The sequence below is a fragment of the Alosa pseudoharengus genome, unplaced genomic scaffold (genome assembly GCF_046254945.1).
Source record: "Alosa pseudoharengus isolate Yale_2024_CS ecotype anadromous, Long Island Sound unplaced genomic scaffold, YU_APseudo_1.1 YU_APseudo_1.1_scf_1, whole genome shotgun sequence".
NCBI lineage: Eukaryota > Metazoa > Chordata > Actinopteri > Clupeiformes > Clupeidae > Alosa > Alosa pseudoharengus.
This window is the reverse complement of record NW_027468564.1, coordinates 22280340-22352428: the sequence shown is the minus strand read 5'-3', so window position 1 is coordinate 22352428 and position 72089 is coordinate 22280340. Positions and strand designations below refer to the sequence as shown.

The following is a 72089-nucleotide window of genomic DNA, read 5'->3' as shown; positions in this document are numbered from 1 at the left end:
TCGTCACCTGACCCACCAAACAACAACTCTCTGGGATGTGGCAAATATCGCGTAAAAACCTTGTTGCCGGAACAACAGGGAAAAGGCAACAGGATAGCAGCATGAAAGATACACAGGATACACACGGAATTTTGATGGACGTCCTTATCAGTCTATGGTCTAACTTATAAACGTGTCGGGTCAACGTCAACGATAAGTAAGTTAGGCTAACGTAAACGTTAGCTATTTGCTGTTGTCATATGCTAGTGCTATATGCTTTAGGCTACGTGATGGCCATTTATCACACTGATTTTAGGTACTACTTTTACGAGGTCTGTAGTTCTGTCAAAATGTATCTTATCGTTGAACAGACTACAGTTTTATCTTCCTTAGACTTCGTAGATGTAGTTACTACAATTTGGAAGCGAATTTCGAAGTGTAAATATGGTTTTAGTGTGTAAACAGACCAACCGCGATTTTGCAATGAAGTTAATGGAGCCTTTTATGTAGGGCTACTAGGCTACTTTCACGAAGTCTGTAGTTCTGTCAAAATGTATCTTATCTATGAACAGACTACATGATTATCTTCCTTAGACTTCGTAGATGTAGTTACTACAATTTGGAAGCGAATTTCGAAGTGTAAATATGGTTTTAGTGTGTAAACAGACCAACCGCGATTTTGCAATGAAGTTAATTGAGCCTTTTATGTAGGGCTACTAGGCTACTTTCACGAAGTCTGTAGTTCTGTCAAAATGTATCTTAACCATGTAGTATGTTCATAGATATCTTCCTTAGACTTCGTAGATGTAGTTACTACAATTTGGAAGCGAATTTCGAAGTGCAAATATGGTTTAAATGTGTAAACAAGACGCCTGATGTTTAATGTTAATGAATGGGCACAGTATTATTGTGTACAGTAATGGGCTATCAGTAGTATGTAAACAGTTCATGTGTTATGTGATTTACATAAACTAACAACAGAAATGTTAAAAGCTGGTATTGTGTTTCCTGAATTCTTACATTCAGGCATTCAAATGAAATGTAATTAAATAGCATATCAATCATGCAACAATGCAAAAACAATGAAACTAGTGTAGGCCTAATTATATTTTACATTAGTAAAGCAGTACTCTGATGTGCATGCTTTCACAAACTTTTGTAAACAATCTTAGCACTTTAAACATTGACTGTTTTGAAGTGCATGTAGGCAATATAGTATAAAAATAATAATTGTGATGTCATTACAATTTGATAGGGGTTGGGAGGAGGGGGTGGGTTCATGTAGGTGGGCCCTATGACCCCAAAGTATGCCTTGACTGGGCCTCAGGTCAAAGAAGTTTGAGAAATGCTGATGTAGACAACAAAGCAGCAAGGAGGCGTCGTGTGATCATTTAAACAAGTTTTATGAAGAGGTCGATGAGGGTGGGAAAAATCGTACATTTCTGTGCAAACTTTGCCCGCACTTCAGTCACATTGTCTTTTAAGAAAATGCAGTCCTTTTTTCGGTTCCAGCAGCCAACAACCTCAGAACTGACCCTTCAGGCCTCTCAGGAGGCGCTGGCCTTTAACCGGCAGCCAGAAGAGAGTCAGCAGAAATTTGATTGCCTTTAAAAAATCTGACTTCTTAAAAAATCTTAAACTGGCTGCATTACGTGATTATTTCTGAGATTCTGATACGTTTTTAACCATGACCTATACACAGTTCTGGTTTGAAAATGTATCTCTTAAAATAATCACTTTATGCAGTCAGCTTAAGATGGCTTACTAGCAACTAACTAATTACCCTAGCATCAACCTAGAAACCACCCCTGTAATGTCAACCTAGCGACAACCATAGCAACCAGCATAGCAACCATGTTATTTATGCGTTTTAGCTTATTGGATGTTGCGTTAATGCAGACAACTTTTGATCCGTGTGCCCGATTTTCATAAATGAGGTACCGTTGGAATCCTTGGATGAGGCCGAGTTCCGTGCCACTGATCAAACCCACTCTTGCAGTTCCTCGGAACCGCAATTCTAGTTATTTATTATTCCTGTTCACCCACTTTTTGGCCGAACTACTGCTCCTAGACCGTTTGAGCTATCAACGCGGTTCGAACTCCAAAAATTCAGGCCCGAACCGGTGTAACTTGCTTGTTAATTTCGTGTCGCTGGCCCTTGTCGTTTTCGCGGTATTCCCGTTTTTCTGCGTTTTTTGGGCCCATTAAAATGAATGGCGGAATGTTCAGAATTCAAATTTCGATTGTGACATCACAGCTCTAATTGCTTAAGCTTGCACCTGGAAGAGTTCTAAGCCACCTGGCAGAGCTCTAATGGGCTGGGCTGGGCTGTCTGTGTATATGAAGGTGTGTTCATGTAACTTTTGACCCGTATGTCCGATTTTCATAAATGAGGTACCGTTGGAATCCTTGGATGAGGCCGAGTTCCATGCTCCTGATCAAACCCACTCTTGCAGTTCCTCGGAACCGCAATTCTAGTTTATTTATTATTCCTTTTCACCCACTTTTTGGCCGAACTACTGCTCCTAGACCGTTTGAGCTATCGACGCGGTTCGAACTCCAAAAATTCAGGCCCGAACCGGTGTAACTTGCTTGTTAATTTCGTGTCGCTGGCCCTTGTCGTTTTCGCGGTATTCCCGTTTTTCGGCGTTTTTGGGCCCCATTGAAATGAATGACGGAATGCTGGGGCTTTATGACATCACAGCACCTCATTACTTGCACCTGGTAGAGCTCTGCTGCTAGAGTTGATTACTTGCACCTGGCAGAGTTCTAAGCCATCTGGCAATGTCTAATGGGCTGGGCTGGGCTGTCTGTGTATATGAAGGTGTGTGCATGTAACTTTTGACCAGTATGTCCGATTTTCATGAATGAGGTACCGTTGGAATCCTTGAATGAAGCCCAGTTCAATGCCTTGCCAGCACTAAGTGTAAAGGTAATGTAAAAAAAGATGAGACAGCGCGAAGCGCTGTCTCATCTTTTTTTTAAAGCCAAACCATGTTGATACAGGTCATTAAAAAAAAAAAATATTTTTTTTTTCCAAATCCATTCAGCCCAGTTCAATGCCTTGCCAGCACTAAGTGTAAAGGTCATGTAAAAAAAGAGGAGACAGCGCGAAGCGCTGTCTCCTCTTTTTTTTAAAGCCAAACCATGTTCATATAGGTCATTAAAAAAAAAAAAATAATAAAGTATTTCACCAATCCATTCAGCCCAGTCCTATACCCAGCTAGCTCCATTTGAACTTAGTCATGTGTACAGTTGTATAGATTATTACATTGAGAAACACACTTTCATACAGATATCATGCATATCCACGCAGCATTACGAATCAAGTTACTCATCGTTGCCCAGCAAGAAGTCCACAATCAATTCAATTGTCTTGCCACGATCTGTGGAGCTTACAGACAACGTTATGTTACTATAGGTTCTGTATGCTATTTAAAGCCGACCTAACGCTGAGTCCCTTCTAGACGGTGTGTTGCAATGCATTCTGGGTGCTGTGCTGTGATTCGACGGCTCGTCACCTGACCCACCAAACAACAACTCTCTGGGATGTGGCAAATATCGCGTAAAAACCTTGTTGCCGGAACAACAGGGAAAAGGCAACAGGATAGCAGCACGAAAGATACACAGGATACACACGGAATTTTGATGGACGTCCTTATCAGTCTAAGGTCTAACTTATAAACGTGTCGGGTCAACGTCAACGATAAGTAAGTTAGGCTAACGTAAACGTTAGCTATTTGCTGTTGTCATATGCTAGTGCTATATGCTTTAGGCTACGTGATGGCCATTTATCACACTAATTTTAGGTACTACTTTTACGAGGTCTGTAGTTCTGTCAAAATGTATCTTACCGTTGAACATACTACAAGGTTATCTTCCTTAGACTTCGTAGATGTAGTTACTACAATTTGGAAGCGAATTTCGAAGTGTAAATATGGTTTTAGTGTGTAAACAGACCAACCGCGATTTTGCAATGAAGTTAATGGAGCCTTTTATGTAGGGCTTCTAGGCTACTTTCACGAAGTCTGTAGTTCTGTCAAAATGTATCTTATCTATGAACAGACTACATGATTATCTTCCTTAGACTTCGTAGATGTAGTTACTACAATTTGGAAGCGAATTTCGAAGTGTAAATATGGTTTTAGTGTGTAAACAGACCAACCGCGATTTTGCAATGAAGTTAATGGAGCCTTTTATGTAGGGCTACTAGGCTACTTTCACGAAGTCTGTAGTTCTGTCAAAATGTATCTTAACCATGTAGTATGTTTATAGATATCTTCCTTAGACTTCGTAGATGTAGTTACTACAATTTGGAAGCGAATTTCGAAGTGTAAATATGGTTTTAGTGTGTAAACAGACCAACCGCGATTTTGCAATGAAGTTAATGGAGCCTTGTATGTAGGGCTACTAGGCTACTTTCACGAAGTCTGTAGTTCTGTCAAAATGTATCTTAACCATGTAGTATGTTTATAGATATCTTCCTTAGACTTCGTAGATGTAGTTACTACAATTTGGAAGCGAATTTCGAAGTGCAAATATGGTTTAAATGTGTAAACAAGACGCCTGATGTTTAATGTTAATGAATGGGCACAGTATTATTGTGTACAGTAATGGGCTATCAGTAGTATGTAAACAGTTCATGTGTTATGTGATTTACATAAACTAGTAAACAACATAAATGTTAAAAGCTGGTATTGTGTTTCCTGAATTCTTACATTCAGGCATTCAAATGAAATGTAATTAAATAGCATATCAATCATGCAACAATGCAAAAACAATGAAACTAGTGTAGGCCTAATTATATTTTACATTAGTAAAGCAGTACTCTGATGTGCATGCTTTCACAAACTTTTGTGAACAATCTTAGCACTTTAAACATTGACTGTTTTGAAGTGCATGTATAGCAATATAGTATAAAAAAAATAATAATTGTGATGATATTACAATTTGATGGGGGGTGGGAGGAGGGGGTGGGTTCATGTAGGTGGGCCCTATGACCCCAAAGTATGCCTTGACTGGGCCTCAGGTCAAAGAAGTTTGAGAAAGGCTGATGTAGACGACAAAGCAGCAAGGAGGCGTCGTGTGATCATTTAAACAAGTTTTATGACAAGGTCGATGAGGGTGGGAAAAATCGTACATTTCTGTGCAAAGTTTGCCCGCACTTCAGTCACATTGTCTTTTAAGAAAATGCAGTCCATTTTTCGGTTTCAGCAGTCAACAACCTCAGAACTGACCCTTCAGGCCTCTCAGGAGGCACTGGCCTTCTAACCTAGCGACCACCTGAGCAACCAGCATGATTGCCCTAGCAACCAGCATAGCAACCACGTTATTTATGCGTTTTAGCTTATTGGATGTTGCGTTGATGCAGATAACTTTTGATCCGTGTGCCCGATTTTCATAAATGAGGTACCGTTGGAATCCTTGGATGAGGCCGAGTTCCGTGCCCCAGATCAAACCCACTCTTGCAGTTCCTCGGAACCGCAATTCTAGTTTATTTATTATTCCTTTTCACCCACTTTTTGGCCGAACTACTGCTCCTAGACCGTTTGAGCTATCGACGCGGTTCGAACTCCAAAAATTCAGGCCCGAACCGGTGTAACTTGCTTGTTGCTTTCGTGTCGCTGGCCCTTGTCGTTTTCGCGGTATTCCCGTTTTTCGGCGTTTTTGGGCCCCATTGAAATCAATGGCGGAATGCTGGGGCTTTATGACATCACAGCACCTCATTACTTGCACCTGGTAGAGCTCTGCTGCTAGAGTTGATTACTTGCACCTGGCAGAGTTCTAAGCCATCTGGCAATGTCTAATGGGCTGGGCTGGGCTGTCTGTGTATATGAAGGTGTGTGCATGTAACTTTTGACCAGTATGTCCGATTTACATGAATGAGGTACCGTTGGAATCCTTGAATGAAGCCCAGTTCAATGCCTTGCCAGCACTAAGTGTAAAGGTAATGTAAAAAAAGATGAGACAGCGCGAAGCGCTGTCTCATCTTTTTTTTAAAGCCAAACCATGTTGATACAGGTCATTAAAAAAAAAAAATATATATATTTTCCAAATCCATTCAGCCCAGTTCAATGCCTTGCCAGCACTAAGTGTAAAGGTCATGTAAAAAAAGAGGAGACAGCGCAAAGCGCTGTCTCCTCTTTTTTTTAAAGCCAAACCATGTTCATATAGGTCATTAAAAAAATAAATAAATAAAGTATTTCACCAATCCATTCAGCCCAGTCCTATACCCAGCTAGCTCCATTTGAACTTAGTCATGTGTACAGTTGTATAGATTATTACATTGAGAAACACACTTTCATACAGATATCATGCATATCTACGCAGCATTACGAATCAAGTTACTCATCGTTGCCCAGCAAGAAGTCCACAATCAATTCAATTGTCTTGCCACGATCTGTGGAGCTTACAGACAACGTTATGTTACTATAGGTTCTGTATGCTATTTAAAGCCGACCTAACGCTGAGTCCCTTCTAGACGGTGTGTTGCAATGCATTCTGGGTGCTGTGCTGTGATTCGACGGCTCGTCACCTGACCCACCAAACAACAACTCTCTGGGATGTGGCAAATATCGCGTAAAAACCTTGTTGCCGGAACAACAGGGAAAAGGCAACAGGATAGCAGCACGAAAGATACACAGGATACACACGGAATTTTGATGGACGTCCTTATCAGTCTATGGTCTAACTTATAAACGTGTCGGGTCAACGTCAACGATAAGTAAGTTAGGCTAACGTAAACGTTAGCTATTTGCTGTTGTCATATGCTAGTGCTATATGCTTTAGGCTACGTGATGGCCATTTATCACACTAATTTTAGGTACTACTTTTATGAGGTCTGTAGTTCTGTCAAAATGTATCTTATCGTTGAACAGACTACAAGGTTATCTTCCTTAGACTTCGTAGATGTAGTTACTACAATTTGGAAGCGAATTTCGAAGTGTAAATATGGTTTTAGTGTGTAAACAGACCAACCGCGATTTTGCAATGAAGTTAATGGAGCCTTTTATGTAGGGCTTCTAGGCTACTTTCACGAAGTCTGTAGTTCTGTCAAAATGTATCTTATCTATGAACAGACTACAAGATTATCTTCCTTATACTTCGTAGATGTAGTTACTACAATTTGGAAGCGAATTTCGAAGTGTAAATATGGTTTTAGTGTGTAAACAGACCAACCGCGATTTTGCAATGAAGTGAATATGGAGCCTTTTATGTAGGACTACTAGGCTACTTTCACGAAGTCTGTAGTTCTGTCAAAATTGATCTTATCTATGAACAGACTACATGGTTATCTTCTTTAGACTTTGTAGATGTAGTTACTACAATTTGGAAGCGAATTTCGAAGTGCAAATATGGTTTAAATGTGTAAACAAGACGCCTGATGTTTAATGTTAATGAATGGGCACAGTATTATTGTGTACAGTAATGGGCTATCAGTAGTATGTAAACAGTTCATGTGTTATGTGATTTACATAAACTAACAACAGAAATGTTAAAAGCTGGTATTGTGTTTCCTGAATTCTTACATTCAGGCATTCAAATGAAATGTAATTAAATAGCATATCAATCATGCAACAATGCAAAAACAATGAAACTAGTGTAGGCCTAATTATATTTTACATTAGTAAAGCAGTACTCTGATGTGCATGCTTTCACAAACTTTTGTAAACAATCTTAGCACTTTAAACATTGACTGTTTTGAAGTGCATGTAGGCAATATAGTATAAAAATAATAATTGTGATATCATTACAATTTGATAGGGGTTGGGAGGAGGGGGTGGGTTCATGTAGGTGGGCCCTATGACCCCAAAGTATGCCTTGACTGGGCCTCAGGTCAAAGAAGTTTGAGAAATGCTGATGTAGACAACAAAGCAGCAAGGAGGCGTCGTGTGATCATTTAAACAAGTTTTATGACGAGGTCGATGAGGGTGGGAAAAATCGTACATTTCTGTGCAAACTTTGCCCGCACTTCAGTCACATTGTCTTTTAAGAAAATGCAGTCCTTTTTTCGGTTCCAGCAGCCAACAACCTCAGAACTGACCCTTCAGGCCTCTCAGGAGGCGCTGGCCTTTAACCGCAGCCAGAAGAGAGTCAGCAGAAATTTGATTGCCTTTAAAAAATCTGACTTCTTAAAAAATCTTAAACTGGCTGCATTACGTGATTATTTCTGAGATTCTGATACGTTTTTAACCATCACCTATACACAGTTCTGGTTTGAAAATGTATCTCTTAAAATAATCACTTTATGCAGTCAGCTTAAGATGGCTTACTAGCAACTAACTAATTACCCTAGCAACAACCTAGAAACCACCCCTGTAATGTCAACCTAGCGACCACCATAGCAACCAGCATAGCAACCATGTTATTTATGCGTTTTAGCTTATTGGATGTTGCGTTAATGCAGACAACTTTTGATCCGTGTGCCCGATTTTCATAAATGAGGTACCGTTGGAATCCTTGGATGAGGCCGAGTTCCGTGCCACTGATCAAACCCACTCTTGCAGTTCCTCGGAACCGCAATTCTAGTTGTTACTAACATATCTATTTGGCACAAGTTAATAGTTTTTTAATTAAATATTAGTTGTTTGCATAAAATCTGTATGTTAATGTTTTAGCAAATCTATTAACTAATATTGTATTAATATGTGTTAATAGTTAACTAAATGTCTTTTTGGCACTAATTAACAGTTATTTCTTGCATCATTTAAATGTTAAATGTTTATTTGCAAACTATATGTTCATAGAAAAGTTAATGACTTATTATTTAACTAATTGTTATTAAACTGTGCTTCTGCCTATCCCAATATGAACCGCTCTCCATAGGACCCTTACAATAGATAGATAGATTGATCCCCAACACTGTAAACCCCAACAGATTCAATGAACTCAAAATATTTAATGAAACTGATTACCTCAAAATATTTAGCTGTTAATAAACATTTGAAGTAATTTCTACTTAAAATTAGACTTTTTTAAATGCTCAAAATCTTTAAGGACAAGGATACAATTAAAAAGAATAATGTGAGAAATACGTAGATGTTTTAAGTTATTGTTACATTAGTCAGACAAGTTCTTAAGACTCCAAATATTTTAGAAAATGAACAAATAATTTCAACAAACAAACATTTTAAGTAATTACTACTCTAAACTAGAAGTTATTCACACTAATTTCTTTAGGAAGTTGATGAACTGAAACATAATAATTTGACAAACAAACATTTTAAGTAGGGCTGTCAAAATAACTGATTAATTTCAATTAATTAATTTGAGAAAAAATAACGCAGAGCCATTGTAGTCAGTAACCATTAGACTGTAAAATGAAGGAGAGAGAAGAAAATGTGCTGCCTAGATCATTGATTGGAACATTTACTTTTAAAAAACGGCCTGATGGTGTTGATAAAAATAAAGTGTTGATTAAAAAGTCCTCTGCAATGTATGTGATAAAAAAAAAAACTTCTTCCCGAAGCACTTTTGAATTTATTTCCTCAGCATATTAGGTCATATCATAGATTATTATGGCCATTATTAAAATAATAATAAAAGAGTTTTTGAACTTTAATGTCACTAATGCTGATTATTCAATGATTCATTTGAATTTAAATATTGAAAATACTTTCACAGCAAAAATCATATATGCGATTAATTTAGATTAATTAATCACAGAGTATGTCATTAATTAGATTTTTTTTTTTAATTGATTGACAGCCCTAATTTTAAGTAATCACTACTTAATTTGTTGATAAGTTCAATGAACCTGATAATTTTGAAACCATTGTTAAAACCAATAAAATTAGCACTGGAAATGGAGTTGATGTTTTTAAGTTATCACTCCTAATAATATATTATAATAATATATTCATGTTATCACCATGACTCATTCAGTTTCTCAGACCTAAACATTGTCACTTCAGTCTCTTATATTTTTAAGTTGACTTCACTCTATTGAAACACATTTTTTTCTGTTTAGGTTTACTATTTACCTCAAAATCAAAAATATTTTATTTGTATGATTCAAATAAAAAACTACTCAAAAGACAATTTCAATGCAGATTCCATTTATTTAACAATTCCATTAGAATTCTAACAGAACAACATCCCCAGCAATGCGGTTAATACAGAAAATCAAAGAAATAACAACATTTTACCACTTCAACAAAGGTAATAATACTCAAATAACAAAATAATAGGCCAACATAAATAAAAGCGAAAAGCTCCATTGCTTGCTTGAGTATTAACATGCTGGCAGTACCAACCATGAGATTTGGAGAACAGACTGCTTACTCATCCATCATCAGCAATTTATTTTTAAGGCTAAGCAGCAGTCTAGGAGGTAACCGCTTCAGGTCTTCCAAACCCATTATAATTTTTTTAATGAAATTAAATGTGTAGGACAATTGCTTTGGATAATCGAGATGAAGTGCATAAATTAAACCAAATAGCAAAATTAAAGTCTCTGTCAACTCTGCTATATCACACACAACATCTCCGTCAAGAACTATAGAATGGATAGCAGGACCAAACTTCACAAGGGAGTCTGTATCACCCGAGACAGTGGGAATAGCTACAGCTGCATCCGAGAAGTCTGGCAGGTCAATTTCTTCTGCCTGAAGAACATGACAGTAATTAGTTAATAAGTAGAGTAGTCAATGAAAAACACTACATGTGTATTTAATATAATATGAAATACCAGTGAATGTTCAGGTAAAATTCCCAAATATGACTTTCTTGGTGAATTACTCCAGTATGATTTAATTGCTATTCTGGTGGCTAGGAAGATGGTTGTGGTTGTTGTCTTTTGGCTGCAAGGTAGTATCAGAGAGGGCTGAATAGAAATGGAAGCTTTAGCGTTAAATTCTGTCAGGAAGACTCAATGCATGCGTCACTCATTCATTCATTACTTACACCAGTCTGCATCAGCCTTTATAATCACTTTACTTTGCACCTGACTGTTGCTTTCAGGTGCCGATTTTCGATGTTCCGTATCCATGCACGGGTAGCTAGTCATTCACTTCGCCACAACTTTAACATGTGATGCAGTCACAGACCAGTAGCTTAGCCTACCTTACGTTCGCTTCAACTGAGTTGGACGCATCGCACCAAAGTCTCGGGGGTTTCCATTAATGTAGCATAGTAGCTTGTAAACGTCGGAGAGTAAGGTAGGCCAAATTGTTGCCACTGTTCGGGTTGTCCGCCCGGTCTTATCAACGGAAAGAGACAAGTTCCGCGGCTTGAAGGTTCTCTTTCACCCTAGTCTCGTGTTAGATCCTAGTTGCTTAATGAGGTTAACGTCGTATCGCTAACAACGCAAATATGGTTGCTAACCGTCAGTCTTATCAGGCTACGCTGTTAACATACATGTATACTGAACTTTTAAAAAACTCAGTTAGGCTACTCCAGTTATCGACACTCGCGATGGTTTCCCTGCCAAAGTTGCCATGATGCAGCTTTGCTAGGTCCACATTCTAGGCAAATTGTCTTGCTGGTCAGGCTGTTGTGTATGGAAGGCCAAACGGGACAAAAGTACTCTTCTTTCTTGGCTGCAGTGTTAGTCGCAGAGATGCTGTTGGTATTGTCTGCAGGGCGGTAGGCTACTAATGTCATTAACCCATAATATTTCCGATGCACCTGAAGGCCATATTAATCTTATTTTCATTATCTCATGTCTGGCTGATCATTATTGTCTGTCATTGTCTGTTACTGTCATTGGTTATGTGTCTACATAATATGTAGGCCCATACATTGTGTTCGTTGATTTAACTAATGGCAATGTAAATGTATCATGGCTGTTTATTTGCCTGCGTGCTAGGTCCTTTTGAAAATGCTGTCTCCTCTCTAACCACTCCATTCCTCCTTGCAGGTCTTCAGGCTGTAGGGACTAGAACAAGACCTTTCCTCAAACTCTTCTCTGCCAAAAGAGCAACACCTCTAGCAGGCACAAACTCTCCTTCAGGCCAATACTGCACTCACTCATATACTTTTCCAAGCACAATGCACTTTGCTCGTCGTCATTCGTAATCTCCCATTACGTCACGGCAGCCGCAAGCACAGGGATGGCATTCCTTCCCATTTCTTCATTACTTAACATCTTAATAATCTTTCCATTTCAGGAGCAGCTCCTCTTCGTTTAATGTAAATGCCTCTCTCTCTTTAATTTAAGGGTATGCATCTGTCGGCAGTGGAGTACTGACCCTCACCGTAACTATCTACTTCATGCAGGGATGCGGGGCTGGTTCACGTAGGCCTATAGCCAAAACGTTCATCGAGGGACAGTGCTTTGGTTCATATTTAATCTTACTTCATCCAGGTCATGTGATGTCAACTTATTTACCTCCTCATCTAAGCTATACGCTAACCCTTCATGTCTTTATCCCACCACAGTAGGAGCAGCAGAATAGTGAACTCATTAGATTTCGCAATTCTCTATCGAATATCCATATGTCCTCGGATCTCAATCACATAATTCTCAATCGTCATATAATCAAATCAATCAGCTATTACTAGGCTACATCACCAATTCACTCTAACTATTTACTTGACAAGGTCTGTGATGCTGGTCCACATATTCTAAACACCCACTTACTCTTGGCTCTGGAGCAGTGCTTTGTTCACATTTAATCTTATTTCACCCAGTCAGCATGATGAGGATTACTCTTCCATCTCTTGTCTTTATTTTAGTTATATGCTAAACCATCCTCAGCGACCATCCATAAGTGCTAGTGTACTCCAGCTATGTATCTGTTGATTGTATTTTGTCTTGTCCTGTTGTGTCCTTAGGTCTGCTGCTGGTTAGTTAACCCTGGCTCTCTTTTCACTCCCTATCAATTCACTCCTTGAAGCCGTGTTCCTCATGGCTTTCTATGGGTTCATGCGCTCTGGGGAATTTTGTTCTGACAGCCAGGTTTTTAACCCTTCTCAGGATCTGGCTTGCTCAGCCATCCTCTTCTCCTCCCACTTCTATAGTGTAATTCTGAAACATTCTAAAATGGACACCTCAGGTCTTTGTCATTATCAGAGATATCAGAGAAGTAAATAACTCTTCTGTCCCTATACTTCTATGATCAACTATCTTAAACTTTGCCCACACACTTCTCCTAATGCACCTCTTTCTTCTACCCACTGGGTTATCTATGTCTAAACAATGGTTCAGAATCCACTTGTCGACAGCGGTTGGTAGCTGCGGGCTCTCAACCTCCCAATATACTGGCCATTCCTTTCGCATCGGCGCTGCAACGTCAGCAGCCGCTCTAGGATTACCTGCATCCTCAATCAAGTTGCTCGGAAGATGGTCTTCGTCGGCTTACGAGTCCTATATAAGACCTCAGGATCAAGCCCTTCTAGATGCGCAAATAGCTCTCGCAAGCATCAAATAAGGTAAGCTACCTTTCAAGGGTCTGGTGGTGGTTATTCGGCTCAGCTAAAGCATTATATTAATTAAGATGGACCCGAGCCACTCTTCTCCAGTCACTACGCACAGCCGGCACTTTAGGCACAAAATACATTCTAGTCACTACGCACCGCCGCCCTTGGTCTAGCTTCTGCAAGCAAAACCTCGGGTAATCTCACGTCACAACAGTTAATTTCTTTTATCCTACCATCACCCTAACCTGGCCCTAGCCAGATGAATTTCGCTCCGCCTAGCTCCACTCATCCATCTGGAACCGATCCATTGAAGTGTTGCTTCAGAAGGCTGGACCTAATCAAAAAATGCTTGCATATGATTGAATAAGCCACTTGTCCGTCATCTATTGACGTGCTACTTCAACCACTCACATCGAAGCCAACCCGTGACGCTGATAACAGTCTCACAGTCGCTTCTACGCTATGTCACATCTATGAAACTATGCGTCCTGATTGGCTAAACCATAAAGTTGGTTGGAGAAATCACTCTCAATGGAAGAGGTTCCAGATGGATGTGAGTGAAGCTAGGCGGAGCTAAGCGGAACAAAATTCATCTGGCTAGGGCCAGGTTACCATCACCCCACTTCACTCATCATATACATACGCAACTCGACTCGGCAGTCGACTCGAATCGCAATCATCAAATCGCAATCAATCGTTATCGAACCGAACGATCATTAAGCACGTTCCACGGGGATTTGCACCACATTGCATTACATTCTTGCCGTGCAAGAACCGAGCTTACGAAAGCTCTGAGCTTGTGCAAGCTCCTCGACTCCGCTGCAATCGCTGCAGACCATGCTGGTCATTTTCTTCTTTTCACCAGAGAGTGCTCAAGCTTTCTATCTGTTTCTCTATACCTTTCTCTCTGAACTTATTACCCATGGACAATGTCTATTTCATGTTTTCCTGTCTTGTTTAGCTAACGTTACCTATGCTGCTCATCTTATTTTGGGGGGCCTTTCCAAGAGCAAGGTGCAAAAGCATGGCTCACTCTTTTCATCTTGCCCTTGGATCTGCTTTAGCTCCATTCCGTTGCAGGATGCGGCTTGCTCACGGAAACAGTCATCACATTTAGGGGTCGTACTTAAATCGGATATAATCTGTCATGGACACTACACCGTGCTGTTATTTTGGGTAAGTCAACATAATTAATTCATTAATCTAAACCTTGCTTTGTCTACATTTCTATCCTAATAGTAGGCCTATACGTCGTGCTATTTAGCTTCTTTAACATGGCTTTACCTCTGCCGGATGGACAGTAGTCTGTTAATTTCATCTGCTGTACATCTTGTCTTTGCAGCTTCTGCTCACCATTGAACCGTAACAAATGGAGTTCACAAACTGTAATATTTTACATCAACTTGCTTATCAATTAAGAGCTAGCTACTCTATTTGCTAGTCACAAGGCTCACAAGAATCTATTGAGTGTACGGTTACTGAGTTCTTAATTACTAAAGACTCACTCGGCAGTAATGAGCATTTTGTAATCAATGTACTTCCTCTTGCAAATGTCTGGTGGTGGTTATCTAAATTTAATCATATTACTCATCTCTTCGTTTCTGGTGCCCGTCCTGGCTTGGTTGCATTTGTGCAGGTCATAATCTTCTTTAACTGCAAGCGCTATTTCTTCTGCACTAACCTGAGCTTCTGCAACTGCAAGCTCATTGTCCCCCGAGCATTTGCAACTGCAAGCTCTATCCCGCTGCACTAACCCTGAGCATCTGCAACTGCAGGCTCTATCCCCTGCACTGACCCTGAGCATCTGCAACTGCAGGCTCTATCCCCTGCACTGACCCTGAGCATCTGCAACTGCAGGCTCTATCCTCTGCACTGACCCTGAGCTTTTGTAATTGCAAGCTCATCGCCCTGCACGTTGTTAGTCAACCCTTAAGCTAAGCTTCTGCAAGCACTAGTCACTCAAGCAGTCTTGTTCAATGGGTTGATCATCTGCAAGCTCAATTCTCTTCCATAACTTTAAATCAATCATAGAATTTGAGTCACAGGTGGTTGAATCCATCATCATAATCATAGTCATCCTCATCAAATCATCAGTTTATTTTATTAATAGTATATTCTTCATGTGTCTCTGCTGTCTGTCTTGCTTTCTCTGATTCATCTCCCGAGCTCAACCGGATAATACAACATGCACTGTTTAATATTGGTATGCTCTATTTCAGAGAGGATGACCATCTAAGCATTCTGGTGGGTATCTTTATTTCTTATTCTTTGGGGGTAGGCTCCGCCCCTGCCGTCTCATACCGGCAGGATCTGCAAGGGTTTGCACACTCTGTGACCTGGACCGAGGACGGGGCCTATGCCAAAGACTGTCTTATTGTTGCTTATGCCTTTTGTATATCCTTTGATGGATTAAAACCTGTGTTAACTTTCATTGTACCTTCCTGAGTCTTTCTGATAGAAATAGAGATATATAGAGAAGACAAAGTAAAAAAGAGGAAAGAGTGAAAGTTAATCAAAAACTTACATTCCAGGTCTTAAAAAATCCATCATCATCCAAAATCCATCTTCCCTGCAGAGTAATTTTCCTTCTGCTGTTGACATTAACATCTTCCTAGAAAGACAGAGGTATTGTGGGGTAATGGGAAGACAAATCAGCAGAATATTAATCCTATGCATATATTAAATAAGACTATAGTACAGGTGACATGTAAATACAAGATTCACTCCTTCACGCTCCTGATATGCAACCTCTGTCTTTCTATGAAATCGTGAGAGATGAATGTTCAGTGCATTAATAGACTGGAATGAGCAAATGCATGAGTGGTATATGCATGGTAATGGGCTGACCCATGAAAACTGACTGTGATTTAACTAATAATGGCAAAGTAACTGAGCCTGTGTCTTGGAAGAGGCGTCACATGACCTGCATAGCCAACACATATTGAAAATGCCACATAAAGTCTAAGGTGTCATCCCTTCTTTGATACAAAAGCATCACTTAACCCTAGCCTTTGTGTATCCCTGCAGAGTGATGCAAAGGGATAACATTAGGCTAGGCTATTCTCATTGGTAAATAAATGCTTACAAAATATCACTATAACTTATAATAATATAGGCTACATGTTGGCTACATTGTGACACTATTAAATGGAGGACAAGTAAGTTATCACTTACCATGGTGTGATGGTGGTTCCTTGCACAGAACTGAAAACATGTCACACAGCCGTCTGGTCCTGAGGGGAAACATATTATGAACAGTATTATTTTACTTTTTTGCACAAAAGTCAGTCAGACAGTCTCTTCTTCTCTATCTGTGATTGATCATGCTTAGGCTATTGTCAGTAAGTTCGGAGCTACAACTTGGCTTCCTATCCGTGTTAACAAAACTGGAATTGACGTTAATATAAGACATGCTATTGCTGCAGGGTTATTCTTAAACTACTCTTTGACCTGGTAATTTTCAGAAAACATCTTTCAGTAAAAAATCTTTTTGTATGGTTTACTCTTTTTACTCTTTCTAGAAACTTGCCCTAATAGTGGCTGTAAAGATTTCACTTGAATAATATATATTTTTGACATTTTATTCCAAAAGTCTAACTGTCATTTCCAGTGTAAGTATATACTCTTTTGATCCTGTGAGGGAAATTTGGTCTCTGCATTTATCCCAATCCGTGAATTAGTGAAACACACTCAGTACACAGTGAACACACAGTGAGGTGAAGCACACACTAATCCCGGCGCAGTGAGCTGCCTGCTACAGCCACGCTCGGGGAGCAGTGAGGGGTTAGGTGCCTTGCTCAAGGGCACATCAGCCGTTCCTACTGGTCGGGGTTCGAACCAGCAATCTTCCGGTTACAAGTCCGAAGCCCTAACCAGTAGGCCACGACTGCCCAATGACACGTTTCCAAAACACAACAAAACATGTTTTCAAGCAAAAATAACATCTACTGTTCCAAATGTATTTTATTAAATATAACACATATCAGCCAAAATATTAAATTTATTAATTGCATGTTGCATGTTGTATTATTTTTACATGTTTAACTTAAAATATGTGTTGTGATGGAAATGACAAAGTGTGGTGGAGATGACATAATGACATACATAGACAAATTTAAGATTTAAAAGCATTAAGATTTAAAACAAAAAAATGCGTCCCTGCCATATGGCATGTAATTATGATGTTTTTTTTCTACTAGATTCTTTAGTAGGCCTACTAGAAGCAAATAAACTGTGTTTTAAGGGCAATGTCATTTCCACCACCAAAAACAAAAAAGTAGTAAATATTTTTTCGTTTTTCTTATTTCTTCCAAGGACAAGGAAAGCATCATAGTTGAAGAATTACCCTGCAGTGTTACTTTGCATTACATCTAGCAGCTAATGCGAACCATATAGCTTAGGGCAGCTAGGTAGGCTACTAATAAAATGTTTAAAAGTGTGCTGCCTGGGCTTCCGGTTTGGGATATGTAGTGACAAGACGTGCAAACGAGTGTCTCCTGATACCTTGGATTTAATTACCTTGAAACTCCCTATTATACAGACTGCCATCGAGTTAATAGTTTCATTTGATTGTTTTATTCAATTTGTTACCAAAATCACACGTTCGGAACATGCCAAGTTCTCAGAAAAACAAAGGGGATACAGAGTCGAAGAAATCAACGCTTAGTAGCAGAGTGGCTAATATGGCGACGGCTACAGCTAGTAACGAACTTGCAGTGATGCTAACAGCAGAAATGGAAAAGCAAGGTGAAAATCTTAAAGAGGACATGGCTGCACTCATTCAAGCCTCTCTGGCGCCTATCCAGTCATCTATAACAGTGGTTCTTAAACTTTTTGTCTGGCGACCCCACTTTCCCCAAACCCATTCTAAGTCCTTACTCAAATACCCCCCTCAAACGTTTACAACTAAATCAAGCAAAAACTAGAAAGCAAAGTCATTTGTTTTATTTACTCCATATGAACAAGAACCGAGAAAACCAAACAATCACGATTAAACAAGTGTAGGCTGCCGCCATATCAGATCAGAGCGCTATGTGCGTAGCGCGCACACACACAAGCACGCACACACACATACACATGCAGCATTAGGCCTACAACGTTACATTAATTATATTTATGGCGATAACAATAACAGTATTTTTTATTTCCCTTTCTGGTTTACTATCTTTAACAATTTCAATGGTAAGGGTGGGCATGCTTCCGTGAACATAGCAAGTTAATTCTAGGAGGAATGCTGCATACGGCGACACAGAGATTTTCCTCCACGGTGCTGAGCCGACATCTGTATTTTGAGATGTCGTTTCATTTTGACAGGTTTTAAGCTCTCATTCGCCAGAACATCGCCGCAAATCACACATTGTGGGTGGTCGAGGTTATCTTTAACTTGGCAAGTGAATGCATATTTCTGATAAAGCCGACGCGCTGTTTGTTCTTTTTTATTCTTACCGGCCTGTAGACTTGTCCCATCTGAGGATCACGGAGGAGTAGACGCACTGGTAGATGGCACTTCCGAGCCACCTGTCCTTTTTGGCTAGTAGGTTACCTATGTCCTTTGTTTTTTTTTACTTAAAATAGCGGGAACAAGTTGAGTTTGCGTAGTGGAGCAGATAGTTACATTGTTTCTATCAGCGGACCAGTAGCCCATAGGCTGAACCAGATCTCGTTGAAAGACGAAAACATTTCTCTCTCTTCTCTTAACTGCGTGTAAATAAGAAAAAGGCAGAAAAGGCCAATATTATTTTCCTTTGTTTCACCTAATAATAATTTCAGACTGAATACAGAAAACAATTGGCGACCCCACGGAAGTTTTTGGCGACCCCATTTGGGGTCGCGACCCCTAGTTTAAGAACCACTGATCTATAACTAGTTTTCGGGAAATGGTGGATACACTGGGACAAAGAGTTACATCTGTGGAGAGCACTGCGGGCGAGATCTTTGAAACACTCTCTAAAGTGGAGAAAGCCATCTCTGAACTACAGGCTCTGAATGCTACACTGGTAGAGCGCGTCGATGACTTGGAGAACCGTTCTCGGAGAGCAAACCTCCGCATAATAAACATGCCAGAGGGCAGTGAGCCCAACGGTGATATGATGGCTTTCATCTCCACGGTTTTGAAAGACACGATGGGAAATCAGGTGTTTGCCACACCACCTGAACTAGACCGGGCACATCGTGCTCTTATGCAGAAACCCAAAGATGGTCATCCACCTCGAGCCATCATTGTTGCTTTCCACCGCTATCAAGACAAGGAGAAGGCATTACGCTGGGCTAGGCAGAACGAGATGCAGTATAAGGGACATATATTGAGGCTATATCCTGACCTTAGTGCCAACCTCTCTAAGAAACGTGCAGCTTACAAGTCCGTCAAATCAGCTCTGTACCAGAAGGGAATTCAATTCAGGCTTCTCTACCCGGCGCGCTATGGGGTGGCAATGACTAACCCTAGGAAAGGAGAGGAGAGGAGAGAGGAGGAGAGAGGAGAGGAGAGGAGAGGAGAGAGGCTTCTCTACCCGGCGCGCCTACGAGTGTCTTATGGAGGGGAGACGCTGACGTTCGAGACAACATCAGATGCTGAGGTGTTCTACGCTCGGAGAATTGAGAGGAAGGCCGACATTTCTGATGAACTGAACACTGGCTATCCAATGACGCTGGGTAAAGTAAAAGCCACGGCTAACTCAGTGTAGCCTAATTCTTGACTAGAAAAGTTATCGTACATAATCCCTGGTTTCAAGACTTTTGGATTCGTTATTTTATTATGGCATGTTTAAGTGTTATTTCATTTGGCGAAATACTGGACCTTGATTTATATTTGGAGTTTATTTCATTAATATTCAGGAGCTCTCGAAAGCAAAGTTTAGATGACTAAGGTGAATTGTTGGAAGTGTTTAGAAGGGGGACGAATCCTGCGCGCTGCCAGTTTGGCAGAGAAAAGGAACGTTCTGGGGATGCTTGGGCTAATGACTGGACCATTTTTCTTTTCTATATTTACTGTACATTTTTGGGATTGTATGTTTTTTCTGTCGAAGGAGGGAGGCGTGACATCTACATGGTTATATATGGACAAAAGGAGTCATGTACACTACATTTGTAACTTTATGGGGTGGCTATGACTAACAGTTTACAGGGTGGGTGTGGGGGGTCAACGATCAGTTTCGCATCATGGAACGTTAAAGGGCTCAACAGCCCAGTAAAGAGATCTAAAATATTTACTCACCTTAAGAATTTAAAAACTGATATTATATTTCTTCAAGAAACTCACCTACGTAATTCTGACCAAGTACATTTAAAAAAACACTGAGTAGGACAAATCTTTCATTCTGGTTTTAATTCTAAAGCAAGAGGAACAGCAATACTACTACACAAGAAAATTCAGTTTACCTCTTCTGGTGCTATATCTGATTCACAAGGCCGCTATGTTATAGTCTCTGGACGGCTTTTTCATACACCTGTTCTACTAGTAAACCTGTACGCTCCTAACTGGGATGATGCAGGGTTTGTGCAACAACTTGTCAGTAAACCGCCAAATCTAAATTCTAATTTTTTGATTTTAGGAGGTGACTTTAACTGTGTCATGGACCCAAATTTAGACAGATCCAACCCTAAAGTACATACCCTATCGAAAATGGCCAGTACATTTTTAGAATTTTTTGAACATGCAGCATGTGTAGATCCTTGGCGCATTTTGAATCCTCAAGGCAAAACTTTCTCATTTTTTTCTAATGTCCATCATTCATACTCGAGAATTGATTACTTTTTCATTGATCAAAAACTGATGACCTCCTTAGAGAAGGTTGAATATGGTGCCATCGTAGAATCAGATCACGCCCCCATACTTATGGATCTTTCTTTCAGTAACATATATACTAGTCGTCCTCAGTGGCACTTTAATACTACATTATTATCAGATGAGATGTTTTGCAGTTTGATCTCTATAGCCATCAATAGTTTTTTACAAACTAATAGAACAGACTCAGTTTCTCCATCATTACTTTGGGAAACACTTAAAGTTGTTATTAGAGGGGAAATAATATTCAGCCTATCAAAATATAGACAGAAAGAGAAAAAAACAACAGTAGATGGATTCAATATTTGATCTAGATAGGAAGTGTTCCACATCTCCAAGTCCATTACTCTACAAAGAGAGAATAGATCTTCAGACTCAGTATAATTTACTTTCTACTTCAGAAACAGAGCAACTTATTATGCGATCACGTGGGATGTTTTATGAACATGGTGAAAAGCCAGGCCGGCTTTTGGCTCATCAACTAAAATCTAAATCTGCATCACAACATATTTCTCAAATTGAAGATACTACAGGAAAGCTGATGATATGAAATAAATGATATCTTTAAAAACTACTATTTTGAGTTGTATAGTACGGAATCATTTAAAGACACATCACTTTTTTAAAATGTCTTTGATAGAATACAGGTTCCCACCCTCTCTGATGGCCAAAAAGAACAAAATCTCTGCCATGCAAAACGGGAAGGCCCCAGGGCCTGATGGCTTCCCAATCAATTTTTATAAGAAATGTTCTGGTCAGCTAGCCCCCCTGCTGTTAGATATGTTTAACCACTCCTTGTAAAAAATTGCCAGGATCCCTTACTGAGGCATCAATTTCACTTTTGCTGAAACCCGGTAGGGATGCGTCTAAATGTGGTTCATACCGCCCGGTGTCGCTGATGTAAAAATACTATCTAAACTGTTAGCTATGCGATTGGAGGCACCCTTGCCATACCTGAATTTAACCCACCAGACAGGCTTTATTAGAGGGCGATATTTGTTTTCTAATGTGCAACATCTTTTAAATGTACTTTATAGACCTTCACCCGATGTCGTACCAGAAGTTGTGGTTTCCTTAGATGCAGAAAAAGCATTCGACCGCGTGGAATGGGATTATCTTTTTTTTACTTTGAAACAATTTGGTTTTGGTAAAGCATTTAGCCAGTGGATCCAACTTCTTTATTTTTCCCCACGAGCATCAGTGGTCACAAACCAGTTGCGTTCTCAAAGTTTTACATTATCTAGGGGTACTAGACAAGGTTGCCCACTTAGTCCACTTTTATTTACAATAGCAATAGAACCATTATCCCTTGCCCTAAAATCTGCACCCTCAATAAAGGGTATTCCCAGATGGGGAGTGGAAAACAAGCTATCCCTCTATGCAGATGACATGTTACTCTACATCTCAGACCCACTATTAGGTATCAACGACATACTTTCACTGTTGAACACTTTTGGACAGATTTCTGGTTACAAACTTAATTTTTCAAAAAGCGAATGCTTACCTGTAAATAAATCAGCGATGAAAATCCCAGATCAGGCCCTACCATTTCATATATCAAGGTCAGGTTTTAAATATCTGGGCATTAAAATAACTCCTGCCTTCACAGATCTTTTTGATGAGAACTTTGCCCCACTTATTATTAAACTTAAATCAGACCTACAAAGGTGGGATATCTTACATTTGACCTTATCTGGCAGAATAAACTGTGTCAAAATGAATATATTACCTTAACCCTAACCCTAGGAATATATTACCAAGGTTTCTCTCTCCCTATTTTCTTATCAAAATCCGTTTTCAATCAGATAGATAAATTAATCTCAAAATTCATATGGAATGGTAAGAACCCTAGGATAGGCAAAGACTTACTCCAGCGACCAAGAGCAGTGGGTGGGTTGGCCCTCCCTAACTTCAGGAACTATTACTGGGCAGCAAACATCCACAAAATAACATATTGGGTGCAATCTCCAGATACAGACTAGTGAGAGTTGGAGTGCAGGTCATGCAGGTCGTCCACTCTACATGCTCTGGCCTCATCTAGCCTTCCTATCAAGATTTTACAGTTTACATCTAACCCAGTGGTCATCTCCACTCTACATGCTCTGGCTTCATCTAGCTTTCCTATCAAGATTTTACAGTTTACATCTAACCCAGTGGTCATCTCCTCTCTACATGCTCTGGCTTCATCTAGCCTTCCTATCAAGATTTTACAGTTTACATCTAACCCAGTGGTCATCTCCACTCTACATGCTCTGGCTTCATCTAGCCTTCCTATCAAGATTTTACAGTTTACATCTAACCCAGTGGTCATCTCCACTCTTAGAATATGGACTCAGTTCAGAATGCATACTAATACGAGGGGAACACTTCTGATTCAGAGCCCGCTGTGTCACAATCATACGTTTTTACCAGCCAAATTAGACCAGGCCTTTTCAAGATGGCATAGGAAAGGGTTCCAAAGATTTAGTGATCTTTACAAGAATGGGATATTTTCTAAGATATCATCATTCTATCCTAATGTAGACAGCAAATGTGATGTCATGCTAATGTAGCTGACTTGACACATTTGTTCTGGTCATGCCATACACTGGTAGGATACTGGTCAACTATATTTGATGTATTATCTGAAGTTCTTGAGATGACTTTAGAACCATGCGCTATGATCGCCATATTTGGTGTACCAGATGAAGACACACACTAACACGAAAACAGCTTAACATTATAGCATTTGCATCTTTATTGGCATGTAGGCAAATTTTACTACATTGGACATCAAGCGCCCCATCCACTGCAGCATAAAGATGTAATGATGTTTTTGCATCTGGAGAAGATCAAATTCACAATAAGAGGTTCTAACAAATTCCTCTCAGTGTGGGGATCACTAATGTCATATTTTAGTAACCTCCAAGCCCTGCCGGTGTAGTAAGTGGCCATCCTGGCTGACTCTAGAGGAATGACTGCCCCCCCCCCCCTATATTCAAGCTGCACAATATAAACACCTGACTATAGTAATCCATGATGGTGTGTCATGATATAGTTTTGAAAACATGCCATCCTTCACAGAAATCATATTTGTATTCATGTTTCAATTCTAAGTATGTTTTTTTTTCCATTATAATTGTCTGTACTGTTAAAATGTAATTTTCTTATTTGGTCCAGTCGGGGTGGGCTGGGGTTGGCTGGGAGGGGGGTGGTTTCTGTGTAAAAAAAAAGAAAAACTCCTGTAACTGTACTGATGTGTCTGTTCATAATCTATATTTTTCAATAAAAAGAGGTTTAAAAAAAATTCCAAATTCCAAATTTCCAACTTATGAAACGTTGCTTTGGTGTCTAACCTGCGCGGCCAAAGTAGGCCACACCAGAAACGGTTAATAAAGGATCTTTGGTAATGCTAAACTATACTGTTTGTCTGTCCAGTTTCCACTAAAGTAGTGCAATAACAGGCTGGCTGGGTGACAGCTCAGACAACAAACTTTAGTTAACTCGCTAAAACATGCAGCTAGCCCGCAAAAGGTCTCTCTTACATAGGCTACACTTTAGCTGAGGTCTGCCCGCTGGAAGACGTACACAAATAAATAAACAAAGTACACCTACATTAAGGCGCGTTCTTACCTTTGTGTAGAGGCTATAAGGCTTGGAGTCTGATGATGATTGATGGATCATCTCACTGATTGCTTGCAGCTTGCCTGCCTACATCCGGGGTGCGCAGCAGTCTTTGCAAACAATTAGTCTTAGGCCTACGATGTCAAATTTACAACTGCCACAATCAATCGTAGACTAGTTCATTCACCATTCATTGGGATTTCCGATTTTTTTTATTGGTTCATGTTGGTTTGTGTAGGTTATTAGGTTATTTGCCATGTGTAGGTTTGTGTAGGTTATTAGGTTATTTGCCATGTGTAGGTTTGTGTAGGTTATTAGGTTATTTGCCATGTGTAGGTTTGTGTAGGTTATTAGGTTATTTGCCATGTGTAGGTTTGTGTAGGTTATTAGGTTATTTGCCATGTGTAGGTTTGTGTAGGTTATTAGGTTATTTGCCATGTGTTGGTTTGTGTAGGTTATTAGGTTATTTGCCATGTGTAGGTTTGTGTAGGTTATTAGGTTATTTGCCATGTGTAGGTTTGTGTAGGTTATTAGGTTATTTGCCATGTGTAGGTTTGTGTAGGTTATTAGGTTATTTGCCATGTGTAGGTTTGTGTAGGTTATTAGGTTATTTGCCATGTGTAGGTTTGTGTAGGTTATTAGGTTATGTGCCATGTGTAGGTTTGTGTAGGTTATTAGGTTATTTGCCATGTGTAGGTTTGTGTACATTATTAGGTTATGTGCCATGTGTAGGTTTGTGTAGGTTATTAGGTTATGTGCCATGTGTAGGTTTGTGTAGGTTATTAGGTTATGTGCCATGTGTAGGTTTGTGTAGGTTATTAGGTTATGTGTCATGTGTAGGTTTGTGTAGGTTATTAGGTTATTTGCCATGTGTAGGTTTGTGTACATTATTAGGTTATGTGCCATGTGTAGGTTTGTGTAGGTTATTAGGTCATTTGCCATGTGTAGGTTTGTGTAGGTTATTAGGTTATTTGCCATGTGTAGGTTTGTGTACATTATTAGGTTATGTGCCATGTGTAGGTTTGTGTAGGTTATTAGGTCATTTGCCATGTGTAGGTTTGTGTAGGTTATTAGGTTATGTGCCATGTGTAGGTTTGTGTAGGTTATTAGGTTATGTGCCATGTGTTGGTTTGTGTAGGTTATTAGGTTATGTGCCATGTTGATATGAACCTAACCAATGAAGCTGCACGTCTTTATTACGTCTGACGTAATTTCAATCCACTCTTGAAAGAAATGAGTTTGGGGGTCAGTTCTACTCATATACTAAGAGCTAATCTTGTCAAAATAATCAATAACTGGGAAACTAGTTGAGTGAACTTAAAGGAGCCGTATGTAAGAAATGTATTTCAATTAATCATAAAATGGCCCTGATATGTCACTAGGCATTAAGAAATCATGTTCATTTCAAATACTTATATCACTGACAACAGTAGTCTGGCCAGGATAAAGTTGCAGCCCTCAACTGATGTTGATGTTGTGTTTTGTCATGTCATGTTGTGTTTTGGCCTGATGCGCCACCCTCCACCTATCTACTAATCACAAAGTCAGTAGTGTTTCACCATCCGGGTTGGAACCTCGAGTCAGGGGGGAGGAGGAGGGGATACACCGCTTTACAGTAAATTGAAATTGATTGAAGTACCAGTTTTGGCCACAATCTTACATATGGTTCCTTTAAAACTTTTGTGGTGCCTGAACAATATGGCAGCTTTGAGTACAGCTCTGCAATTTTATTGAGTTTAGAACACTGTTGGGGAATACAGTGAAGGGGAAATTCAAGAAAAAAACACGGAGCTACCTTGACATGCTGCCACTGTTGTCGGCGCCGGAACCGCTTGCAATAAAGTTGGTTAAGCTTAATTAATATATTAGTAGTATATAGCTATAAGCGTGGGGCCCCTTATAATAAAGTTGGTTAAGCTTAATTAATATATTAGTAATATATAACTATCAGTATGGGCAGGGGCGGACCTGGACACTTTGAGGCCCAAGGCCTAAAACTAAAACACACTTTTTTCTGTAATAATGGGACGCTGAGGCATACTCAAATACAACAAATATTTATTGCCATAGATGACAATCAAAAAACATTAGTAAAAACCTTTGAAAGTATTACAATTATGAATGGTCGGTCGGTGTGTGTGTGAGAGAGAGAGAGAGATGAGAGAGAGTAGGCTAGAGGTTTGGGGTCTCTGTGTGTGAATATACTCTTTGTAGCTATGTATGAGAGTCTGTCTGTGTAGGGGGGTGAGATGAAGCTGCACCAACGCCACTCCGCTCCGTCGATTCACCGACCAGGACAGACAGGCACCGACTCCGCAGCAACCGGACCGCGATGAGCTCTCCCGCTGCAGCTACCATCTTCGGCGTCCCTCCTCGTGTTGCCTCCTCGCAGAGCCGTCCTGCTCTGTTCCCGGCCCGTTCCACTCCCTCGCAGCCTCAGCGAAGGCACGACCCCCGAGATGGTCATGCTATCGAACTCCACACAACAAACTTTTTTAAAGGCGCCGGCCAACAGGCCAACTAGAACGGGCGCCCACACAGCACGGTGCCTCTCACACGCACCCAAAAGTTTTTAAAGTTCAGAGTTCAGAGGGCCTTTCCGTCGAAGCTGCCCCCCCGTCGTGAGTTCGCTGCCCCCAGCGTCTCTGCCAACCGTCCATCGTCCAGGAACCTCTTCCTCGCCGCTCTCCCTCGGCTCTGCTCACGCGTCGCGGCCACCGCCAGCTCCAGCCTCGAACCGCCCGGCGCGGAGTCACTGCCCAGCATCGTCTTCTCCGCGAACGCTTCTTCAGGCCCCTCTTCCGGCAAGATCTCCTCCCATGCCAGCAGGCAGGTCCAGACGACAGCTCCTCTCCTCCGTCGGCAGTAGCAATAGAAGGCCCCGAGCTTTTTAGCAGCCCTTACAAGGGCTCTCTCCGGATCCTCTTGCGTGGGCCTCCACCCAGTGGTGAGGTCTCCCGCTCCCAGCTTCTCTCGCTGAGCGGAGGCCATGTTCGAGAGTGGCTTCTGGCACCAGAAGCTTTATTAATATTGTAACGATTTGATAGCGACACACAGTTGTCCAATCAAAAGGTTTATTAGCTGAGAACGAGAGCAGGCCCAGAACACAATACACACGGAGCAGGTCAAGCACACACACACGCTACACATACAGGGGTGGACGCAGCCCCCCACACAAAAAGGATCACACACGAGGGAGAACTAAAAGGGAAACATGTTACAATAAAGACGCTAACATTACACTCAAAACTAAGGAGAAATACAGACATAAACCCCAATTGTTCGCTCCCGTATCCCAGCATGCCCTGCGTGGGAGAACGCTAACAATGTCTTGTGCGCCGACGTTACAATATATTAGTAATATATAACTAGTCAGACGGTGAAGGGACTGAGACCAAAACTGGCTTATCACATTTATTCCTTTAGGAAAAGTTAAAACAAAACAACAAGTAGTTGAATGGGCTATATTACATGCATCATTCCTATACCATCACTGTCAGCCCTACTAGCAAGGGAGACATGCGACATGGAATGTTCAGGTGCACAGCAGTGTTGCGCGGGTTTGGTCACAAGCGGCCCGCGGTCGCCCGATATTTTAATCAACCCGACCGCAACTCGGACCGCGAATATTAATTAGGACAAAATTATACCCGACCCGCGATCCGACCCGCTTATTTACAAAATGTGTGCTTTTGGTTATACCCTGCATGCAGTGTGACAGTATAGGCCATTTCTGTAAATCAAACTAATTTATTTGCGAAACTTTATGCAGTAGAACTACACGCTGGCATGCAGGACATAATGTTTGCGCAGGAGAGAGAATGAGAATAAGAGCGCAAGCACGCACGCAACCACCAAGGATTAGAACACTAGGATAAGATTTGAAGGCCATGGACATCTTACATACATCTTTCTTTCGAAAACAGAAATGTGAGCAAGGTAGGCAAGAGAGATACATTGCTGGTCAAAACGTTAGCGTAAGAACTGGTTTATAATGCTGAATGAAGCACAAAGCTTTACTAAAGCACATCCACTGTTTAAAGTCACAAACACAACGAACTAAGGTAACTTTTATGCATGCGCGAACCTATAGCCTACACACCGGTAGATATGGCTGTCTGTGCCATAACATTTATTCCTGCAGGCTGCCCGTTTTGGCTGTCATACTTTTAAATGGCTTCGCAAGAAGTAGGCCGACCATAACTTGTACTACTGTCATCTTCTTTAAGAACTTTTCCCAATATTTCCCATAGCCTATATCGCTTTCCCTGAAGGGGTCTTTATTATTTTAACTCGCGTCTTCAGCTTCTTTACTGTTGACTTTACTGTATTGATGCTTTACTGTATTGATGCTAGCCTTCTCCTGATTTTCTAAGTAGGCCTATTGTTAGAAAATATATATTTAATTAATTTTAACTGACCCGTCCGCAAATGACCCGAATATCATTAAAATATTTTGTTTATGACTCATAACCGCGGGTGACCGCGGTCATCCGCGGGCAACCGCTTCATTTCGGGCAGACCGCGCAACACTGGTGCACAGAACGACAGTTTATTAATATTCTGAGACTCACTAAACACTCACAAACGTAGACCATACGGAGGTAATGCATAAACATAATGCTAAACTAAATGTACATTCATTTCCTGCTAGACTGAATTGCACTTTCCACGCACACTAAGCTAAACTGCTTAACTACACTGAATGCATGGAAAGTTGCTAGCGGAGTTTACAGCTAGTCACGTTAGACTCAGTGTGTATGAACTCGTGGTCATAATGAAAACATTAATAAACGTTAATATGTTAATAAAAGTTGCTAGAATTGCACCCAAATCTTAACAATACATGTGCCAGGTAGTATATCAAAGTTTTCAACTTAAACAACATTTTACAGTTACAAAGTGGGGAGAGCTTTATACAGTCAACCTACACAATGCAAAGAATACCGCTTCTGATCGGCTATGGCAACAATACAAGGACAAAACGCAGCAGAGCTGCAGTATAGCGTTTCTCCAAAGGGGGCTCAAAAACACCAATCTCAAAAAAGCTGCTTAAAGGAGACATATTATACCTCTTTTTAAACAAGTTAGAATAGGTCTATGAGCTATACAAAGCATGTTCATAAAGTTTTTTGCACAAAATCAATCTCACATAAAGAGATCTGCAGCCTCTATTCTTGCCAGCTTCAGTCCCTTTCAGAAAGAGCCGTTTAAGGACTCTGTCACTTTTATGCAAATAAGCTACTGCTGGCCACGCCCCACCTGTCAGATGTTTACGCTGTTCGTTTTCTTCACGTGAAAACCTCCACTGCTTGGTGAAAATGACAGAATACAGAGGCGCACTCTAGCCCAACATTTTCGACCCAGAGTCGGACCCAGATCAAGATGAAGAGGAGCCACCTGCAGAAACACCTTCACGAATGCTGCAAGCAGTTTCTAAATGGTTTGTTAACTTTTTAAATCAATGTATTTGCTATCTCTCCTACGTGCCAAATTAGTCTTGGCTATTAGCCTTTACCCTGTTCAGCCTGTTACGAAGTAAACGTAATGTAATTTTTTGTGACAAAGCCAGTCTTTTTACAATATTTAACATTTACTTGTATTTGAAACTTCACTAGATTCACAGCACTTGATTAGCTTTTATTATTATTATTTTAATTATTATATAGGTGTGCTTGTGGAAATTGTTGGGCAATGCTACATCTAAGCTGCTACAGCTGCTTCTAAGCTACAGAAAGGCCTGCAAATATGTTACCGTGTTGCTAACTTATTTACAAATGAGCTAGCGAGTATGCTGCCATATTACTCACTCATTTACGAATAATGCTAGGGACTGTGCTAGCATAGCACTCACCTTACCATATCATTATAGATCACACGACGTCTGCAGCAGACAGGTTTATACCCGGTGTGCCTGAATGTTTATTCTCTTCAGAATGCACTGAACATATACAGAGCTGACCATGGGGCCTTACGGCTACGGGGAATAGAGCAGTACGTGTTATTTATTAAGCTACTTATTAGTTTTTCCCAGTGTTTATGAGAAGTGACAGGCTACCGTTTTTATCAGCAAAAGCAGATGTTAGTCTTACTAATGTTCATAGGTCACTAATGGCCTTACACACTAACACATGCCCCAATTGTTGTTTTCTTTCTTGTTATGTATGGCTATTGTCTGCAAATTCAGGTATCAAACATACACTCGTGACACATTTAAGACATTACAATATTTATTACACAAAACAGAAATAAAACATGATATATGCAATATGGCAATTGCACTTTGTGCACTTTTGACAGAACTGACAGATTATGTAACCTGCTAACTACTGCAATGTTTTTTTTTTTTTTTTGTCGTTACAGATAGCTTGCCTACAGGAGCTTTGTCAGTTGGTGTTGGGGATTCCTTGGATGCAGAATAAGGGTCGTCATCCCGTCATGTGTGGTCCTGCGTGTTCGTCGGAGTTTCCTGACAGCCAAGGACAATACGTGGGCTTCAAACTGCCTCCCCTGGATTGAAGCGAGACACATAGTTGGCGATCACCTCCTCCTTCTCTGGGTGCTCAAACTTGCTTATTTTCAGGAGTTCCTCCCTGTATGCTTCTTGGTCCACAAAGACCTCGCCCATGATGAAGCCCATCAAGTCTTCCACATACCTACGTAACATACGTAACTATGTACATAGTTTGTAAAGTATTTCATTGTACATTTATTTATTGTTTTGATAACATGACCATATCTAACTCCTCATCAGGCAGACAAAACGACTACAAATTGTGACAAACCCTTGCAGCTTAAATGAAAGAGCGCTATAGGGGAAATGTGCAAACACTGGATAACGTTATAAAGTGAGGCTACAAGCTAACATTAGCTTATACTAAGGGCTTTTAACTGTTGGTCGCCTCAATTGTGGATAACATGACAATATTTAATGGAGGTCTAGCGTCTAGACAACATTTTAACAATCATTACTTTCAGATATTATTGACCGGGATTGTCAAATATGACTGGATCGGCTGTGTGCTGCATTTGCAATTTGGAATGGAGAAAATGCTCACTCCAAACAGATGCAGGGCTAAAGTTAGCCGTAATGTTTGCGTTAGCTTGTGCTAAATGACAAAACACAAACAACCTTACGTTAGTTCATGCGTAACTGCGATAGAAACACAAAAGTCATTATTTGAAAATACTTACATGTCTCTCATCTTGTGACTTGCCACGGACAGTAGGTACAGATCCCTCTGTCAAACGAAGCTAATCCCTCATCCCTCAATCCCTTGAAGTGGTTCTCACACACAAGATTTTTACCGACTGTTGCTGGAACATGGCCATCGAAAATGAAATGGAGCCACTCTGTTCTCTTTGGCTGGGAGAAAGTGCAAGGATTTGTGTTGTTCTGTGCAGCCAACAACACAACACTTCATGTGTGACTTGCTCTTGCTTGTAGCCATTGCACTCGGTGTCCGTGCTTGTTAAACCAGTAAACTAATGGAGGATCTTCAACTAATCGAGTGGGTGGGGCTATATGGGGGTTGAGAGGTGAGGGGTGGCGCCAGGGTGGTTCTATGCAAATTCCCTTATTTTGACGTCAGTATAAGGGAGCCATTCAAATGGCTCATAGAAGCCTATGATTCCTGACACCAAAATCGTTCAACTGAGTCACAGAAAACGCATGGATGGATTTTTTGCACGCGTGGAGTGTTATTAGGAGCAGTAGAGACCCAAATGGAGGTACAAAAGGATGCAAAAAGTGAAATTTGCATAATATGTCCCCTTTAAAAATTAATTACGGCGAAAATCACATACAAACACTAAACTACATTTTTAACCCTTTAGCCGCCAGGGTTTAAAAAGAATAAATTGGATTTGTACATCAAAATTTCAAAAGGTCATGGCTTGCAAGTGGTCAGAGATAAAGTCCTACTGTAAATGTGAAAATCATTTAGTATGAACAGAAGTTTATGAAGGGGGTAAATTTACTCATCTAATTTGCATATTATGACGTCACTGGATGGTAACCACCGTGAATTATGCACATTTCAGTAAATACTAGATGTTGAACATATTTGAGCAGTTTTTCTTTCTTTTTTTGTCATTTCATAACAAATTCGACATAACAAATGAACAGGAATACAGTCACATGTAAACCAACAATAGTAAACTATTACTATAATCACAAACCCTATGCTACTATACAATAAAGTAGCCTGGTCAAATCAGTTCCATATCGCGGGTGACTTTGTAGTTCTTCAGAGCACTATTTTTACAACCCCTGCTGTCTTTACCACGTCCATTACGGACACTATCATCACTATTGCCACTGGCACCTCCAGCTATGTTGGGCAGAGGGTCGAAATAAGCATGGTATGCTTAGTGGACACTGTCGCAAAGACGTACCTCCATTCACAGACGCACCGTGACTATCAGTCAATAGACAATCGTTCATATTCTCCAAAAGGCAGATATTCTCCTTCAGAATCAGAATAGGTGAATAACAGATCCAAGACTTCATCACACATTAATTTTTTTTTCAACATTTGATGTATTTCTGCTTCAATTTGTGCAAAACTATGGCCTGCATCGCTTCCGCGTTATGGAGGAAATGCATGTCTTCTTCGTGTGTTTCTCGCGTGTTTTCGCGAGCTTCCTGAAAACGTTGAAAAAAAAGGTTGAGCTTGAATCGAAGCTCTGGGTGTCTGCCAACTAGTGGTCAAGAGTACAAATGAGATTTTACACTGTACTCGCGTCTATCGTCTGTTTTATTCAGTAATGACGCTTGTCGCAATATTGCGACATGGGCGGTTAGAGGGTTAACTCTGTTACACCCCCTCCCCTGAATTTCACCAAATTCAAGCAGCAACCAAATAGTACTTCCAAAGGCAAAGAGTACATTACTTTCAAACACTAGACAGAGAGTCACCAATTACAGGACAGCCAACCACAGAGGTATCCAATAAGGATGAAGTGGAAGAAGAGGAGCGCAAACTCTCACACAACCAACCACTGGCAGTAGGGTGCCTTATACACAAGACGACAACAAGACCATAAAGCCATAAACCAATAATTCCATAAATTCTCCACAAAGCTAATCAGAAAAGCTAGATAAATAATAATGTCATTAACTTTTATATTAGCATATAGTTTGTAAATAAACATTTAACATTTAAATGATGTAATAAATAACTGTTAATTAGTGCCAAAAATATATTTAGTTAACTATTAACATATATTAATACAATATTAGTTAATAGATTTGTTAAAACATTAACATACAGATTTTATGCAAACAACTAATATTTAATTAATGATGAAAAAACTATGAACTTATAGAAATAGATATTTTAGTAACAATTAACAAATATTAACAAAGGGTTAGGTAATTACTAGTTTGCTATTTATTATGGCACCTTATTATGGAGTGTTACTAATAATTTAATAGCCAGAAATATGCCTGCCCTGCCCTAATAAAGAAATATTTGGTTAACTGCGAGTAAATCTCGTTTGCAGCCGTACAAGAAACGCAGGACAAATTAAACATTCTGGTTTTCTCCGAATGCAACGATGATAGACAGACATCATTTGGACAAAATATAGAGCATATTAACCTTCGTTGCTCAGCCAAATGCCTTCCTGTTACGTCCTGTTATCATGGAGTTACAGGCGATAAACGATTTTTGATGGTCACAAGTTTACTTCATTAGCGGTTTATTTTTTTGATTATTAAAGAGTGTTTTTTCATTTAAAGGTTTGACTTCGTGCTTATTCAGTAGAGCATTTAAGTGCTCTTCCCAATCCCAGACGTTCACATTGCATGTTTGTTTGTAATGGATGCAACCGCGAGATAGGCTACGCGTTTGACGGCAATGAGTTGTTAACAGAACCAACACATATAGCCCAGCAGCAATCTAGGGACTGTTCGTTATTTATTGAAGGGGCCACCGGAGGAATTTTGAGTGCTTCAGTCAAAAGTTGCATGACCCTCCCTTGCCTGCTAGAAATTGTTCAATGACCCTCCGACAGAATTGTTAAAAAAGACATGACCCTCCCCTTGCCAATTGTCGCATGTCTTCCGCCCGCACTGCTTTGCGCCACAGCCACACACTGTGATAACGTTCTTAAATCAATCTTTCCCGTGAGCTTGCATGCTACCAGTCCTTCCTTTTCAAATGTGTTGCGCCTGTTTGCACAATTTCACAAATAATCATATGTGATTAATAATATGCATGCCAACTTTTTCCGTGTTTATCACGTATTTTAACTTTCCCCCGCTGTCTTGCCGTTGTAATGTTTTCCCGTAGAATATCCCATATTTTAATACTCTCATAACAGCCCTGCATCGGGCCTGTCTCTGTGTTGCCCTGTTGCTACCCCTTGCCCTTCCCACGAAACAGATGTCTTCAAATCATCGTTTTCCTTGCTTGAAGGCAAACTTAGAGTGATGTTAACCTATTTAAGTTTAACGGCGTGATTGTGGTGAGAGCACGATTCATTGGCGCTTGCATGTTCGGCCTTATGTCTACGTGCGCACCTGAGGCTACTCAGCTACTAGAGAAAGAATTTCCCCTGTTTGTATGTTCACTCCAAGATGGCCTACCATAACTTACCAACTCTGCACTGTAGACCCTAACTGGCTATTTATATTTTTCTGTGAAATAAGCAAATGTATTTGTTCAGCTTTATGAAGCAGAATTACGCACTAGGCTACTTGGAACAAAACACATTTGACAAAGGACAGATGTATGTTATAGTGACAAAATATTAACTTTCAGTGTTTTACGATGTCTTTGTCATGGGGAAGTGTTTTTCCCCAGGCATTTATTCTAGGCTACTGTCAGTGACTGCCGTGAGAGAAGCGGGTTCTGTGTTTCGTTCATGTCAGTGACTGACGCGAGAGAAGCGGGGTCTGTGTTGTGTTGCGTTGCGTTAATTTATTTTCATTGGGCATGCCGTGCCGTGTCGTCCACAGCTCTTCAGTTCTGACAAAGCCGAAATTACTCCTTTTGAAACAATGAGTGCCGCGCGTTTGTATGGTTATATTGCTTGACAGGGGGGATCCCAAGCAGCTTTCAGCCATAAGGCTACTTTGAGAACATTTCCTAATTCACCCGACACTAATATTCAAAATGTTGAAAACTATTTCGGCATAGCCTATAAGCAGTTTAATTAAATGTAATGTTAGTTGTAAACAAACGGGCTACTTGGTGAGGCTTGGCCTCACAGATGCGCTCGTGCCTTATATGGCAAGAAAAATCTTCACGATATAGGCCTATTAACTGACCACCCGATTCACGTTGACTGGGGGGCAGGGGGGGCCATCAGACATTTGTGCCCAGTTAATCCGGCCCTGCCCCCAACAAATCACACCTTCCCACCAGCTGTGAAAGCTTAAAAGAAGTCGAGAGGACTCCTAACTCACAGACCTATTCACAAACCGGTTTTGTGGCATTTCACCTGTTTAGGCATGGGCAGGGTAGGACTGGGAACAAAATTCGGCCCTGGCAATTTTCTTTTTTTTAAATTCTGGTTGCTAATCAAACCATTTTAAAGTGATTTGAGAGGGACAGGATTCAGGGATAGGCTACTAAAGACAGACTCATCTTCTGTCTGTCTCACGTGTCACTGCTTGACTAAATGAAAAATACCACAGAATACACCAGAATACAGTAAAAAAATGTCCCCCGCAACAATTAGTGGTGGGCCCTTAATACATCTGGGCCCAGGGGCCTGAAAGTTCATAATCCGTCCATGCTGGTAGTGTCTCTCTTTCTCTTTCTTACACACACACACACACACACACACACACGTCTGTCTATCTAATCCTTTACCCTTTTTTTTCTTCACACTTACATAGGCTACGGAAGGCCTTACAGACTTCAGCTGGTACTATGTAAAAGTCTATTAAGTAAGGGATAATGTATAGAACGCCGGTCATTACTGGGAAAATAAGTCCCGACAGGGCGAACCGGACCCCGACGCGCAGCAGAGGGGTCTTGTTCCGCCCTGAAGGGACTTATTTTCACAGTAATGACCGGCGTTCTATACATTATCCCGCTTATTATACGGCTACTTGCCAAAACGAAATAATAAACTCCCCACGATATGACTTTAGCCTACATAACCTAGCCTATTTGTTACCGTTCATCGTGGCATTTGCTGAGAAACAAATAGTTCGCAACAACACACGCTGAACTTGAATCAAACATTCTTTAGAACACAGCTGATCAACCGTCTGCTTTCACGTTTGAATGAAGTTCCAGTCCTTGTGTAGTGATATGAAAGACATTAATCAGAAGCACAAAACCCGTTGCCATTGACAGCGGTGATTAAATGCTTTGCCGGTGATTTATGTAGATTTAACATAGGCCCGAACGTTGGGAAATCCCATTCAAGTCAATGGAGCGTTCTACTAGCATTGTAAAGAGCCGTATAATAAACTTGATTTAACAGAGATCTCTGCACTTTGTGCTCTGAATGGGTGTAAACAAGGACTGACAGAACAGACTAGGCCTACACTCAAGCACACTAATAGGCATGAATTGATAGTATTGATATTATAGTATAAGTATTATTTTTTTTAAGCAGACAATTTCTAGAATTGTAGGCACAATTTCTTGTTAAAGAGATCAATCATCAGCCTAAAAATGTTTTATAATGTTGTATTGTTTTTATGGCCCACTTTTTTGCACACTACCTTGTAGAATATCTTTGCTTTTTGGCACCAAACCCTATGCTATAATACCAGCAATGTGAGGTTAGAACACTCTTAAGAACCCCTAGAACAAAGATATAATACTCTCCAAACCCTATGCTATAATACAGAACAAAGATATAATACTCTCCAAAAATTAACATGCGAATCCCACAAGCCCCCAAATTAGACACATAGGCCCCCCTACTATACATGATGGGTGAAGTAGTCTGTTACTAAAAGAACTGCTTTGCGCAGCCACTATCCCATGGAGCGGATGAGAGGAATTGGCCATGATGGATGCCAATTTGTCCAACATCCTCCTCTCCCCAACCACCTCAACAGGCTTTAGTTGGCAGCTCAGGACAGAGCCGGCCCTTTTCACCAGTTTATTTATTCTCTTCCTGTCCCTACTTACTTGACTGTGACTGTCAAAACATTTCCATCTGATTCAATAAAGACTCAGTCATGGTTATCATTGTAACAATCCTGCATTAGAATCTTGTTTCAATTCAGATACCTAAATTTACCGATGGCTTATTTTGTATGACTAAATTTGTCCATATTCCCTCAAAACTAACTAGAAGAATTCATTTGAGGGGTCATTTTTTAAAAGAATTCTCTGGGGGAACATACCTCTAAACCCCCCTAGAATTGCTTTTTGACACTGTATAATTTAAGTACAGACTACACAAACTGTATAGTGATTACACAGAGAAAGACATTCACATATTAAGACCCACATCATCCAAAACGCCAGCTACATCTCCGATTTGCCTCCCACCTTGTGTAATGTAATGTAGAGAACAAAACATATTCAATTAAATCTGTAGAATGTTAAGTCTTGAATAATGTCCATGGCCCCCCTCCTGGAACCTCATGCCACCCCAGGAAAAAATCTCTTGATCCGCCCCTGTTAACACTTACCTTTTGCAATATTCACAAACAAATTCCTAAATATTTACCTTAACAAGTAGGCCTACAGGTATATAACTCACCTTATCAAGTAGGCTTACCGGTATATAGCTCACCTTATCAAGTAGGCCTACAGGTATATAACTCCTTAAGCATTTCGCTTGTTTTACATATAGCTAAACTTATCCGTTTGCTTGATCACTAAAAAAATACATGGGAAACTCTGGGTCCCAAAGCCAGACCAGTTAAGAAGCACTGCTTTACATTAAGTAGCTTAAATCACCTGTCATTTACATTACATAGTTTAAAACCCCTTAATATTAAATGTAGTTTATATCCCTTTTCCTTTTCATTAAGTAGCTTAAATCACCTTCCATTTACATAACATATAGTTTAAAAACCCTTAATATTAAATGTAGTTTATATCCCTTTTCCTTAACATTAAATATAATTTAAATCTCCTTCCATTTACATAAATATAGTTTAAATCCCACATTATAAATAAATACGATGACTAAAATACATTGTTTTAATAAACCATTGTCGCGTACATTCAAGAGACAGCACTCAAGCACACCAATGCAGCGTTATGTGTCTCACATTTGCATTCATTTCTTTAGCACACACTTTTAATCCGAAGTCCCATCCATGTCAATTCACCCTTCGCTAAGCCACACCCAAAAACCGCCACAGGCCAATCAAGGCTTAGCAACCAGTCACTAGGCACGGGAGGTCTGACAAGCTTTTCGAGTTTTGCCATGTTAACCTGTGGAGACTGAAGACCTGTGGGTCATGAAGGGCACTTATTTGGATGTGTGGTGCCCTAACCCACGTAAAGACACAGTAAAATAACATGTTACATTATAGAAACATGATATAATTGACCGATCCCAAGCCCCGCCCCCTTTTACTATGTCACAATGAGGACCTCGGTCAATTTTGAATTTTCTAGTGTCCATTCTGTAGGACAATACGCCGGTTATGCGAATGCTATAATGCTTCTTTTGCGAGTAGCCTAAGTAACTAAATAACTAAAGAGCTCAAAAAGGTTCAACGATAAGCCTGGGATACTTGTAGAAGTGACATCCGATATCCTGACCGTGTGAAACGTTAACACACATAGGCCTAACTTTGCATAACTTTGGATAGGCTGCTACTTTTCAGTAAAGAAATCTGAGTGTGTACGAAAATGTTCCCTTTATTTGTGTTCATAACTACACACAAAAACATAACTAAACCTGGTTTCCACTGTTGAAAAGTCAACATAAGCCTACGCAAAACATTATACCTACCTTGCAGGAACTGAACTTGCACATTCATACGATTGGAAGACGCGAAAAAGGCTACCATTAATCACGTATCACAACAAGAATACTTTATAGCTTTGCTACCTTGTCATGTTTAACTTGGGATAGAAGACTGTTCACAGAAATAAGCTAATCATTTTTTGAACAAACGCAATAATAGCCTACTGCGATGCATTATTGATGGCTGAACGAGAGATAATGTCTTCTACAGATCGAATGATGTGCAGATTCAAAACTATGCGCTATGCAGTCTCAAAATCTCCAATATTAGCCTACACCTAGGCTACTACATTGCCCACATTTAAATTAATTATAGCATAAGCGGGCACTGATGAAGTCTAGTGCAAGACAAACCACGTCTGCAAACTGCAGATATGTCATGCGTGGTAGACCTAGCCTACTACATTGCCCACGTTTAAATTAATTATAGCATAATGATGAAGTCTAGTGCAAGACAAACCACGTCTGCAAACTGCAGATAGCCCATGTCATGCGTGGTATGGGTTTGAACTCGGAATGGTTTCTTTTCAATACACTTCTATCATGTTTATTTGAACTCCTTCTAAAGCAGCCATTCAAAATAATAAGTAGGCTATCGGCCGACTGAAGAGAAGCTATCTCTCCACCTCCCCAACATGAGCTGCTTAACAAGCTAGTGACTCTCCCAAGTTGCGTGGTAACTTGGATCTGCAGCACTTGGTCCCATCTTCTATTAATCCTCAAAATATGGTTAATTTTGTTATGGACACGTCAACACCATATGTTTGCACAGACCTGTTTATTGAATCAGAGTCACATCTGTAGCAAATAAGGTAAACTACCTGCTTGTGATAACGGGCTAATTGTTTATCCCCAGTTAACATGCATCCCATTAAGATCCACGACACCGGATTTGTTTGTCCTCAATTTGTGGTGTTCCACCTCGTTGATGACAGCGGACATTGTGAATGTGTCCTTCTGCATACTGAAGGCCTTTCTGACCTGTTTTTTGAATATATCAATATTACTTGACACCCAGAAATCCTGCATGCACTGTTGCACTAGGCTAAATGGGGGTGCTGCGTCCCTATGTTGAACACGCATTCTCGCACACTTTCCTGCAATCTTGTCTTAGATCGACTTAGCAACAGTAACTATGGGACTGACAATGGGAGGAGGGGCTTGGGATCGGTCAATTGGTTATATTGTTCTAACTATAAAAAATGGCATATTGCATGATATTTCCGTAAGGTCCGCGAGATACACGCTTCACGATAACGGCAAGAAGTTGTTAACAGACGTTCACCAAGATGTATAGCCCATCAGCAATCTATTAAAAACTAGATGTACCGCAGAGCGGTACAAAATATGACCGCCGCCTAGTCCAGCACATTTTTTCCACAAAAATAAATCACGCTGAAAGGCCTATATGATTCTGTCTCACTAAATTGCATTATCCACACTCAATTCTCACTGGTATCTGCTAGACAACAAGTACCAAAACATGATTAGTTCATAGATTTCACATGTAAAATTCATTTTATACAACCCCACTCCTATCTTGCCTGTTCATAATTCTGAGAAATTCTTGAATTGTGTGCATGTGTGCGTGCACACGTTTATGTTTATGTCTCTGTGTGTGTGCGTGCTTGTGTGTTTGTCTGCGTATGTGTGTTTGTGCATATGCATGCATGCGTACATATGTCTACTGTGTGAGTATGTGTCATACGTATGATTACTGTGAATGTATGTGTGTGCGTGTGCACATGGAATGGGTTAACATGACCCCTGGAGGCAAACATACAGAAAAAATTGGTCATCCTAGGCCCTACGGTTCTCAAGATATTCACAGAAAACTGTGTCTGCCCTACCCTCCTTTTGGGGGGTCCAGTCCAGCGGGGGGGCTACAGATCAAAACGAAAAATGACGGTTCCATGCTATCCATGTGGGGTTACATGCCCACCAAGTTTCGTGTACCCCGGTCTTTCAGTGTCCCAGGAATCCTTGTTGGTGTATGGTCACTAAATGTACACATAAATTATTTTATTGTAAGGCCCCCCATGAACGAAAGTTCACGAAACTTGGCATGCATTTGGAAGGTGTCATAATGATCCTACACTTTCATGCAGTTTTGACCATGTCAGCCAGAGATATTGTGATGAAAACACCTAATTTTTTGCTTTTTAATTTTTAACTAGGTGGCGCTATACATGAAATAAGTGGTAATGGGATGGGTTGACATGCCCCCTTAAGACCAACATACAAAAAAAAGGTGGACCTCCTAGGCCCTACGGTTCTCGAGATATTCACAGAAAACTGTCTCCGGCCACCTACAGGCCAGTTGGTGTATAGTAACATAAATTAATTTATTGTGTGGCCCCCCATGAACGGAATTCCACGAAACTTGGCGTGCATAGAGGGTGTCAATGATCCTACACTTCCAATTGTGTGCAGTTTTGACTATGTTAGGTCACAGATACCTGCGATTACAACACCTCATTTTTACTTTATTGTGTTTAACTAGGTGGCGCTATACATGAAATGAGTGGTTATGGAATGGGTTGACATGGCCCCTTGAGATCAACATACAAAAAAAAAATGGTCCTCCTAAACCCTACGGTTCTCGAGATATTCACAGAAAACTGTGTCTGCCCTACCCTCCTTTTGGGGGGCCCAGGCCAGCGGGGGGGGGGGGGGGGCTACAGATCAAAACAAAAAATGATGGTTCCATGCTATCCATGTGGGGTTATATGCCCACCAAGTTTCGTGTACCCCGGTCTTTCAGTGTCCCGGGAATCCTTGACGGAAATTTGGACATGCAAAAAAAAAAAAATCTGACTAACCCTATATGACCGCCGCGCAGTGAAGCGGCGGTCATAATAACACCTATTTGAAGTACCATTCATGATATGTTGTCAAATATTGAAGTTGTGGGAAGTACATAGCTTAAATGGTATGTTTCTTTTGTCCCCCATGCCTGTTCCATTCATTCTGGCCAGGAGAGTCGAATGAAACAAAACTCACATTCGACTTCTGCTTAAATAACTCATGTTTCGTTCAGAGATGAAATTCCAACTTTATTTGACAGAGGACAGATGTAGGTTGGTAGTGACAAAATATTAGCTTTCAGTGCGGTACGATGTCTTTGTAAATGACATTTCATTGAAAAGTCCCCGTTCTCCCCCTATGTAATAGACGTGCAGGGTGCTAAAGCTCATCAGGCATAGCAACAGTAACTAAGGAGGGCGGGACTTAGCGAAGGGTGAATTACATTACACCTATTCAGCACACACACTTTTAATCTAAAGTGACATACATATGTCAATTACATCACAAGGGCCAGAACGCAACTGGCCAATCAGCTTCCTGCATGTAACCACTTCAGTCTCTACCCAATCAGCTGCTTTCCTCTCTGCTGTGGAACGCAGTCGGTAGCCCATGGGGCGTGTTCTGTTGAGAAAAGATATCAGTCCATTGAGGCCATGTACACCAGAACGAGAGTGTGTGTGTCTGTGTGAGACCAGCCGAATGAAAATGTGTGTGTGTGTATAAGTGTGAGTATGTGCATATAAGTGTAAGAGTGTGTAAAAGTGTGTGTGCGCCTCAGACAGAAACTCCTAATCAAAGGCTGCCTCAGCAGCTCATACGAGGTGTCAGAAAAGTTAAGTCATCACCGGCTCAGAGGTGTGTGTGTTAATGAGTGTGTGTGTGTGTGTTAATGAGTGAGTGTGTGTGTGGAATACTTACAGTGGGCATTTCCCCAATCACAGTGATCCTCAGCAAACTCGCATCCATCCTGTTACCGGGGCGACGGGACTCTGAATGGGACCTCTGGGCAAACTATCCACTGTAACTACAGCAACTGTTGGGATACACACACAGTCCACAGCATCCTTAGCGCGCATGTTTTAGCGTGTGTGTAAGTGTGTGTTAATGTGTGTGTGTGTGTAAATGTGTGTGTGTAAGTGTGTAAATGTGTGTGTGTAAGTGTGTAAATGTGTGTGTATATAAGTGTGTGTGTGTAAGGGTGTGTTTTAAAGTGTGTGTAATAGTGTGTGTGTATATAAGTGTGTGTAAGGGTGTGTTTTAAAGTGTGTGTAAGAGAGTGTGTAAAAGTGTGTGTGAGCCTCAGACAGAAACTCCTAATCAAAGGCTGCCTCAGCAGCTCATACGAGGTGTCAGAAAAGTTAAGTCATCACCGGCTCAGAGGTGTGTGTGTGTGTTAATGAGTGTGTGTGTGTGTGTGTGTTAATGAGTGTGTGTGTGTGTTAATGAGTGTGTGTGTGTGATACTCACAGTGGACATTTCCCCAATCACAGTGATCCTCAGCAAACTCTCATCCATCCTGTTACCAGGGCGACGGGACTCTGAATGGGACCTCTGGGCAAACTATCCACTGTAACTACGGCAACTGTTGGGATACACACAGTCCACAGCATCCTTAGCGCGCATGTTTTAGCGTGTGTGTTAATGTGTGTGTATATAAGTACGTGTTTTAAAGTGCGTTTAAGAGTGTGTGTAAAAGTGTGTGTGTAAAAGTGTGTGTGAGCCTCAGACAGAAACTCTTAATCACTAGCTGCTTCAGCAGCTCATACGAGGTGTCAGAAAAGTTAAGAGTCATCACCGGCTCAGAGGTGTGTGTGTGTGTGTGTTAGTGTGTAGGTGTGTGTGTTAGTGTGTGGTCTAGAGTTACACAAGACACAAAGACTCAGAACATGTTTTGAGTTTGACTGCACAGTTCAGACCCAAGCGCCAACCCACAAACTAGCAGGGCCTCGCAATGGGCGCAGGCCGACTAACCAGGCCGGCTAACGAGGAGCACTAACCAGGCCGGCTAACGAGGAGCACTAACCAGGCCGGCTAACGAGGAGCACTAACCAGGCCGGCTAACAAACTTGCAGCACCTCACAATGGGCGCCTGTCTGGCTACCAATGAGGCTAATCAGGCTGGCTAACACAGAGGCTAATGGTGCATTCCATTTGTACTCACAAGTCGTTTGTCCAAGTTATGAACAGGAAGTTGGGGGGGGGGGGTCTTCTGGTCAAAGCAGCTGATTTCAGGCAGTTCTGCAAAACATTCAATTTGGCACGACACATTACTAGGGTCTAACACACACACCACATAATCAGCAGCGTCTCACACAGACAGAAGATGAAGGTTCCTACTAGTGGCCTCTATATAGGAATTAAACAGACGCATATTAACACTTCTACAAAGGGCTTTGAGATTCTACAGACGCATATAGATAGATAGATACTTTATTGATCCCCAGGGGAAATTCAAGGTCTCAGCAGCATAGACAACACATACACATTCTTTAACAGCAGAAAGAGTAATTAAAGTATATAATATAAAAACACAACTAAGCAATAAGGACAGTAGAATATAAAGAATATGCTAAATATACTAAAATACAAATTATAATAACTAACAATTAATCTAAATAAATTCTAGAAACAGTATCCACATAGTGGTGATTAATCAATCAGAGGCACTTGCAATGACTGAGGCAGGGACTGAGCCTGTGATTCTCTGTGCATAGTAAGGTATGGTAAGGTGCTCTAAGGTGCTCTGTGTGAATGAGTGTCATGGTGATAGTGCAATGGTGATAGTGGTCATGGTGATAGTGCAAATGAGTAAGTCCAACAGTGCAACAATGCAGAAATAAAGTCTATATATCTATATATTTAACTATTAGCATATTACCACTTTTACAAAGGACTTTGAGATTCTACAGACAGCATTAGAGATTCTTGTCATAAGTGTGTGTTAGCATGTGTGTAAGTGTGTACAAGTGTGGTGTTAATGTGTGTGTGTGTTTTAAAGTGTGTGTTTAAGAGTGTTTGTAAATGTGTACAAGTGTGGTGTTAATGTGTGTGTGTGTGTTTTAAAGTGTGTGTTTAAGAGTGTTTGTAAATGTGTGTGTATATAAGGGTGTGTTTTAAAGTGTGTGTTTAAGAGTGTGTGTAAATGTGTGTATATATAAGGGTGTGTTTTAAAGTGTGTTTAAGAGTGTGTAAATGGGTGTGAGCCTCAGACAGAAACTCCTAATCAAAGGCTGCATCAGCAGCTCATACGAGGTGTCAGAAAAGTTAAGTCATCACCGGCTCAGAGGTGCGTGTGTGTTTGTGTGCATCTAAGGGTGTGTGTGTGTTTGTGTGTGTGTCTAAGGGTGTGTGTGTGTCTAAGGGTGTGTGTAATTTAGAGCTAGACAAGACGTGAGTCAGTTCAGTGTCAAGGCTAATACCCATGAGGGGGCTAGCGTGTCTCGAGGCTAATGAGGGGGCTAGCGTGTGTCGAGGCTAATACCCATGAGGGGGCTAGTGTGTGTCGAGGCTAATGAGGGGGTTAGCGTGTGTCGAGGCTAATATCAATGAGGGGGCTAGAGTGTGTCGAGGATAATGAGGCTAGCGTGTGTCGAGGCTAATACCCATGAGGGGGCTAGCGCGTGTGTCGAGGCTAATACCCATGAGGGGGCTAGCGTGTGTCGAGGCTAATGAGGGGGCTAGCACGTGTCGAGGCTAATACCCATGAGGGGGCTAGCGTGTGTCAAGGCTAATACCCATGAGGGGGCTAGGGCTAACCCGAGGCAAATAGCGCGTGTCGGGGCTAATGAGGGGGCTAGCGTGTGTCGGGGCTAATGAGGGGGCTAGCGTGTGTCGAGGAGCGCGTGTCGGGGCTAATGAGGGGGCTAGCGTGTGTCGAGGCTAATGAGGGGGCTAGCGTGTGTCGAGGAGCGTGTGTCGAGGCTAATGAGGGGGCTAGCGTGTGTCGAGGCTAATGAGGGGGCTAGCGTGTGTCGAGGAGCGCGTGTCGGGGCTAATGAGGGGGCTAGCGTGTGTCGAGGCTAATGAGGGGGCTAGCGTGTGTCGAGGAGCGTGTGTCGAGGCTAATGAGGGGGCTAGCGTGTGTCGAGGCTAATGAGGGGGCTAGCGTGTGTCGAGGCTAATGAGGGGGCTAGCGTGTGTGTCGAACCCGAACCAGTAGGCCATGGCTGAAGTGCCCTTGAGCAAGGTACCTAAGCCCTCACTGCTCCCCGAGCGCCGCTGTTGTAGCAGGCAGCTCACTGCGCTGGGATTAGTGTGTGCTTCATCTCACTGTGTGTTCACTGTGTGCTGAGTGTGTTTCACTAATTCACGGATTGGGACCAAATTTCCCTCATGGGATCAAAAGAGTATATATACTATACCATCCCAGCATTACCTGTGTGTGTGTGTGTGTGTGTTACATATGCACTCTTACCATCCCTCAGGCAGACTCCACAGAATCCAGTCCATCTGGAAAACACACACACAGCATTTTAGACACACAGGGGCTTCACACCATTTAAAGGCACATTATGCAAGATTCACCTTTATGAAGCCAATTTGGTGGTAAACAAACTTGTAATAGGCGAATAGTTCACCTAGCATAGCTATACAGCATAGACTTAGCAAGTCCCTACCAAGAAAACCAGCCGTGCAACTTCCAAGAGTGGCGCCCCGCCAATCCTCACGAGAACCGTGAAACATCACCTTGTCAGTAGATATAACTTTGGAGATAGTTTTTCTCTGTTAATCCTTCACCTCCACAACAAAAGCATTTGCATTGCGTACAGGAGATATAAGTCGCGAGAAGTTTGCTATTTCAGTGTTTCCCCTAGAAATTTTTCCAGCAGCGGTGCTGTTGATCGTAGGAAGCCCCCCCCCCCCAAAAGAGAAAAAAATATTCCTGAAATGGTGACTTTTTTGGTGGATTTTGTGAAAGAAATGGACAGATTGAGTTACAAATTATGACATAACCATCAACACAAGCATTCACAAAGCATGATTATTGCAGTACTTGAACAGGATTATTCATGTTTTCTTTCACCTTTTTCATTTACATTATTAGTAATTAGCCACTGTACAACGGTACACTGTAGGCCACTGTACAAACTATTACTATTTAGAATATACAGTGCTGTGCATACATTAAGACATTTATTTATATAATAACATTTGTTTATTTACAATGCATGATACATTAAAAAATAATTTTTGTCCTATTTTTTTTTTTAATTAAGGCATTAAGACAAAAGGCAAAGTATGTTTTTTATTCCTCCCTTTAGTCAATTTCAGCATGGGTGTCTTAACTTTTGCACAGCACTGTATAAACTATATAGACTTCTCTTTCATGTCATTATTGGTGTTGTGCAAGTCGAATTGAGTGCCTGTCACTTTAATGCCGTGACGCTTGCTTGATTCTCACGGTTTTAAGCTAACTTAGTAGCGTTGTTGTGCATGGTGCATATGTGGATGAAATGAAATATGTTTCCCATGTCATTTGGTAAAAATAAATGCTCAAAAACTCTAAGAAAATCTATCTTGGATTACAGCAGATAAGTGTCTTGTATCATATCTATAATTTTGGTGAGCTCTACAGGAATTACAAACTATCTCAGATGTAAATGGTTGCGTATCCTATTACTCAATTTCAATTAAACCCACCAGTAGGCTAGCTAGACCTTAGTTTCACAGCCTAGGTATTAGCAACATGGCTTGAAAGCATTGCCTGTATCACAAACAAAAACGAAACAATGCGTGGAATTTATCGTGGAATAGGCTACTGAAGGCTACTAGGCTACTCTCGCTGGCGTGTTTAATTTGGTTCCTTGGTTAACATAATGTAGGCTACGTTTTCTTGCACAAAAATGCGTCTGCTAATAAACTTAAACAAAAACACAAACAAGCGTGATCTCCTGTGGAATCCTGACTGCGCCTTCAACGTTAGCCTACTATTATTCGTTGACATGAAACCTGAACGAACGGCAGCTGTTCCTGAAGTTCACTTAAAATCTCAGCACCACACAAGTAGGCGAACGCCTATTCAGTATTCACATACACAGCACCACTGACGCCTTATTTAAAATCTCAGCACCACACAAGTAACGCCTTCTTCAACCACACAGCACCACTGACGCCTAATTTAAAATCGTTTTAAATGTCGCCTACAGATACCGATGCTATGGACTTTGGGCTGTGCTACAAAAAACAGTGCTATGAGCAAAACAGCTTAACAGCCTACATCGTATCCAGTGGCGATTGCTGCTCTTTGGAACAGGGGAAGCTCTGATAAAAATGGTAAATTATTAAATTAATATTATTAAGGTGCTATATTGTTCTTTGAGGGCAAAAAGTATCCCAAACAGTAGGCTATAGAGTTGGCATGGCAGACATGGCATGTAGCCTACACACGCTACCTAATTTAGCCTAAATACACAACTGGAACAAAAGCAAGTCACAAACTCTGTAACTCCACATTACGGTTTTATTTACAGTATGCTATTTACAAAGACAAATAGAAACCGACTGTATTGCTCCCAAATTATGAGAATTTGAGCTGTAACTTGCCTTGTCTCTCGGCTTCACCTGCCAACACTAACGTTAACGCATCCCTGCCTTGAACTTGAACCACTTCCTGTCAGATCGCGACATATGCTGTCAATCAAAAAGAGTCCAGCCTCTATAACGGTTCCTCCAATCATCATACAGAAGCTCGGCGTCCGGGCCATCCCACTGTCCCATTCACTCCCAGAGACGCCGGGCTTCCCTGGAAATGACGATTTTGTGGCGCTTGTCCAATAAACGTGTAGCTTTTCTGCACTGAGATCAGCCCACTCTGTAGTGCCATAGACCTCTCCAGAATATATCCCGCCTCCTAGCTTCCGTATCCATCCAACTTCCGGGCGTGGATTGTCTATGGGAAATAACATGGCGTTTTGAAAGATCGTACCTGTCAAACTCTGTAGGTGACAAAGTAGAAAAAGCTGCTGGGCAGATTGGCCTACACACTTCTGCCATCTAGTTTCCACTGGATTTTTTGATTTTCGGTGCCGTTTGAGTAGTATAGTCTATAGTATACTACTTAAACGGCACCGACAATCAAAAAATCCAGTGGAAACTATATGGCAGAAGTGTGTAGGCCAATCTGCCCACCAGCTTTTTCAACTTCGCTACCTACAGATGTTTTACCGGTATGATATTTCAAAACGCCATGTTATTTCCCATAGACAATCCACGCCCGGAAGTTGGATGGATACGGAAGTTACGGAGGCGGGACTTATTCTGGAGAGGTCAATTGAAAGCCAGTGAAGCCGAGCGTCTATGGGTTTTTTGCATGGTTTTTTGATAGATCGTGTTGTTACAGCAATGTATTACGGGTGCGAAATCACGATAAATGACCGGCAAAACCTTATTGCTGAACAAACTAGCCATGAAGTTGAACATTTTTTCAGCATGTTCTAGTTGGAATAGTAGGCTAGAAGCTAATGTAATAGTGTTATTTGATGCGATTTTCCGTGATATTTTAGAGGAGGCTGAGCTTCCCCTGTAGTCTTAGAGCAATCGCCTCTGATCGTATCCAAGTCATTCATGCGTGTTTCCCTTTTCTTATCCAACTCAAACATAGCAGGCCTAAAAATATTTAGCACACGAAAAGGTAGAAGTTGAAATCCGAGAACACGAGGTTGGCTCCACCACGACCACATACTGTGGAGATGAACGGCGACCACTATTCTCCAGCGGCCACAAGTCACGGCTTAACGTTATGGCGGAAACATACTAAACATCGTGTTTGGTGAAGTTACGTTACCATGGTGTGGCATAACGTCAGTTAACGTTAGGGGCTACTGATGTCACGATGTAGCGTGGCATGTTGTTCTCCCATGAAACTGTGCAATTAAGTTAGCAGCTACATTCGAAGTTTTAACAGGACTCAAAACGGAGAACGTTAAACCACGCGGTCTAGATAGAGATACTTTATTGATCCCCAAGGGGAAATTCAAGATCAATGTCTATGGGCTAACGTTACTGGTCCAAGTTTGTAACTGTTAAACACACTCCCTAACTTTAGTTCCCTGATGACATTGAATGTGAGCCAGTGACTTAAACATTACCACATTAGGCATCTCGAGATTCTCGACAGCGACGCTCATCATCGCATTAATAACAGGGCAGAAGGAAATAGTTGATAGAATGCGTGAATTACCTGGAGCGCGAGGTCCGGAAACTGGACATGGCGAAGAAAGCACATCGTCCTGCCTGCTAAACGCACGCACGTGTCCACTCCGGTTCAACAGCGAGGCAGGAAGAGACAGGACAAAGCTGCGCTGCTATTTTAAAGTTGATCTATGAACAACTCAACTGCGCAACGCCTTATGGGATTTGTAGTTCATTGCTTCGTCTTCATTTCCTATCAGTGTTTCCTTCAAACTACTAACCCCAGAATGCAAAGCTGGGTGACGCTACATGTTTTTATTTTATCAATACTGCGCAGACAATGTGCAGATAAAAAGATATTGAAAGATAAAAGCAGAGCCCTTCTAAGGAGAGCCTCCCCACTCTCTATTAATCCCATACAAACCGAATTTGGCTGCAGTTCACCTAGATGGCGATCGCGGGCGAGTCCAAAATACATGGGGTCCTATGGAGCTACATGGCTACATTTGTTGTTTTCACCTATTTAACAACTGAAACCCTCAGATTTTATTTTATTTTTCGCAAAATGGATATGGATTTTCAATCAAAAGTGAAATAATCCGGGAGTCATGTCCTTTCGTTTTCTTACAGGTTAAGCAGTTGTGACCCAGGCTGTGCTAGCATCCAGCTAATGAAAGCCGATTGGCCAATGAAGGACTCACGACTGATTACGACCGAAAAGTCTGATTTATGACACCCATCTAGAGAATGTGAACAAGCCAAGCATGTTAAGGTGGACTCTTGATGGACATCAGTCTAAATTTTGTTTTTGTTATGAGCAACTTTTGGATGTACTCATCTCTTCGTATAGACATGTGCATATTGTTAAAATAAACTTGAAAAATAAACTGACTGCGAACATATGCTTTTTCTTGTCTTGAGAGTATGTTACGAAATTGCTACCTTAAAGATAAACACAGACGATCCCGCATAATCAACATTCTATATGAGAAGATGAAAAGATTTGTTTATAGAAAACATGCCGCGTAAGTGTGCTACAATAAATTGCAGCAATTATGGAAGAGGATTGTCCTACTTCAGCTTTCCAAAGGACAAGAAAAGGTAACATTTGCTTCTGGTTAAATCTGTCTGTGCTGCGAGCTCAATGCTGCGCTCCGCAAAATCTCAAGTATTTAAAAAATTTGGCGGGGAGATCGTCTAGGGCGGGTCCCATGCGAAAGTCGCAGTGTTACCATCCAGATAGCAAGAGGCTAGCGGACCACTGTCGGCCCATTGGGGGCATAGCTGGACTAATTCCCCAATCTTTTGCCACTATTGGTCTAAAATCTTTTTCATTTGTCCAGTTATACTCCATATATCATTTTATTAATCATGACAAGGGCATTTCAAGAGCAACTTTTATTTCATAAAAACAAGTAAACAAAAAGATGTGCAAGCTTACAAGTATCATTAAAACTAATTTGGCATGAACCTACAACTATACCAGTCCACAACATCAAACATTTCTAAAACTCTTATGTATGTGTATGCTCCTAGACTGTGCCCATTTCATTGTATCCAAATGAAACTTGCAAAACACCTACAACTAAAAACTTAATGTAAAAAAAAAAAAAAACAGAACAATTCCCAACAACAACACTATATGGATCTACTGCAACTACATTACATTATGGAACAGATAAGATAGTACTTTATTCACCCTGTCACCCAAATTCAAGATAACAACCAAATAACTTGAACTTAATATTGAATGAATGCTCCTCCTGTTTAAGACAGGTAAGCATCTCGGTGAGCAGCTTCTGGAAGACAGACAAGGAAAATGTGGTTGTCTGAACCCTTCAATTATGTAGCATTTCATCATTCTGTCTAAGAAATTATGCCTTTGTGTTTTATAGAGAATTAAAAAACTGGAGGCAGAGGTGGCTCTTCTTAAAACAAAGAGAGCAGGTCAACCAATTGAACTTAATATTGAACTTGAACTATAAATAAAAGCACATCTATAGGCCAAATCTACAACAAATCTAAAATAACTTGAACTATAAATAAAAGCACATCTATAGGCAACAAATGTCAACAAAACAATACTGCAAACAAATAATAAAAGGAAGACGTGGTTTAAAAAAAACTGTGCGTGTGTCCTGGATTCAATTCATCAGTGAAAACTTACAAACACATACTTACCTACCTACAAAAAACAACAACACATACCTACCTACAAAAAACAACAACACATACCTACCTACAAAAGCAACTACAAACAAATCTACAACAAATCTAAAATAACTTGAACTTGAACTATAAATAAACTGTGCGTGTGTCCTGGATTCAATTCATCAGTGAAAACTTACAAAACACATACTTGCCTACCTACAAAAACAACTATACCTACAAAAAACAACAACACATACCTACCTACAAAAACAACTAAACAAACAAATCTACAACAAATCTACAACAAATCCTCTGAGGATGAAGGTAGGGACGCCACATTGGGAAGTTCTCTCAGGATGAGAGGTCATGCTGGCATCCAGACAGTTTATCCACACTGCACACAGAACAGAAAAAGCTTTCAAAAATGTAAATATTCTCCACCTGGTCTTAGAAGAAATGGCCATAAAAAAGCAGTTTGCCTACGACAAGAAAGTGACAAGAAGGTGATACCATTTATGGGGTATCTGCATCTGGGGATGCCGCAAAGCAGGCAGGCTTGTTCTCCTCCAGCTCCACGCCATGAGGACAGTCAGGGAAGCCATTCAATACCTGCAGTCAAATAAATTAATATAAACAATAGAAAAGACAAACTCACCCACTCACACATGCACAAACACCCACATTAACAACTAATACATTGCATCATCCCTCATTGCACAAACAGACATGTATGGCTTTAACTGCTGTTATTGCTGTGGGGTAGAAGCTGTGCCTGAATCGGTTTGTCCTAGTTCTGATAGATTTCTACCACCTGCATCTTAATCCTAACCATGAATCAGTGCTTTACTATGTATAGGTTACAGTGTGTGGAAGGTGAGGTTAATACAGTTTAACTACACTGCACACAGAAGAAAAAAAAGCAGATAAATCAGATAAATCTAATCAGATTTCACTTACAGGAGGAGACAATGGCTCATAAACATCAGAAGGAGTGACCTCCGACCTAATATGTCCCATGAGGAACTGATGCAGGGAGGATATGTGGTGTGTGAGCTGCATTTTGAAGAGTGCTATATTCAAAAAGTGAGTTGTGGAGATGTGTAAGAAACATTAGATAGATAGATAGATAGATAGATAGATAGAACATTAGATAGATAGATAGATAGATAGATAGATAGATAGATATATAGATAGATAGAGATAAATAGATAGAGAGATAGATAGAGCGATAGAGTTGACAGTGACATTATTACAGTACTTCACCAACTTTTTTGTTGTGTTTTCGTCGTGTTTTCACCAGTGTAATGGAAGAAAAGCACTCACAAACGATGCAATCCCGACATTGGTCAACCAACCACCACTTGGCTCTCCTCCTCTGAAAAGACAGAGAACACACAGAGGTAACTGACGGATGCAGATAATATTACAAGATTAAATAAAATTGAAATACAGGCATATTAGATAGATAGATAGATACTTTATTGATCCCCAGGGGAAATTCAAGATAATTAAAGGGCGCTAGGCGTAGCGGGGAAAGTTACCATTTTCACCAGAACAGGTCATTTAACCATCCAAATGATTTCTAAACGGGTTTATTACGTTGAAATAGTTGCCAAGTTCCCCTTTAACTGAATCATATTAACTGAGTTCATAAATTCTAATGACAGACTGACTAATATACAAACTTTCAAAAGATGAAAAAAAGGTGCAGGAAAGGGAAAATGTAGGTGTTGAGGGAGAAAGAACAGAGGAAGGTACAGAAGGAGAAAGAACAGAGGAAGGTACAGAAGGAGAAAGAACAGAGGAAGGTACAGAAGGAGAAAGAACAGAGGAAGGTACAGAAGGAGAAAGAACAGAGGAAAGGGAAAATGAGACCCTAGAAGGAGAGGGACCAGAGGAGACACAAGGATGTATCAAAGGATGTATCAAAGGAAATTAATGCTCCTCCTGTTTAAGACAGGTAATCTCAGTGATCAGCTTCTGGAAGACAGACAAGGAAAATGTGGTTGTCTGAACCCATCAATTATGTAGCATTTCATCATTCTGTCTAAGAAATTATGCCTTTGTGTTTTATAGAGAATTAAAAAACTGGAGGCAGAGGTGGCTCTTCTTAAAACAAAGAGAGCAGGTCAACCAAAAAGAAAGTGTAAAAAGTCAAAGTAAGGTCAACAAATAAATCAATAAGTGAATATAAAATGTGATGTACAATTAATGTGCAATTAAAATACAATTAATGTGCAATTAAGATTAGCAAATACATATACTCACTACACTCCTGTATAAGGAACACAGATGAGCAAGTACGTGCAGGCACACAAGATGTATGCTACAATTTAAGTTTCACAACAGCTTAAAGGTGTTGACTTGTGGCAGTGGAATAAATGCAGCTGTTTTTTTTTTGGCTCACCTTACATGCTCTCCCTATGTAGGCCTAATGAGGTCCCGGATGCTAGCCAATTGCTCCGAGAAATGCCGAGATTTCATCGTGGCTCAGCTCTCCGAGGCAGGGAAAAAGGAAAGAGGGAGGAGGTTCAGCAGGGGTCTAAAAGAGATGGGGTTACAGATCCTTCACAGTAGCCCCAAGAACTACAGATACTTGCGGAGTATCTTTGCATTGCCCTCGTTGACAACACTGCAGAGACACATCACTGCACGAGTTGGCTACTTCTCTGTAAACAAATGTTTTCTACTACGTTATTGTAATAAACATTTTTTAAAATTGGAGGATAAAGATTAACAATATTTTAAAATATTTTCAGAATAAATCAAACATCTATGCATGGTCCTCTAACTTAAAGCACCCCCCTCCCCCCACCCCAACAGCCAGGCTTTCTGCATGGCATCCTCTCCCAGATGAGAATCAAGGCCTCCACCATGAGCCCAACTGAAAAATTATGCACCCTGGTATTTAACGAAATGGCTATAAAAAGGCAGTTCGATTACAACAGAAAAACCGATGCCATTTATGGGGTGTCTGCATCTGGGAATGCGGCAAAGCAGGCAATGGTGTTGATGGCCAGGGGAATATTGGGAAAGTGGAAGCAGGCAAGCTACAACTTATGTATAACCCTTCTAAACTCCTTGTATTACTGTGTACGTGACAAACTTACCTAACAAGCGCCTGCCCACCATGTCTTTCAGCCAATTGGATACTTCTTCTCCTCCAGTTCCATGCACTCGGAGGAGATTGCGGCTATAGTAGGAGAAGCCATTCAGTACCTGCAGGCAATAGGGCTGACAGTATGTACAGCAGACTAAGCACACAATTTAGAACCATCTCTACTGCATAACATACAGCTTTCATCCTCACCCTCACCCTCACCATGCATCTATACTTTCGTACATCTAAGGTACAGGCAATCGTGTGTGACCAGGCAACTACAAATGTTAAGGCCCTACACCTGCTTGGAGCCACTCTGGATCCTCAGGGAGGGGATGAATCCCACTGTGTGCAAGCAGGCGGGCTTAAGGTCCCCATTGTGTTTGATGTCCCCCATCTGATCAAATCCATCAGGAACAATCTGCACAAGCATGGCCTGAAGGTAATCACTGCACTCAAAGAAAGTCATCAACCTTGCATCCAAGATAAAATGTGAGATTAAAAGTAAATAAATAATGTTGACTTACCTTTTCTAGACAGAGGGACAAGATGTTCTTTGGAGCCACATCGCCAACTTTTACAACATCGACAAACAGCACACCATTCGATTGGCTCCAAAGCTGACCCACAAACATATATACCTGCCAGCATTCTCAAAAATGAGAGTGAGCTATGCCACACATGTTTTTAGTCATTCTGTCTCTGCTGGTAATTTTTTTTTGTTAAATACATTTAACACACACTTAACATTTCACTTACTAACCATTTCCACTCACTCAACTAACCTTCAACAACTTCTGTTGTAACCCAGGAATCTCTGCAATGGTCAGCCTGAAGAGACTGCCACCAGATGCCAAGGACACGGCTGCCTTCATTGACAGAGTCAACAGACTTTTCGATGTCCTGAATTCAAGGTAAAGCGTGAACAGCTTGAAACACATTTCTGTTAACACAGAATGACCATACATAACCTGCATCCCTTTTACAACCCATACCATGTTTATTCTCCTGTCTCATGCCATGTTTTCATAAACAAGATCTGTCAAGGACTCAAACCCATGGAGGAGGCCCCTTGGTGCAGTGAATCAGGAGAAAGAGACCTTACTAGCCAGCTCTATGGGTTGGGTAGATGGATGGCAGTTTAGGTAAATCTAGAAGAAACAAAATAAACAAACCCATTGAGGAAATATGTAAATAAACAAAACTAATAGATTTTTGAAGTCCCTTCAAATTAACTACATGAAATATTAACTCCCCATTAAATGAACTAATCCCCGCCTCCACCCACCCCCAAAGGTCTAAACGCAAACCTCCGTGTCAGACTGGCTTGTACATCACAATGAGGAGCATTCTGTACATCCATACTCAGTGTACCGCGGCTGGCCTGAAATATTTGTGCACCTCCAAGCTCAATCAAGATTGCATTGAGGTAATCCAGTGGACGCCTGAAATTACATGCATCACATACAAAGACCAAAGTGTTACACAGAAACCACAGTGTTAGCCAATTAAAATCACTAACGACTTTCTACATCTGTTTTGAGTAGAACCTGTTCTCTCTGATCCGTGGCAAAGGAGGGCACAAATATAATCCAAGCGCCATGGAGTTCACTGCAGCACTGAGGGGGCTGAGTGTGTCGCAGATAATGCCAGCTCTGTCGAACACATCCAACTGTGAAGGGGATGATGAAATTCCCCTTCTGGCCTCCTCCTCAGAAATCGTCCCTCACCTCACTGCTTCATCCCGCAGGACCACAATCCAGCCTCCCTCACCCCCCAGACCAACCACACCACCCACAGAAGGGGCCACTATGGTGGAGGAGGTCATTGTGGAGGACATTGTGGAGGACCAGGTCATCTGACTATTTAAATTAACACAGTCATTGCATTTCACTTACATAAAATCATAACACAATAACTAAAATAACAGTAATGCTAATAATACAAACTAAAATACAAACACAATACAGACATTGACAACTATATGCTCTTGCATTTTAATACTGCTTCCACTTACCTCCATAGACCATTGGTGACTGTATCCTCGAAGAAGGGCTACACTATGTTGCTGGCTGGTTGGTCAGGACCCTGCAGCAGGAACAAACCATCCAGGACTGCCATCACTGTGAGGTCCTGCTGCTGGGGTCCACGTGGCATGACCACAGTTATGCATTCCCAGAGGAGCACCCGTTTCTGGAAGCGAAACGCTTCACTCCCAATGCCAACTTGTTCAGGCCTTCCACAAGGTTCTTCAATGCGGTGAGGGTTCTTGAAGAGGCGTTTGGCAGAAATATTAACACCTTTTGGCCAAGGAGTGGAGTACGCCAGAATCTGGAGAAGACGCTGGAGGGGACAGAGGCCTTCAGTGAATTCTTTGTGGAACATCCAGAGCATGCCAGCTTGATAGAGGCAGTCTCCATCCGGAAGTTCACCATGTGCAGGCTGGGGGCAGAAATCCGGATCCGGAACAGAGAGTTCTCTGTAACCAACTACACAAAGGTGGCAGAGAAAAAATGATCTGCTTTTACAAGTTGAAGCTCATTTCTGTTTGTTGTTGTTTGTTGGACATTATCAAAATAACAAAATATAAATAAAAACAAATACAATGATAACTAAACCTAAATGCAGACTTCTTCAAAGTTTGACTATTCTGCAATCAATCATCTTTCCATGTTTTTTCTTTATCTTTTACATTTTGGCTTTCCAATTAACTGCTTTGATAACATGATGTATAGTTGTTGTTTATAGAACTTGGTGCACAATTTACACTTTTAAAAGACACTTTTAAAGATCAACTGTTTCTGTAAGGGTGCTAACCATAGATAACCAACCATCCGACTGAAAAAAAAGCTACATAAAACTGTTCGTTAACACTAAGTTAAAAATGTCGAAAACCGATCACCTTTTTAAATATATATATATAGTTCAAAATCTTGAGTCCCCCAACGGAGCTCACCTTTTAAACGTAAAAGTCAAAACTGTTTTAGCTAGAGTGAGCCATAGATAATGTGATATAGTAACGTCACATATTACCAACCGTCACGTATGTCCAACCTCTTACCTGTATGTATCACTTAATTCATTTCTATACAAACCAAGGCGGCGGATTCCTAAAGAAAAATGCAAGCACCCACACCATACGTTTATCTAAATTAGGTATGTACCAAAAATTACATTTAATCATGATTCGAAGAGCTGTAAACAGTGTTGTAAGGCTGCGTGTACAAATTCGCTTCGAGCTCCAGTGGAATTTTGAATTGCTGACGAGAATTCTCGGGCTAACCGTTGATGTGCTATGAGAAAGGTCGGGAATAAGCACCCACCAGCCCAGCACTAAACTCCGATCGTGGTAAACAAAATCGGATATTTCAGGCAGTAAAAGCCCCGGTAAGAACCAAACTAGATTTTGTACAAATCTACACACCTATGGCTACTGCAAAATGTAAGGTTCCTTTAGCAAATGTTATTTTGAATTATTAAAAAAACATTGTCAAACGAAATGGTTGGTAATTAGCACGTATACGATAATAGTGCTATGATAACTAGCCAACTGAAGCGAGCAACCAACAAAATAAAAAAAAGGTACATACTCACACCAAAAACTGTTCGTTAATACTTAATTGTTTGTTAACACTAGTAAGTTACAAGTATCGAAAAACATCATACCTTTTAAATATATATCGTTCAAACTCGTCGTCAAATATCCTTACCGGAGGAGCTCACACAGCTGCTGCTGTTCCTCAGATCTTCCCGCAAGCAAAGAGACAGACGTAAGGTGCGTCAGCCGTAAAGTGGTCCAACAATGCGTGACGTCATTTGATTTTTACAAAGCCGTATTTCATAATAATCATCTGAGTTTAAAAATACTGACTATGTGCCATTTGCACGGGTTCTCCATTCTGTTGTAATAAACGATTGCATTTATTTTACAAAAAAATTCTATCCAAAGAAATGTAGGAATTTGTGGTCCAGCTCCATAGGCCCCATGTCATTATGGACTCGCCCGCGAGCGCCCCTAGATGCAATACCACACCGGAAGGGTTCCGGGAGTGAAGGTTCTCTCCTATTAGACATTCTCTGATAAAAGATATTGATCGCACGCATTCTCAGACCTGTCACCTGTCACTCATAATCGTAAGGGAGGTGTTTGGAATCATTCCCGCGTTACAATCATCAGCCAATCAAGGTGGTCACTTCAGATATCAGATATTCAAAATCAGATATGTGTGTTTGTGTGTGTGTGTGTGTTTTGACGTGTGATGAAATAAGAAAATAAATAAAAGTTCTGTAGCATAGGGAGAGGGATGTAAAAGTGCTAAAAGTCATGTAGGTGTGTGTGTGTGTGTGTGTGGGGGGGGGGGTTCATGAGTGCTGAGGAGTGAATGAGTGCAAAGTCAGTATAGTGTGAGTTCAGAGTTGGGAAATGTTTGAGAGTGCTGAGGAGTGAATGTGTGCAAAGTCAGTATAGTGTGAGTTCAGAGTTTGGATGGCCTGGGGATAAAAACTTCTCCTGAGTCTCTGTTCTGGCTTTGTGACTACATAGGTGTCTTCTTGATTTCAGCGGTAGGAATAATCCATTGTTAGGATGAGAAGAGTCCTTCAGAATCTTTTGGGCTCTTAGGAGTACTCTTCTGGAATAGATATCTTGTAGAGCAGGGAGTTGAGTTCTTATAGTACGTTCAGCTGAGCACACTACTCTCTGCAGAGTACTACAATCTCTAACTGTGGAGTTCCCATACCAGGTGATGATGCTACCAGTTAGAACACTCTCAACCGCTGAAGTGTAGAAGGCCTTCATGATGGATGTAGAAACTTTGAATTTCCTTAGCTGATGAAGGAAGTAGAGTCGTTGTCTGGACTTCTTCAGAACATATTGAGTGTTAACAGTCCATGTTAAGTCTTCAGTAATGTGGACACCAAGGTATTTAAAACTTGTGACTCTCTACAGGTTGCCCGCTGATCATTAGTGGGGTGTAACTGTAGTTCTGCTGCTGCCTTCTGTAATCCACTACCATTTCCTTGGTTTTATCTCATCAACCTCATCAACCTGATCCAAGTAGAGCTGTTCATTGTTGTTACTAATCAGGCCCAAGATCACTGTGTCATCTGCAAACTTGATGATGGAGGTATGACTACTGTTGGCTTTGCAGTCGTGTGTAGATGTTGTACAGCAGTGGACTCAAAACACAGCCTTGGGGAGCACCAGTGCTGATGGTTAATGTGTCAGATCCCTGCTAAAAAAAACAGCTAGAAACCAGCTTATGCTGGTAGCTGGTTTAAGCTGGTCTTTGCTGGTTTTCTTCCAGCTCTTGCTGGTCTTTGGTGGTGTAGCTGGTTGGACCACCAGCTGGATATGCTGGCGTGACCATCTGAGGAAGCTGGTCATGCTGGTTTGACCAGCCTGTCGTGTGGGATACAGCTGGTGCAAGATGGTCATGCTGGTGACCAGCCTGCCAAGCTTGACATTGTTGGTGTAAGATGGTCATGCTGGTTTGACCAACATAAGCTGGCACGTCCAGTTAAACCAGCAGTGTAGACCAGCAACACCAGCTAAAATGACCAGCTTGAGGTGGTACGACAAGCAAAACCAGCTGAATTACCATCGTTAGGTGGGTAAACCAGCTGAAGGTATGTTTTCGCAAGAGATTTGCTGGTCTAGCTGGTCAACCATCATAGGGTGGTCAAACAAGCTGGTCAACAAGCTGGTCAACCAGCAAACCACCTTTAGCTGGTCAGGCTGGTTTTTTCAGTAGGGATGTCAGACCCCCCACTCTAACCACTTGTGAACGGTTGGTGAGAAAGTCAAATATCCAGTGACACAGGGTGGTGTTCAGTCCTAAGGCCTTCATCTTTGTGACCAAGGTGAGAGGTACTATCGTGTTGAATGCTGAACTAAAGTCAATGAACAGCATCCTCACATAATTCCCATTCCCCTCCTCTGAGTTAAGGTGGTGTGCATGAGGTTTGAGATGGCATCCTCTGTAGACCTGTTGGCTCTGTAAGCAAATTGGAGGGGGTCGAAGGAGGCAGGGAGGCATGAGCAGATAATGTTTTTCACAAGCTTCTCAAAACTTATGTGGGGGCAGTCGTGGCCCACTGGTTAGCACTCTGGACTTGTAACCGGAGGGTTGCCGGTTCGAGCCCCGACCAGTGGGCCGCAGCTGACGTGCCCTTGAGCAAGGCACCTAACCCCTCACTGCTCCCCGAGCGCCGCCATTGTAGCAGGCAGCTCACTGCGCCGGGATTAGTGTGTGCTTCACCTCACTGTGTGTTCACTGTGTGCTGTTTGTGTTTCACTAATTCACGATTGGGTTAAATGCAGAGACCAAATTTCCCTCATGTGATCAAAAAAGTATATATACTATACTACTACTATGAAACACTTCATCACTGTAGATGTCAGGGCTACTAGGCGGTAGTCATTCAGACATGATGGACTTTTGTTTTTCGGTACTGGAACAATAACAGACTGCTTGAGGCAAGTAGGAACTGTCTCTTGAGCCAATGATGTGTTAAAGATATAAGTGAACACAGGAGCTATCTTGTCCTCATTTGCTTCACATGCTGCAGCTAGTGCAAGATAGTCTGTGTTTTTCATGTCAAAGCGAGCATAAAAAGCATTAAGTTCATCAGGGAGGGCTTTACTCACATTCATCATAGGAGGGGACTTTCTTTCAAAGCCAGTGATGGTTCGGAGTCCTTTCCACACTCGTGCTGGATCACCCTCCAAGAAATCAGCTTCAACTCTGTCTCTATAGCACCGCTTAGCATCTTTAATAGCTCTACGTAAACTATAAGATGCTGCTTTGTAATCCGTCATATCCCCTGAAATAAGCCCAGCATTATAAGTCATGGTGTGTGTCTTTAATGCCGTTCTCACTGCTCTATCCACCCATGGCTTCTGGTTAGGGAAGCTTCGGATCTTTACAGTTGGGATGATGGAATCAGTTAGCACAGTGGTTCTCAAACGTTTTACACCAAGTACCACCTCAGAAAATACTTGGCTCTCCAAGTACCACCATAATGCACTGAATACAACAGGAAAGCCCTGCAGCGCATAGTGAACACAGCTGGAAGGATTATTGGTGCTTCACTCCCCTCCCTGAAGGACATTTACACCTCCTACCTCACCCGCAAGGCGACCACAATTGTGAGTGATGCAAGTCACCCCGCTCACAATTTGTTTGATCTACTGCCCTCTGGGAAGAGGTACAGAAGCCTGCGCTCCCGCACCACCAGACTCACCAACAGCTTCATACACCAGGCTGTTAGGATGCTGAACTCTCTCCCCTCTCTCCCCCCTCCACCCTCAACTACATAACATCCTGGACTTTTAGACCCACAATGGCTGCCTTGCACTACTCCACTTGCACTACTCCACTTGTACACTTGCACACTTGCAACTTGTGTTTGTTGTCCTGTTGTCCTGAACACTTCTGAACACACTTCTGCTGCTCTTGCATAACTTGCACCACTATGCCACTTGCATACTTAGGTCAAACAAAACTACCTCAGCCATTTATTGGCCTGACTTTTGCACTATTATATTGACTGTCTACTGTATGCACAATTGCACAATTTCTACAAAATTTTGCTGCTCTTATTTCTTCATTGTATGTGCCTTCTTATTTTTAATTTTTATATTGTTTACTTGAATGTTATGTCTGTCTGTGGACCTAATTGGTAAAATATGTCTTGTCTCCACCGTGGGATAGTAGGAAACGCAATTTCGATCTCTTTGTATGTCTTGACATGTGAAGAAATTGACAATAAAGCAGACTTTGACTTTGACTTTGACTAATGACCAACACTATACAGTGGCGTAGTAGGCAGTGATGCCAGTAACGCGTTACTTAGTAACGCGTTAGTCTATTTTTACCACTTTTTTCAGTAACAAGTAATCTAACGCGCTACTATTTACAAACCAGTAATCAGATTAAAGTTACTTATCTAAGTTACTGTGCGTTACTATTTTTGTCATGTTCCTTAATAAAAAGATCTATTCTTTGCTTTCTTCTTGTCTTGGGTATTAATGTCATGTAGAGGCTCACGTTTTCAGCATGAGGACAATTCACGACACAGCGACACAAACGTAAACAACAATGGAGGGAGAGAGAGAGATGCACATTTCATCAGTCATTACTTTGAGTTTGTGTCAGTTAAACATGACAACATTAAGGTACATTGTACATTCTGTGCTGGCGACAAAGTGCTGTCTAGCTAGACATCCCAAGTCTCCCGAAGTTTTGGGAGTCTCCCACATATTGACAATTGACAAATTACATAAAATCTCCCGGAACCTAGAGCGAACAAGAGCACGCAAGCCAGACCGGACTTCAAATCAAAGATTCTAGAATCTTTGCTTCAAATCGCGTGTGCATAGCTTAATGCGCACACCACGGAGAGGGAGAGAGAGAGGAGGGGTGCGTTTGTGCCTGAAGCGCATCCAAGACAGAGAGCATCCTGTTCTGTTTTGCTAAATCAACCAATCCGTTTTCAGTGTAAGTGCTTATATCTCTTTTCTCCCAAACATAATTAATCAGTTCAGTGTATCTAGGAACAGAAGCGTCATGGCAGCGTCAGTGCCCCTCAAAAAGGAAGATTTAAGACCCATTTCACATCAGACTACACAAAAGTGTACCCAATTGTCTCAAAAGATTAAAACATAATGATAATCTTGCACACTGCACTGTTTGTAACAGCAACTTTAGCATTGCTCGCAGCGGGTTAAATGATTGCAAAAGACTTGTTGAGGTGAGTTTAACAAGTGTAATTTCATTTGCATATTATTCAGGCCTATAGGCTACAAGATGGCTAGTTGCCAAGGCTACATGAAAAAAAATCTACATATTTTACTATAACAATTTCTATCAAAGGCCTTCCTTATTTGGTGTACTTAGACATTATTGAACAAACATCTGAATTTCAGTATCTAAGTAGGTTAGGTTGGGATGTCTGCTATACATTGCTGTTAAAATGCACTTCCTATATTGAGCATTGACAAAACCGTTATCATTTTTATTGGGGGTGTTGTCGGCAGCTGCTGAAAGTAACTAATAAAGTAACTTGTAATCTAACTTAGTTACTTTTAAAATCAAGTAATCAGTAAAGTAACTAAGTTACTTTTTAAAGGAGTAATCAGTAATCAGTAATCAGATTACTTTTTCAAGGTAACTGTGGCAACACTGGTAGTAGGCCTAAGTATTCATCAAAAACAAGGCAGAGGTTTTATTCCTAAAGAAGTATATTTAATATTGTCAGCCATTGTAATATTTTACACAGTTTCAACAGTAAGACTGCGCTTAAATATAGGGAAAAAGTACATTATTATGTACTTAAATAATGATTAAATTAAAATGTGTACCATAGGACTGAATGGTGGACTTTGACTGCTTCAGTTCATCACGTTTTCGTAAAAAAAAAAATCCACTGGTTTGTCGTTAAAGCAACACCAAAGAGTTTTTTGTACCTTAAAATAATGTTTCCAAAATCGTTTCAGTGGTTCATCAACTTGTAACAGGGTGAACGGCACTTCTGCATTCGCTTCACAGCCCTCTATCAGCTATAACCGCACTATGTAAGTTTGCCAGATCGGGTAGCAGATCTGTAGTTCGATGGAATGAGACATAAGAAACTACAAATCTGACTTGCATCTAATGTCGCAATACATCGTACTTTCATAAATCGTGCAACATATTCTACCTTGTCTATGGACATTGTTATTTGCAAAGCCGGTGCTGGATAAACAAATAGCATGCGTGCTACAGAGGGAAAGTTATTTGGTGTTGCTTTAAGTGTCCTGTATTTGGTTGTAAGATGTTGTTTGAGATGCGATGGTTTCATGGATTCATTGCTCAAAACGTCGCCACATACCACACACTGTGGCTTGGGCTCTTCCTCTCTCCCGCTCCAAATAAATCCAAATTTGATTCATTTTCGTCATATTTCCTCAGTGTTTTGTGCCGGTTGTTGCTAGCAGCTGTTCTGGAGGGTTCACCAAAGTAGCCGCTGTGTGCACCTGCACCTTGCCCACATTTGTCCTCTACAGTTCTCGCTTCCTCCACACTTCCCTTCGCAGACTTCGCAGAATGTATTTTATTTTATTTATATTTAATTCAGTGATTATTTGGCGTACCACTAGAGGGATTCTGTGGCGTACCTAGGGTTGGGAACCGAAACACGGTTCTAATATGGCACCGGTGCCGACGCAAACGGTAGTAACTGTATCGAATAACAACATGGATTTCGGTGCCTCATTTCGGTGCTTAAATAGCGTTTTTTTTTTTTTTTTTTTTTTTTTTTTTTTACGAGGCATCACTGCATGTCATGCACCATCTCTAACGTCTTGCTCTGATAGCAACACATCCAGATACAGTTAGCTAACATAAACACTGGATGTATAAATCAGAGGGTTGCACCACATAAGCGAGTGGACAGTGTTTGACAGCTTGCGTGAGCTCAAGTAGCTTACTTTAAAGTGATATCACGAGCTTCTGTCAAAATCTAGCAGTGGGCCTAACTACACACAAGCAAAAGGCTATGAAACAACATCAACAGTATACCTTACACAATATCCTTGCTAATGCGCTAACTGGCATTTATTTGAAATGTTATCAGTAAAGTTGTAAGGTGAAATAAAGTTTTCACGGTGTGTTCTAAACAACATAATGGCATGATATTAGGCTAATCTTTCTTGTGCATGAGGCCCATATAGCATCACAATGAATATGAAGATCATGTTAAAAGTTAGCTGGCAAAAACATAAATATGTAGGTTACATACCTGATGTCACTGAGCTGTCAAAGAGGCTACAGAACCATCTCCGAGATTCTCCGTACATTATCGCTAATTAAACTCAGCTGACTGGTGTTAGCACATAGCCATAGTTGCTGTTAAAATGCCTAGGCTTACTAGCGCTGGGAATCTAAACACTTCAACACCGACATAATGTAGCCTTACATGTTCAAAACTATTGCGTGTTATGGGGGAAGACATTACATTTCTTGAAGCATTTGGGAACAAACTGAAATGAATTAACTGGAAAGTAGAGTCCCTGTTTTTTTAGATAAGCTTGCTTGCAAATGCCGTTGTCCATGACCTGAGAGTTCTATGGCAAGCGGTTTTAACATACTGTAACGTCGGCGCAAAAAGACAGTGTTCGCGTTCTCCCGCGCAGGGGGATCCTGGGATACGAGAGCGAACATTTGGGGGGTTTATGTCGTTATTCTCCTAAGTTATAAGTGTAATGTTAGCGTCTTTATTGTAACATGTTTCCCTTTTAGTTCTCCCTCGTGTGTGATCCTTTTTGTGTGGGAGGCTGCGTCCTCCCCTGTATGTGTAGTGTGTGTGCGTGCTTGACCTGCCCTGTTTGCATTGTGTTCTGTGTCTAACTGTGTCCCGGCTCTCGTTCCCAGTGAATAAACCTTTTGATTGGACAACTGTGTGTGGTTCGCTATCAAATCGTTACATTGGTGTCAGAAGCGACTTTCGAACATGGCCTCCGCTCAGCGAGAGAAGTTGGGAGCGGGAGACTTAACCGCTGGGTGGAAGCCCACGCAAGAGGATCCAGAGAGAGCCCTTGTAAGGGCTACTAAAGAGCTTGAGGCCTTCTATCGTAACCGCCGCCGGAGGAGAGGAGCTATCGCCGAGACCTGCCTGCTGCCATGGGAGGAGATCTGGCCAGATAAAGTGGTCGCGGAGAAGATGACGCTGGCCGCCCAGCTGACTCCACGGCGAGCCGCGACGCGTGTGCAGAGCCGAGGGAGTGCGGCGAGGAAGAGGTTCCTAGACGATGGACGGTTGGCGGAGCCGCTGAGGGCAGCGAACTCACGACGGTGGGGCAGGTTTGACGGAAATGCCGTCTGAACTTTAAAAAAAAAACTTTTGGGTGCGTGTGAGAGGCACCGTGCTGTGTGGGCGCCCGTTCTAGTTGGCCTGTTGGCCGGCGCCTTTTGAAAAAATTTGTGTGTGGAGTTCGATAACACGACCATCTCGGGGGTCGTGCCTTCGCCGAGGCCGCGAAGGAGTGGAACGGGCCGGGAACAGAGCAGTACGGCTCTGCGAGATGGCAACACGAGGAGGGACGCCGAAGACGGTAGCTGAAGCGGGAGAGCTCAGTGCGGTCCGGTTGCTGTGGAGTCGGTGCCTGTCTGTCCTGGTCGGCGACTCGACGGAGCGGAGTGGCGTTGGCGCAGCTTCATCTGGCCCCCCTCGAACCCCGGTGCTTGGTACAGTGTCGACGGTTGTAAGGCCACCTAGGGCCCCGTCTGGAGAGGAGTGCCGCGGTGTCACGCCGCGGAAAGTGCAGCCTGAGGGCGGCTGCTGAGAGGGAGCTGGTGACGAGCGGGTCGGCCACGTGGCTGCTAGCACGCCCGTACTGGATTGCTAGCAGCGTGGCGCCCGTTGAGTGAGCTCCTGCGGCGTGCACCCCACGTGAGTTGGCGGTACTGTCGCACTGAACTGAGTGGCGGGCGACGCGCGCCGACGTTAGCATGTGGCTACCTCGTGGTCATTGCCGAGGACGGCAATGGCTTGTTGGGGGAGCTGTGTAACGTCGGCGCAAAAAGACAGTGTTCGCGTTCTCCCGCGCAGGGGATCGATCCTGGGATACGAGAGCGAACATTTGGGGGGTTTATGTCGTTATTCTCCTTAGTTTTGTGTGTAATGTTAGCGTCTTTATTGTAACATGTTTCCCTTTTAGTTCTCCCTCGTGTGTGATCCTTTTTGTGTGGGAGGCTGCGTCCTCCCCTGTATGTGTAGTGTGTGTGCGTGCTTGACCTGCCCTGTTTGCATTGTGTTCTGTGTCTAACTGTGTCCCGGCTCTCGTTCCCAGTGAATAAACCTTTTGATTGGACAACTGTGTGTGGTTCGCTATCAAATCGTTACAATACCTTATGGCAAACCGCCTACACTGGGTAAACTTGAAAGCAGAGCTTACCATTGTGTGCATCCATGGCAAGCTGTTTTAACATTTAAATTTTATATGCGTAGGAGCAATGAGATATTGATAGTAAATTGAATATAACAGTTCAATTTCATTTTCAAATTTGTCTTATCAATACAAAAAAGCAATTCATGCTTTAGAGCATTTTAATTTATAAACAAAGTACCGGTTCAGGCACCGTTTAGGCACCGGCACCATTTTAAAAGTATCGATTTAGCACCGGTATCGGATAAAACCCAAATGATACCCAACCCTAGGCGTACCACACTTTGAGAATCACTGAGTTAGCATATTGATGTAACTCAATGATACTTCCGTAAACTCATTGATGTCAGCAGAGTTCGTCTTGAACATCTCCCAGTCAACGTTGCTAAGGGCGTCCTGTAGCCTGGCTTCCGATTGGTCAGTCCAGCGCTTGACCTCCTTCGTCACTGGGGGATCCCTCTGACTTCTCTGTTTGTACATAGGCAGTAGGAAAACAGCGGCATGATCTGATTTTCCGAAAGCTGGTAGAGACTTAGCTTTGTAACTGTTCTTGAACTGTGTGTAGCATTGATCCAGTGTGTTGTCACCACGTGTAGGGAAGTGAATGTGTGGAATAAATTCAGGCATGGACCGGTTCAGATGTACTTGATTGAAATCACCGGCCACAATAAGCGCAGCTTCAGGGTGCGTGTGTTGTTGTCTATTTAACACTTCTTGCAATTCTAAAAACCACAGCATCTGTGTTGGCTTGTGAAGGAATGTAGACAGCGTTGAATACTACCGAAGTAAACTCACGGGGCAGGTAGAAGGGTCGACAGACGATCGCTAGATGTTCTAGATGAGGCGAAACGAACTGCAACAGACTCATATCGTCCTCGCATTCGCAAAATGAGGACATACAGACTGCTCAGATAACAGGTGTACCTCCAGTTATGCACGGTTTTAGTCAAGTAATTTAAATATGCTGGTGAAACAGTTGTGTACTCTATTGTTATTTATCCCCTATTCACCCACGCCGTCAATTCTGTGGCGCAGTGTGTTAAGGCCGGCTGATGACAGCCGCCGTTACACAGCAGTTATCAGTCCCCTGTCCAAGAGTTCGAATCTGGGTTAAGCCCATATTTTGAGAAATGCTGAATAGACCACAACCAATTTCAATTCTTCAACATGGTCACCGTTAGACTAGAGGGGAGAAAGAATGGGAAAAGATCTGGGCACAGTTCTTCCAGAGCTTCGTGCCAAGTAATAAGCGTTGTCGAGATGTTTGTGTGAATGAAACGAAGCGTATAGGCCATAGTGTGACATGCGTAAACCAATGGTGTAGAGATGACACCACAGGGTTTTTATTTAAGAGAGCCTACGTTTGTATGTAGGCAATGTATATTCACAATACTTAGGCCTACTAAAATAAATAGTATTTTATTTGTATTGGTTGTTTAGAGTAAAAAAAAATCGGTCGGTCTTAACGCAAGTTTACAACCGGCAAGTCGGTCGGACTAAAAGGGGGAAAAAAAGAATATTTGGGTCGGTTCTAAATTGACATGGGGCCGGTTCCCCAAAACGTTCTTATCGCTAAGTAGTTCTTAACCTATTCCTTAACCCAGTGGTCCCCAAACTACGGCCCCCCAAAACATGTCCGTGGTATATAGCATCTGGCCCGCATGGGAGTACGACATCGTCAAACTATAACCTCCGTAATTTCTCCATTCATTCTCTATGGCGAGTCTTAACAGTACACATGTAATACTCTTTTTGTCCACTGGTGGTTGTTTTGGCGCTGTTTCGCGCTTGCCATTGAAAACGGAATGAAATGTAGGCCTACATGCAAACAATGTAAGAGGCCTATGCTGACTGCATCAGTGCTCAAAGTATTCTAAAAGTTTATCAATTATTTGTTAATAACTAACTAACTTCTATTCAAGTCATATTTCTGGGACTTTCTGGGATAATTATTTCTATTTTTTATTCACACGTTCAAATGTTCATACAGAGATCAAAGTTCTCATCAGGTGAGTGAAAGTTAGAATGGTGGTCATTTCAGATGTGTTTGCCAGCACTTCATAAAACTCTCATAGTTTGATAACTTTAAATTATTTGTAGGATATTGCTTGTTCACAACTTGAGCTATGTATGCAAAGAAACAGAGTCTTTTTATTAGTATTATTTCATTTCAGCTACATTTTACACTGATATGGCATGGTGGCAACATAAACACAGCTAGCAATGGTATTAAATTGCAGTGATGATTAAATGTAATGGAATATTCAACTAAGATTGTTGTTGTTCACAGCACTAAGCTGTTTATGGTTACTGATATACTCCGAGTCTCTCGCCCTCTCTTAGAGCCAGGCATAGTGAGCTGGCCCTCGGAAGAAAAAGTTTAGGGACCACTGCCCTGTTCCAGTTAACTCGCAGTGGAACGCCGGCGCGCCATTTGGGGGGAGGAGGGGGGTGGTGGGGAGTATTAAATCAATGGGTAGGCTCATTACTTCATGTAATATTGACATCCCATACATCAATAAAAAGCTACGGGACTCAGGATTCCAAAGGTATCCACCATTCCATGTCAAACTGTGTGGTGTGAGCTACAGTAAGTAATTTATGCTGATATGCCCCCCTCAAAAAAACACACACACCCCCCCTGCATCATTGCCTTCTAATCCTTGTGTACACCCATAACAATATATTCATATGGCTAACCTGGTCTTGAAATGTCCGTAAGAATCCATAGAACAAGATTATATGTGTTGTTATAGTCCAATGTTGAACTGTGAGTGTGTAAGCTTCCATATTCAAAACGTTTATAGAATAGAAATAAAACACTTTCAAAGATTTTCCGGTGAATATCGGTGATTTTGAATACCATTCGGCTTCGAACTCCCTACTTATGCGTATTCCCCACGCTCCCCTGAGTCTCACGAACACAAAGAGCCATGTCACGTGTCTGTAGGATCTACCAATCACGAGAAACGAAGCAAAGACGAGGCAGAGACAAGCTTGGTCAGCTACACCTTTCTATTGGACATGCAAGCTTGGAATGGCAGCCACGTGGGCCTCTTACAAGTAAGAACGAAATTATGGACATATTCTTGTAGCCAATGACCAGAGCTTTTAAACGACGTATGGGATGTCGTCATTGACTTTGACCATGCGCGTGTATCTCAATGCACAAAAGAAGCGCTTGTTGGTGCGAAAAAAACTTTATTCCAGCCTCTGTGGCTCTTTCTGAGAACTTCACAGGGTTATCCTGACTGTTTCAAAAAAATCTACATGGTCTCAGCTTTCCAATGATACCAGCCATGTGCTTGTAGACCAAACGATGTGGGCATGGTGGC

At 41.5% G+C, this 72089-nt stretch overlaps 1 long non-coding RNA gene and 4 other non-coding genes across 5 annotated transcripts; all 5 read right to left on the bottom strand.

Moving 5' to 3' along the window:
* Positions 1–42667: 42667 nt before the first annotated feature.
* LOC143123242 (uncharacterized) lies at positions 42668–50712 on the bottom strand. The gene is made up of 6 exons (XR_012986811.1): positions 50625–50712; positions 46860–46894; positions 44607–44683; positions 43913–44027; positions 43364–43478; positions 42668–43066 (listed from the first exon to the last, which is right to left on the bottom strand). It is a non-coding gene; the product is annotated as an uncharacterized LOC143123242 (long non-coding RNA).
* Positions 43215–43295, bottom strand: LOC143137853 (small nucleolar RNA SNORD60). Its single transcript, XR_012990120.1, has one exon. It is a non-coding gene; the product is annotated as a small nucleolar RNA SNORD60 (small nucleolar RNA).
* LOC143137845 (small nucleolar RNA SNORD60) lies at positions 43740–43820 on the bottom strand. The gene has a single exon (XR_012990117.1). It is a non-coding gene; the product is annotated as a small nucleolar RNA SNORD60 (small nucleolar RNA).
* On the bottom strand, positions 44163–44245 carry LOC143137837 (small nucleolar RNA SNORD60). Its single transcript, XR_012990111.1, has one exon. It is a non-coding gene; the product is annotated as a small nucleolar RNA SNORD60 (small nucleolar RNA).
* Positions 45646–45726, bottom strand: LOC143137825 (small nucleolar RNA SNORD60). The gene has a single exon (XR_012990102.1). It is a non-coding gene; the product is annotated as a small nucleolar RNA SNORD60 (small nucleolar RNA).
* Positions 50713–72089: the final 21377 nt, after the last annotated feature.